Source organism: Rosa rugosa, chromosome 5 (genome assembly GCF_958449725.1).
Source record: "Rosa rugosa chromosome 5, drRosRugo1.1, whole genome shotgun sequence".
Taxonomy (NCBI): Eukaryota; Viridiplantae; Streptophyta; class Magnoliopsida; order Rosales; family Rosaceae; genus Rosa; species Rosa rugosa.
Window position 1 is genome coordinate 51744175 of NC_084824.1, and position 71628 is coordinate 51815802.

General features: G+C 38.5%; 3 protein-coding genes and 3 long non-coding RNA genes across 13 annotated transcripts; 3 read left to right on the top strand and 3 right to left on the bottom strand.

The window, feature by feature from the left end:
* Positions 1–7302: 7302 nt before the first annotated feature.
* On the top strand, positions 7303–9394 carry LOC133710342 (uncharacterized). Of its 4 annotated transcripts, none has more exons than XR_009846611.1 (7): positions 7303–7632; positions 7991–8051; positions 8398–8471; positions 8597–8670; positions 8746–8833; positions 9017–9085; positions 9237–9394. It is a non-coding gene; the product is annotated as an uncharacterized LOC133710342 (long non-coding RNA). The 4 variants fall into 4 exon arrangements; XR_009846610.1 differs by having other exon boundaries at positions 9020–9085; XR_009846609.1 differs by having other exon boundaries at positions 9017–9394.
* Positions 9395–12452: 3058 nt separating this feature from the next.
* Positions 12453–13904, bottom strand: LOC133708977 (uncharacterized). Its single transcript, XM_062134571.1, has 5 exons — positions 13428–13904; positions 13096–13311; positions 12926–13018; positions 12741–12848; positions 12453–12554 (listed from the first exon to the last, which is right to left on the bottom strand). Exons 1-5 carry the CDS (start codon positions 13902–13904, stop codon positions 12453–12455), a joined length of 996 nt encoding a protein of 331 aa, XP_061990555.1.
* Positions 13905–16101: 2197 nt separating this feature from the next.
* LOC133708978 (uncharacterized) lies at positions 16102–22491 on the bottom strand. Its single transcript, XM_062134572.1, has 11 exons — positions 22118–22491; positions 21790–21985; positions 20868–21086; positions 20536–20668; positions 20177–20241; positions 19994–20072; positions 19742–19860; positions 19556–19634; positions 18530–18599; positions 16731–18320; positions 16102–16516 (listed from the first exon to the last, which is right to left on the bottom strand). The coding sequence occupies exons 1-8, from the start codon at positions 22489–22491 to the stop codon at positions 19617–19619; spliced, it is 1203 nt and encodes a 400-aa protein (XP_061990556.1). The 3' UTR covers positions 16102–16516; positions 16731–18320; positions 18530–18599; positions 19556–19616.
* Positions 22492–22898: 407 nt separating this feature from the next.
* Positions 22899–29475, top strand: LOC133710052 (uncharacterized). 3 transcript variants are annotated; one of them, XR_009846443.1, is made up of 5 exons: positions 22899–24002; positions 24605–24772; positions 24848–24886; positions 25128–25194; positions 29263–29475. It is a non-coding gene; the product is annotated as an uncharacterized LOC133710052 (long non-coding RNA). The 3 variants fall into 3 exon arrangements; XR_009846444.1 differs by having other exon boundaries at positions 24608–24772; XR_009846442.1 differs by having other exon boundaries at positions 22899–24772.
* On the bottom strand, positions 27270–28366 carry LOC133713069 (uncharacterized). The gene is made up of 3 exons (XR_009847754.1): positions 27662–28366; positions 27421–27491; positions 27270–27318 (listed from the first exon to the last, which is right to left on the bottom strand). It is a non-coding gene; the product is annotated as an uncharacterized LOC133713069 (long non-coding RNA).
* Positions 29476–59457: 29982 nt separating the features above from the next.
* LOC133712856 (TNF receptor-associated factor homolog 1b-like) lies at positions 59458–68026 on the top strand. Of its 3 annotated transcripts, none has more exons than XM_062138974.1 (13): positions 59458–59616; positions 60359–60584; positions 61411–61522; positions 61777–61865; positions 61960–62028; positions 62117–62246; positions 62547–62705; positions 63031–63379; positions 64172–64284; positions 64443–64593; positions 65351–65823; positions 65910–66114; positions 66433–68026. In XM_062138974.1, the coding sequence occupies exons 2-13, from the start codon at positions 60407–60409 to the stop codon at positions 67813–67815; spliced, it is 3411 nt and encodes a 1136-aa protein (XP_061994958.1). In that variant the 5' UTR covers positions 59458–59616; positions 60359–60406; the 3' UTR covers positions 67816–68026. The 3 variants fall into 3 exon arrangements, with proteins under 3 accessions (XP_061994958.1, XP_061994960.1, XP_061994959.1); XM_062138976.1 differs by having other exon boundaries at positions 59490–59616; positions 60366–60584; XM_062138975.1 differs by having other exon boundaries at positions 59612–59755.
* The last annotated feature ends 3602 nt before the right edge of the window (positions 68027–71628 follow it).

Genomic DNA, 71628 nt, shown 5'->3' on the forward strand with positions numbered 1-71628 from the left:
ACATCATATTTTACACAAATTTTGACACATCTTGTAAGCCATTAGATTTTAAAATGTTCAATGGTCTGGATTTATTGTTTGAATGATGTCAACACAACACCAAGTGATGTGGATAATGATGTGGCATTATTACATATTCCAATCTAAAATTATAAATGAATCTAAAAGAAAAAAAAATTAAAATTTAGAGAATACATGACATACACGATCGAAGGAAAGAAACAACAACAAAAAAAAGAAGAAGAAAAAACTTCGGACGCTGGAAAGAAGAATTCCATCGAATAATCAAAGCAATTGCATATCCAAACTATTATGTATGAAGAATCGTGATCGATATCACTTCTAATTAGAAACGGTGTCGCTTAGCATACACATGGGAGTTTTGAGATATGTGCATGATATATATACCATGATCAGCCATCCCAGGCATATTTCCACAATGCTAGCTGTACGTACTACACCTCTTGAGCCACAGAACACCATGAAGTGGATTTTACTCAACTTACTCATCGAGAAATTTCTCTCCTGTAAGTCCCTCATACTCTGGTTGTTTTCAATTTTTTACACCTTATGACGATGGAAGAACACACATTAGAACTGGGTGGGCTACTTTATATGAATGGAAAGCTAGTTGGGAGGATACAGATCAAAGTGTAGAGTTGGAGAAGACGATCTTCTCCACTGTTTGACTTTTGTTCTTCTGGTCTTCCTTAATCTTTTTTTTTTCTCTTGGCGTTTGTTCTGCTATTCTTGTTATTCTTTTGTTCTTTTGATTGTGTACAGTTCTAATACGAACAATATTTAATTTTTTTCTTTTAGTAAAGAAAAGTTTAAATTCAATTATAATTTTAGATTGGAATATGTAATGCCACGTCATTATCCACATCACTTGGTGTTGTGTTGACATAATTCAAACAACAAATCCAGACCATTGAACATTTTAAAATCTAATGGCTCACAAGATGTGTAAAAAATTGTGTAAAATATGACGCCCCTTGATCCGGACCCATATACAATATAGATCACTTGATGTTTATGGTTAATTATTCTCATCAATTTTGTTTTCGCCGATTAACATATATTATAGCAATATTGGTCAATGTCTTGATCTATAATCAATTAATTGAAATTCAATTGTTCAACCTTTTTTTGAACCATAATATAAATTCAAATTAATGAGAATAATTAATTAATAAGATAAAATTTAGTACGGTTCAAGGTCTTAGGGTTAGACCACAATATTTGAGTTTTAGGGTTTCATAAATCATTTTTATTGCTATTAGGGTTCGAAGTATCACAATTGAAAAAAAAAAAAAAAAACAAAAATCATATTCAACAACTACAATGAACATGTTGGGTATCAAAAAAGGTTGATATCATAAAAGATTAGAGAAAAGACAAAAAAATTAAGAAAGAGAGATGATGAAGGACAAACTTCTTCGTGCGTAGAGAGAAGAACTTTGATAGACCTTTTTTTTTTTTTTTGAAGAGGAAATTTTGATAGACTTTTTGAAATCTTTGGTCTGGAGGCTGGAAAATTATTAGAGTTTGTTATGTATAGTTAACACTACAAAGTCCATGATTATCCATGATTTTCTAATTCCATAAGTATGAATGATATTTTGAATACCTCTGTACTTTTATTCATTTTTAAAAGTCCTAATTGAATACCCCTAGATTTTGGTGGAATTCATGAAGTCTTTAAAAATCCTAATTGAATACCTCAAGACTTTCATGGACTGTTAAAAGTCTATATTGAATACACCCAAACTTTTAAATTCCATAGATTTCTTTAAAAGTTCCACTAATTCCATATACAATACACCCCCCTAAGAGATTATTTTCCTAATACCCAATTAAGTATTTTTTAATTCATTTTTATTTATTTTTGGGACAATTTTGCCCTCTCCTTTTTTGTCACTTAGAGAAATAAGTCATTGGAGACCTTGTTTGACTTCGGTGGCGGACTCCGGCGACCAGTCACCGGAATACAAAATCCGACTACCGGACTGGTAACCGGATTCCGACGTCTGAATTTATTGCCCCCTAATAATACCCAGTAACCATATTATTGCCCCCCCCCAGTAATCATATTATTGCCCCCTAGTAATCATATTATTGTCCCCCAATACGCATATTATTGCCTCCTAATAATCATATTATTGCCTCCAATAATCATATTATTGCCCTCCAGTGAATTGCATAAACTCCCAAAACCAAAATGAATACACTACAGGCACAATTGATCAATTTATATACATATTATTGCCCCCCAATACTCATATTATTTCCTCCCAATAATCATATTATTGCCTCCAATAATCTTATTGTTTGGCTCCAATTTTGCTGTAGCTGGTCAACAGTCTCTTTTCTGCGCGAGCGTGCCAGCACCGTCGGGTGCGGTCGTCGGGGGTGTCCCTTGACCTGACTTCTATCAAACGATTGTGGACGAGGAGAGCACCAACCTCGTCGTGGGAATATTCTTTGTGCCTCGTGGTGAGGACTTTGTCTTATATCACCAAGTCGATACTCAACGTGGTAGGTTGAGCAGAGCGAAATCACCGGGAAGTAGAGAGAACTTGCCAAAGCGTGACTTTAGCTTAGCTGGTTTGCGAGGGAGTTACCCTTGCTTAGCTAGTTCCGTAACCGTTGTGGTCCGGTACTACAGTCGGCTCCTGAGGAGACTAGGACCGAAGCACGTTGACAGAGGGTTTGGTGGCACTGACAGTCAGCTCTTGAGAAGACTAGGACTGGAGTGTGATCACCGGTAAGAGAAAGAGAGGAGTTGCTCTTAGAGAGGGGTTGCTCTAGAGAGGCTTGGATGATCAAAGAGATTGATTGATGAATTGTCTGTTGAAGTGTTTCATTGTAACCTCTATTTATAGGCTACCATGCCAAAGTGTTTAGCATTAAACAAATGATAGTGGAGCATTAATTGGAGATAAGAAATGATGAATTTTGGAGATAAGGAAGCATAATTGGAGATAAAGAACGATGAATTTCGGAGATAAGGAGGCATAATTGGAGATAAGGAATGATGAATTTTGGAGATAAGGAAGCACTTTCGGCTCCTTTATTACTTCAATTATATCTCCATCAAGAATTCAGATTTTGACCGTGACTTCTTCATAAAAAAATGTTCCACTATGAGTGTAGATCATCCTGGTCAAATTTCAAAGCTTTTGATACAGTGGTTGGGCCGGAAACGCTGCTGGACCTCTTATAGGTCCAGTTTTCCAGTTTTGCTTCTGCAGAAAATTGGACTGATTGTTTGAAGGCCTTCCACTCAAAACTAGCTCTGGCACTCTTCATAAGAAATGATCCTTGGGCTTTCTAGATTTAATCTAGAAAGTTTTAGCTCATTTCGATTTCGTTTGGTTAGTCTGCCGCCCCTCCTTCCTTGTTTAACTCGGTTTCTCCTAGCCGAAGTAGGAAAATGTGCTAAAGTTGACTTTGCATGCTTCCATGCTTCCATAGTAGGCTTTATTTAACCTCTAAATATATATTTCGAACTTGTCGACAATATATAGCTTGAGCCACTGATATTGGCTCAATTTCTCCAAGACGTGCCTTGTCAGGCCAAAATGCTCATTTTGGGTCCAAACACTTATTATTGCTCTGCAATAGACATGTATAACTACTCAATAAAATTTTTTTTTCATTCTTCTTTCTTCTTTCCTTATAAGCCTTCTGCCAAATTTACCAAAAAAAAAAACAGAATGACGTCGTCCGAGCCCTGCCAGTGAAGCCTAAACCCGATTCCGGCGTGGAGCTTCGGAGCTTCCCGGACATCTGAGGAACAAAACCGGCGAAGCCCAGACTCGATTCCGGCCTGGAGAGCTTCCCGGACATCTGACGAACAAAATCGGCGAAGCCCAGAGGGGTTGGGATCGTGGAGTTGGATGGCGTCATCCTCTGGTGGGGACAGAGCGGCGGCGGTGGAGGCCCGACATCGACAGTGGAGTAGTGGGCGCGGTGGCTTGATAGTGGAGGCCCGACAAACCGAACCCAAATTCAAACCTGAACTGGAAATTTTTGATCTGCAGACATGGAGAGAGAGAGAAAGAGAGAGTCTGAGACGAGTTGAGAGAGAGAGAGAGAAATCGGTGAGGGGGGAGGAGAGAGAAAATAGATCGAAGAGAGAGAGAGTCTGAGAGTTGAGATGTAATTTATTAATTAAAATATGGGCAAAACTGTCAATGGATGTTAGATTGGGTAAATGGGGTTTAAAAACTCTTAGTGGAGTAAGTGGGCAATTTTTAAGCTGAAAATGGGTAAGTGGTCACAGCCCCAACTAGGAAACATAGAGTAACAAACAGAGGCCCAACACATCTAAAACCGACCCCAGCCCATGACCACCAATCCGACGCTAGAACTAACCGACGCCTAACCTCGTCGAAAACAACAGTGAGAGGCAATAGCCAACATCTAAAACTCAAATTGAGTTCTCGTCGTCCAGGTTCCTATCCGAGTACTCCACGAAGGAGCGAGATTTGGAGCAAGATAGCAGCCAAGTATTCTTCATTGTCCCAAAAGGGGGGAACTGCTAAATGAGAAGGAATATGAGAAGATTTGCAGCCATTCTCCAAGAATGACGATATCGCCATGAAATCAGGTAAAAAGGGAAAGAAAGACAAAGGTGAGGGGGGTATAGAGATGACTATGGATGGAGAGCAGCAAGGATCTTGGCCTCATGGTTAAAAAAATTGAACTGAAGAGATGAACTAAGCGAAAAACAATAAACTAAAACAAAGGAAATCGAAATAAATGGGGAAGCAGGGACAGAGCCCGAACAAAAGAGCCGCCCCTAACTCTCAAGCCTTCGATCTAGATCCGGGAGGATCAATATTTGGGCAAGAGAGGAGAGGGAGGAAACTGGGTTTCAGATCTGTTTTTTCTCTCTGTCTTAGAGAGATAAGCTCTCGTCTATTACTACTGCAGTACTAGATGTGGCCGGGGTTAAAGTGGATAAAGTTAGGGGTAGATGTTTCACACAAATTCAATGCATTAGAATTTCCCCTTACTAGTTTCAACACAACATAATCAGGTGTATAAGTTTAATGATGGCTACGTACAATTTAATTATCATACAGCAGGCCATGTTGCAGTTTAATTAGAACAAGACCTATCTGAGATCGATCAACTAACATGCAAAGGCGGAGAGAATGAGAGAGAGAGTAGGATCGTAAGGGCAAGGTTGGGAAAAAAGAGGTGAGAAATGAGCTGGAGGCCCCTAAAAGGTTAAATAGGGGGACATTGAGGGGCATAATCGTCCCTCCAGTGGCGGAGGAAAAATAGGCAGACACAGAAGCCGGGTCAAAACCATAAATTCGCACCCCACTAAAAGCCAAGCACTATAGGACAATTGAAATGAACAATGAAATTGTGTACGCGCTTTAGTATGTAGTATAATTTAGTTACTAGGGGTGGATTCACGAAACCGAAAATGAAAAAAAAACGAGCCAAAAGCCGGAAAAAAAAATCAAACTGAACCAAACCGGTTCGGTTCAATTTTTGATTTGGGAAAATGCTCATTTACCCAATTTTAGCTTAAAATTTGCCCACTTGCTCCATTAACTGTTTTTTAACCCCGTTTACCCAAAACACTCTAAGGGATTATTTCCCCTTTACCCAATTAATTCTTTTTTTCTTCTTTTTATTTATTTTTGGGACTTTTTTGCCCTCTCCCCCCTCACCTCTCTCTCTCTCTCTCTCTCTCTCTCTCTCTCTCTCTCTCTCTCCAGACGACGTCGGATTTCTCTCTCTCTTCCTCCATCCCTCCAGCAGGTCGCCCACGACGCCTGCTCTCTCCATCGCCGCGCCGAAACTCGTCATCGTGCTCTCCGCTGTCAGGCTCGACGCCAAGCCGACGGTCCTCGTCGCTGAGAAGCTCGGCAAGGCCGGGGTTGACCTTCTGAAGGAATCGACGACGGACTGAAAACTGCTATCTGCTATTGGGCAGTCATAACCATAAAAATTGTAACATTAGTGCCCCCCAGTAGACTTTGTATTGGGGGCCAATGATGACTGCTTTATTTATTGACGGACTGAAAACTGCTATTCCAAAGTAAATGTAGTGTTAAATTGCAGTAGTCGATCAATGAAAAAAATTGTGTGGTTTGTGTCAGTCTAGTGGGGGGCAGTAGACAGAATATTGACCCTCATAATGTGGGTTTTTAGACGTTATCTGTTGTTTTGAGTGTGAATAACTTCTATAATCTGTGAAACATAGGAAGCGGTGTAATGTTTGATGGTCTATTGGGGGGCAGTAGACACATTAGTGCCACCCAATAATGTCTTTCTTAGGAGACAGTAATCATCTCTTTGTTGATTTGTTTGTGATAAAGTGCAATACACTGTGAATCCTTGAAACTGGTGCAAGTTGTAATGGTTTAGTGGGGGGCAGTAGACACATTACTGCCCCCAAATAATGTCTTCATACGAAGTCAGAACCCTTCACTTAACTGGTGCAAGTTTTAATGGTTTAGTGGGGGGCAGTAGACACATTACTGCCCCCAAATAATGTCTTCGTTTTAAGTCAGAACCCTTCACTTAACTATTATTGACAGATTATTGTACTTTAATAAACTCAAAACAACATAAGACTTATCAAAACTCTAATTTCAGTGATTAATTAACCACAGTTAAGAAATTAGTGGGGGACAATAATCTGTCTATTACCCCCCAATAGACCACAGTTTTGACGTCGTCCGAGACCTGCAAGGGAAGCCCAGACCCGATTCTGGCGTGGAGCTTCAGAGCTTCCTGGACATCTGACGAACAAAACCGGCGAAGCCCAGACCCGATTCCGGCGTGGAGAGCTTTTCGGACATCTGACGAACAAAACCGGCGAAGCCCAGAGGGGTTGGGATCGTGGAGTTAGATGGCGTCATCCTCTGGTGGTCCGACGGTGGGACAGAGCGGCGGCGGTGGAGGCCGACATCGACGGTGGAGTGGTGGGCGTCGTGGCTCAGAGAGAGAGAGAGAGAAAGAGAGCCTGAGACGAGGTTAGAGAAAGAGAGAGAAAGAGAGAGAGAGAAATCGATGAGGGGGAGGAGAGAGAGATATGAGTGTAATTTGTTAATTAAAATGAGGGCAATACTGTCAAACACTGTTAGATTGGGTAAATGGGGTTAAAAAACTCTTGGTGGAGTAAGTGGGCAATTTTTGGCCAAAAATTGGGTAAGTGGTCACAACCCCATTAGGGATCAAAAACCAGTCCGGACCTAACCGAACCGAATTTGACTAAATGATGTCGTTTTTGGTGTTTTAAGTCAGAAACCCTGGGCATCGTGATACAAATAGCTCTCAAACGGTCATGCCAGAGCCTCACGCCCTCGAGTTCTTCACTTTTTCAGTTTCGTTTTTTTGTTTCAATCTTTTGATTCTTCTCTCCAGTGCCTCAAACGTTCTGGATCTCAAACGTTCCCCTCTTCCCCAATCATCAATTAGACTTCAGTTCCTTTCTTCCTCAATCATAAATCCACTTTCAATTTCGATCCGATTCTTCTTGGGCGAAGTATCGAACTCCCTGTCTTGAATCTGCCTCTTCTAGAAGCACCATGAGCTCAAGGCCAAGGATGAGAAGACCCTCCTCGTTGGTGGGAAGCCAGTCGCCGTCTTTGGGCTTAGGTAATGATGGATCTCTGAGTTACTGAGGTCTGTCTGAGGGGTTTGTTTAGTTGAATATGATAATAATATCCTTGTCTTACCCATCCATAAGGGGATGGATAAAAATTGATTCGTTGAGGATAAAACTCAAATGCTTTCATTTTCTTTTCAGTGGAGAGGCTAAGTTTAGGAAGGCGATGAATAAGGCTGATAATGATGCTAGTAGTTCTCTGGATAATTGATTCACTTATTAATTATGAGGTAAGCGGATGGACTTTCTATTCACTTTATGTATAACTTGAAGTCTTTTTCTCCTTATTCTTTTCTTTCCAAGTAGTTCTCTGCAATTTCATAAGCTAATGTTATTTGCTTTTCCCAGATTATTAAATATTTCAACAATGAAGCTTTTGAAGCTGATAAATTTGATGAGTACTTGAAGAGTAAGTTATCTATCACAAAATTCTCGTTTGTCGCAGGGTTATTAATCTTAAACTGGTACACTGGTCAAACTGGGATCTAATATGGATTAAACCCACTAAATCATCATACACTTAACTTTAAACACTGTATTTATAGCAGATGGGGTCAAGAACGACTCCTAAGTTACATTGTTCTTTGTGTTTCGATTGAATTGTATGTGTTTGTATTTAGGGTGGGCTCTAACGTGTTTCTAATAGCTTTTATGATAGTTGAATTTCTAATACTTCAGCGTATCTCAGATATGTACATTTACTGTAACTTATTCTGCTATGTTAGTTGATTCATAGAACTTTTTCCTTACAACAGGTGCATTCGAAATTGAGTAAATGGCTTCATGCAAACACAAGTCCATCTGTTTTTATTTATCTACAATAATCAGGGTAATTGGGGACTTCAATGAAAACAGAAACAAGCTTTCTTCTTTCGAACCTCACTTCAGCCTTTCACCTTGGTTTCTTTTTTATAGACACCAAATCTGACAATTTGATCTGACAATTTGTCATAGGTTGCAGACTCTAGAGGGCAGCATCCCCACTCAAAGCAGAAGTTTCCAGATGCATCAGCAACATATTGTCATAGGTAAGCATTCAATTACAAACTCTAATTTTCTAGTTCAATGTTTCTTAGCCTTATTGTGTTTCGTCTGACTTTCAGTTTGAGCATCACAAAATGGATTCATCTGAATTGGGGTGATGATGGCTTACTTACACTATTTTCAAAGATATGAAGACTACTTCGTATGGTAAATTTCTATTATTTAACATGCATCTTTTTTCTTTATTCTTTTTGCTTTTGTTCTTTTTATCTGCTATAAAATAACAATGCAAATTTCAGGCAATGTAATCTTGATTTCTAGAATTATGCATTGCCTAGTCAGATGTTGACCTTAGAAAAAAAGTTATAGAGTAATTATTTTCCTTCTCAGCAGGGTGGCATTTTTGTGCTGGAACCTCAACCCTGGAAGTGTTGTGATAAAAATCATAAAGTTTCTAAGGTAATGTTTTCCTCCTTTTTATTATTTGTGTTCTGGGTTTTCAAGAAGCGATTTTGTACCAATCTCTTATAGCTCTTATAGTATGTCAGGTCTCAACTTCTTTTTTGTCTAATGTATTTGGGCTGAAGCATTTTTTTATCTCACTTTGCAGGCAACAAGAACCAATTATCAAAACTGATATTCCATCTGCAGTTGTTTCATAATATATTTCTAGATAATGTATTTGAGTTTTTTTTTTCCCCCATATCGAAATGGCTCCAACGGCCTTGATTTTTTCCATATCAAAAAGGCTCCAATGGCCTTGATTACTTTTTTTTGGTGAGCAAAGGGGCATAAAAGCCTAGCTACACAGAAAAAGAACTAACTATCAAACAGGTCTGGTAAAAAAAAAGTAGAATTAAATAATTTTATTAAAAAAAAAATGAAATTGGACCGAACTAAACCGAACCGACCGGTTCGATTCGGTTTCAGTTTTTGACTCTCAAAAATGTAAAACCGAACTGAAGTTCTAGTTCTGTTCGGTCCTCAGTTTTTGCTCAAAATCGAACCTGAGTAAACCGAACCCACCCTTATTAGTTACGACTTAATGTAATTAGCAAACTCATTGGATTTTCATTCTTTATAATTATTTCTCGTTTATTCTCTCTATTCCCATATTTTTATTATCTTGAATAAAGATCATCTCAATTTCATTCATCTCAAGTTAGAATTGTCATCACGTACCATTCCGCTGCCATCTACAGACAGAATAAAAAGATATAGTACATAGAGATAGGTCCACTCCGACGCTTATTGACGCTCACTAAAACTAATAAGCCTAGAACAAAACACTTATGGTGCACAAAAGTGCATAACTCCCTAAAAAATATGAAATTATTGGGAAAAAAAAAATCTAAAACAACAGCAGCCTTATGAAGCTTAAATAAGAAGAGCCCTAACCTAAAGCCCAACAGGATTGGCCCAACCCAACGTCGCAGAACCACCAAATGCCGACATCGCACAATCGCACATGGAAATGATGAGGATCTAAGAACAAAATTCATCCCACGTTATCAAAGACCATCCCCAAAGTTTGTAATCATAACCATCGTGCTTCATGAGTTGCACCCACTATAGCAAAACTGGTTTTTTACGACACACAATGTGTGTCATAAAAGACAACTCCACGGCACAAAGAAGCGTGTCGTAAAAGACCATGTCGTAAAAAATAAATTTCTCTTGTGGCACACAAAATGTGTGTCGTAAAAAACATTTTTTGCACGTCGTAAAACACTCTTTTGTGTGCCGTAAAAGATGTCTTACAACTTTGATTGTGTGCTGTAAAAAATTATTTTGCACGTCGTAAAAGACTCATTTTGCGTGTCATAAAAGACCATTTTGTCTGTCGTAAAAGACTCTTTTGCGAGTCGTAAAAAACTCTTTTGCGTGTCGTGAAAGACCATTTGCATGTCGTAAAAAGACTTTTTTGCGTGTCGTAAAAAGACTTTTTTGCGTGTCGTAAAAAGACTTTTTTGCGTGTTGTAAAAAACCATTTTGTGTGTTGTAAAAGATGTCCTCATTCACACTTCTAATAGACAATATTTTAATTAAACTCTTTCATTCAAGGATAATAAACGCGAGCATTCATGTAGTAAATTATGTCGATTAAACAACTTCATACTACAAAATTGTAGTATAATTAAACTAATATTCAAACATAAAACATGCTAGCTAGATCATCCTTGCTCTGTAATGTTCTGCTCACAGCCTCAAGGTTTGAGGATGTACAGGCCCTGATGTTTCAACATCACTTCCACCACCTGGATCATTTTCTACAGAAGCAACCTACACACACGGGCAAAAGAACCAAACAAAAAACAGGCCTAATCATTGGAGAATGTCAAGAAACATACATGAGTACCATTGATAAGCAAGCTGCCAAGTAACACTCAATGCTATCAAAGCCATATAATAGCCAAATAATTTAAGTAGCAAAAGAAACTTGACAAGGCAATTCAACCAAAAATAAAAAACAATCAAACAAAATAGAGAGCATTTGGTGAATAGCTTGGTCAATTTCATCAATCTTTATGCCTAGCTGCAAACATATGTAATTAAACTTATATAGAGAGCATCCTAACATTACCAGTCAAGAATCCATCACAATTACTTATTAGCCAACAATGAAAACTGCAATCCAACCAAATCTGTCTTATAGGGATAACACACCATTTCATAATCCCTGGAACATCAAAATGCGCCTTCTAGTATGGCAAATGAACCCTTGAACCTAATCTACTACACTAGCTATTTTGTTAGACCATCTAAAGCCATGCTAGTGATGCTAAACTACTGGAAATTCCAAGGCACCAGTCTTTTTGGGTCATTAAGTTCGACCTTTACTAAAGGCTATCAAATTCATTCAAACAGAGAATAACAACATCTCATACTATATTTTCAGGCAGAAATAAACAACAATTTTCAATCAAAAATAAACCCATGTTCTTATTGCCAATCAACTCCTCATATTTTCTTTTCATTTCCCAGCAAGAAAATAGAACACAAAGCCAAAAAAAATGAAGATTGAGCACAGTAGGGATTATTACTAGAGAGTATTAATGTACCTCAATTGACAGCCGAATTCACCTTGATATATTTGACAGGCCATGCGATTACACTTCCTCTAGATGCATCAAGCTTATTGAACTCACTTGTCGATCGATACAAAGCTATATCATGAAAAACTTCGTGCACTGAAATTTTCCTACAATCATGGCCTAGAGGCACATGATGCACCAAAGCTTCTGGATCTTTTGACAAAATGCCACCAGTAGCAACGACTTCTTATTCTTTAGCAAACCAACTTAGCAAGTACACTTTTTCCGCTGCATCTGTCTTTTGGCTCTTTTTTGGTCTACCATTTCCCAAATGTGGCTCCTTTCCGTAGGTATTTTCTTTGATTTGCTCCCTACTGCCCCTCTCTCTGTTAGAACTTATAACACTTGCATCTTTCTGCTTGCTTTGTGCTATATCACTAGAACAGTTCAGATTCTCTTTTCGTTTTCTCTACGCAACCCAATTAGCAGAATGTTGCACACTTGTGTTTTACTTAAATAATAGCAAACAAAAGAATAATTATTTGACCAATTAAATGAGATAAATAGCGTGAACAAAACTGAAAACTGAAAACATTAACTTAATGTTGAAGACTTACATTGACGTTCTCTCCTTTGTCTAGCCGAGCAACGAGACCTTGCACTAACTCTGTCAATCGGTCCACCTGTTGTGTTTGAGCAGCAAGAGCGTTCTCTAGCATAGTGACCTTATTAGCAACGTGTGTCTAACCATCCACTTTTGAAGGGAGTGCACCAAACCCAAGCCCTCTAACTCATCCTCGCAGTTCAGGACTAAGTGCCTTTGCAATAGCATCAGCTTTTATTGAACATGGTTGTGTTACTTCTTCTTCTTCCTTGTACTTTCGTACTAGTTTCTGGAAAATACATAATTGAATCCATCAATGCTATTGATGAAAGTTATTATAAGTATGAGTTGACTAAACTGAAAATAATGTTCAATTCTAACCGAAGTTTAGTATGAAAGTAAAGCATAGAAATTTGAAACCTGCATTATAAGATGAATGACATGAACAAGAAATTATACAAGATTTAGTTGTTACCACTATTTTCGGATCCTCAACTTCTTCAACTGCTTTTTTCTTCACTTCATAGGCACAAAGCCAAATATCGGACCTTGATATTGCATCCGGTGTCTCACTTTGTTGCTTCTAGAGAAAGACAAGTACATATATCAGCTTTCTTGTAATATTAAGACATCAAGTGTAATGATTAAATTGTTTGGTACCAGCTCTTCTTCAAGACATGCAAAACTCTTTCTACTTGTTCTATGCAATAAGGTTCTGCCTTGTCGCATCAACTTGAATCTTTCACACTTTTCCTATCAAAAACCAAGGTGATAATATTAATGTTTTCACATAAAGCAAATATAACGTGTTTTGCAGAAAATTAACTTACCCTAAATGCTTCTGTCGTTCTGGATTTTACAAAATCCAGCCACACTTCCATTGAATCTATATTATCAGGTTTGAGGAGGGCAGCAGCACGTGGTAAGCCTACCGATTCAGCTTGCTGCATCACTTCTTTCATTGTCAATGATCTGTAATCTCGCCACAGCTTCATCATTTTACGGAACACATTCTTTTTGCAAATTTCTGGAACAATATATTTTTGCTACAAAGTACAATTGAACAATATATTAGAGTTCCCAATGCACCATTACTAAAAGGACTAGCGAAGAGAAAGATCAATTAGGATAAACAAGTCCAAATTATAAGAAAGTAGTTTACCGTGATATGTTCCCAAATTTGTCTTTTGTACAGATTAGTGAGGTTTTTCCACTCAGTTGTCAAAGGTACGAACTCTCTTGCTGTGACTCCAAGGAAGGAGGAGAACCCTGCTGCATATTCTCCATAAGGTTGACCTCTGACATTGAACTGAACTTCAACCCGACCTTTGTTCTTAAAATCTTTATCCCCTTTTGCTTTTCCCCTTGGAGGTCTCTTCGAATAATCTGAGGTTGTCTCATTTTCACACCTAATTGGACTATTAAGTGTCGGAGTATGTGATTCCCTATGTGAATTATTAGAAACTCCATCCGAAATTCTTATTCCTGGCTTCCTTTCTTCCCTGTTAATAGCAATAACAGCTCCCTTTATACTCTTTTTTTGTTTTTTTCCTTTCTTGCCACCTTTTTTTGAAGTCTGGACATACACAAAATGAAGTGAGGATGCATTTTGGTATAAAAGGCCAGGTTTGGTATTCATAATGGAAACCGGAAAAGCATAACATAATGGAAGGTGATTTAGCTAACACTAGAAAAACAAAACTTGATAACATAGAGTCTTACTAAACAAGTATACAACAGAAACCAAAGAGCACCATTCCCAGACCATAATTACTTTTCTACTATCAGACCCAAAAAAGTATAATCACCAAATGCAGCTAGCATAGTAAAACCTAAAAGCATAATTACCTAAAAGCACAACCCACAAGATTCCTGATTCACCAAACCAAGTTCAAGCAAAGAAACCCATTATTACTCTTCCATTGATTCAAATACACTCTTTGAGATTTCAAGACAGAAACTTGATAACAATCAAAGGAGTTCAAAAGAAACATTTAAAAATCTCAATATCAATTTCAGTTTCTTAAGATTGGACTTACTTCTCCAGTACATGGTACTAACTTGGAAGATTTTGAATATCAGATTTCTGTGGATTCACCGTCACTACCTTCGCTGTTAGTCTGTTAACAAACAAAGTGATATAGTTAGATATAAATAAATTACAAAGAATCATCTCATATAAATAGGTCATCTATAGATGTTTATGCTATACAAACATGCATTATCGATGCCTCACTCATCACATCACAATGATTTCTTCCCAAATCTCCATCAACAAAATTTAGGGAAAGTTCTGACAAATCTAATGGTATAGATGGCATGTAATCAGTTTCATCAAGATTCTCATTATCATGCAAGCCTCTTGGTGGTGCTCTTAGGACTACAGACAAATTCGATACATCACTTTCTCTTGAGTAAAACGCTTGATTTGCTTGTGATGCAAAGATAAAAGGATCCCTTTGAAACTGATGCTGGCCTATTCTAAGATTAACTAGTGTAAATCCTTCTTCAACCTTGACACCATTTACTATGTTAGCCCAATCGCAGTCAAACATTGGAACTTTGAATTTGCAATAGTCTAGCAAAATAATTTCTTTTACAACCCCATAATAATCTACTTTATCCAACTTAAGCATTGTGTCTCTCGCACTTGGTCGACAATATGTGTCAACTTCAACAGAAACACCACAGTTCTGTGTCCCTTTTTCAGACTCCCTAGTGTGAAATCGGTTCCCGTTAATAAGGTAGCCTGAACATGACAAAACTTCCCGTTTTGGCTTACAAGCAATCCACCTTACAGTATCCGACATATTGCTACAATCGCTGGTTCTAACTTTATCTACCACCAATCACTAAAAGTCCTATGATGTTTCGTTTGTAGAAGACTTGTGTTTTTTTCAAGACACTTGTCGACGAGCTTAAGCTCATCTTTATGTAACCTGGTAAGATACAAAGTTATAATAAATTTAGTGTACGAATTAGTAAGGGTAAAAATAAAAGTAGGGCACAACTAAATCATACACTACATAGCAACATGCACCAACAATAGTTTAAAGCAACTGAATTCAACAAACAAGGAACATTTAGATTTGATATAAACAAACAGAAAGCCTCCACAAAATCTACCAAGCATAATCAAAGGCTAATAAATAAAACAGAAATAGATAAAAATCTTACTCTTTCCATGCACTACTACAATAAGTGAATCAGACGACGGAGATTTGGAGTTGTGTGATGACCAGCCTCACTGTGGTCTAAACGAGTGTTGTGTGATTGAAAAATCACACAACGGTGAAATTGCCGTTGTGCAATATTCATTTCCTCAACAGATATTTAGTTCTGTTGTGCGAATTCTGCGTAGGCATGTGCCTGGCATGGCATGCGCGGGGATACCTCGGCATTGGCATGGCCATTCAGACAACAGAAAATGAAATTTAGCTGTTGTCTGAGATTCATAACACACAACAATTATATTGTTTATCTGTTGTCTGAGATTCATAACACACAACAGACAGAATTTTTTCTTTGTTGTCTGAGATAAGTAACAGACAACCCAATGAAATGATATCTGTTGTCTGTTGATTGATTCAGACAACAGGGATAATTTTATTTCTGTTGTGTGTTATGAATCTCACACAACAGAATTTTGTTATTTTCTGTTGTTGGTTGTTGGTTCACACAACAGCTATATTGTCTTAACTGTGGTGTGAATATCATAATCAAATTGGCTAACCAATGACTGTTGTGGGAAAAGCCTTACTTTTGAACTGTTTCACAGTCATACAACACATTGTTTTGTATTGTGTTGTATGAATGAAACTTCGACAACAAGAATATCCATATAAACTTTCTTCCAGAAATAATGCTCAATATATGACCATAGAAACAGTACTATAATCCATATAATTCAAGATAGGACAACATAGAGAATTGTCTGTACTTGTAAAATGTTCTAGCTAGGAAGACCTAAACTACATAGATTACTGCTGCTTTCCTTTAATGCACCTTCATTTGTTCTTGCAGAAGCTCTCTTGTAGGCAAAGATGATAAGCAGTCTTTCGATCTCTTAAGCCATCTATCCTACACATGATGGACAAGGACCCTGCAGAAGCTCTAGTATTGACTCCAGTTATGCTCACCCAATGACCTTACCCTTTGAACACATTCAAAACTCTGGCTGATTGAAACATTCTTCAACAAGTCCTAAATGCTCTGCCCACAATGCCATTCTGTACCCATATATCTGCAAGTCTGCAACCATGCAGATTATAATAAATTTTGACATTAGTTTCTTGTGGCCATGCATTCAAAATGACATTAATTGCTTGCTGCTGTTGAACACAAGTTCTGAGTGAGTACCTAGCAGGTTACCAAAGAAATTAACAACTAAAGTATGTTGGAAAACATAGCTATTGGAAAAGAGAGACCACCAAAATATGCTCAAGAGAAATGTAAGGGAACTTACTTCACTAGTGTTTGCTGCACTTGATAATACACAAACATACATTCTGAGTAGATTGACGAGTTTGCTGAAGAAAAAGAAATTTAAGCCTAATATAATTAATAAACATAAGAAATGAAGTAGAGCATTGACTAATTGGGAAAAAGCATATAACCATTACTCACATCTACTGCCACATAAAGTGATAAGTTAATACAATGAGTTGAGTGTGTGCAAATAACATTTTTCATATTGTAATAATTTATGTCCAAAAGCATGCAAAGATCGAGAAAATTTGAGTTGCGGAAAAACTCCAACTTAGCTGCACAACATTTCTGGCAAGTTCTACATTCACAGCCTCATTGGTTTCATAGTAACCATAACCTTATCCGCAAAATATCCTAGGCTTCCACATGAACAGCATTACCCGAAATCCAGAATGGTAATGGACTTCAAGTTTAAAAGCAAGCAATCATTAAAAATCATAAAAAAGGAGGAATAAATCTCAGAGAGTCACAGGTAGGTTGGAGAACAGCCCAAATTTTCATGTATTCAACACATCTTTGAAAAGATGATCATCCTTTAATTTCTAAAATGCAAATACAGAAACACCCTATTGCAAAAAGAACTTTCTTCACTCAGTTGGATCAAATAACAAGTTAATATCTGCAGGTCAAAGATGATTATCTAAAAAGTTTCTCCCCAGGCAAGACAGATATTATAGAGAATATAGCATGTACAAATGTGGAGCTTCTACTATATGAAGTAAGTGTAAAGGCAACAAATAAGTTAAAGAATCGGGAGTTGTGACAGTTGATACCCAGTCACTTCTCTTAGGAAAAAAGAACAGGAGATAGAGAGAGACAAAGACAGAAACAGAGAGAATGCCTGGCAGCATCAACTCTTAACACATTATAAAAATATCTTCAGATGCCTTCCAGAATCTGGTCACAAACTTTATGCTACAAAGTACAAACCAAAAATTTACCTATACAGAATAGAAGGAATATGGTCTAGATGCACAACAGGAAGTTGTTTTCCTAAATTCCTAAACAGTACATATCAACAAGTTTATCCAAAGATCATTCATGTCTGTGGGAGTCCATAGATCAAAGAATTAAGTCAGCACCACATGTACTCAACGGAATCATGAAGTATCACGAACGACTTGACGTCATGATGGACAATAAAGTTTAATTATAACTCATAGGAACAAAATTGAAGTTTGGGTTGAGCTCCTTAAAACTGCCTATCTTAGACTAAATTTTTGCTTTGTTCCAACCTAAACACAACAATTGAAGCTTGATATGGGAGGCCGACAGAACACCAAGAAAATGAAATATATATACTAGATATGTAAGCAGACACCTAACCCAAAAAAATCATCTGATCAGTCACAATGTAGACTACACAAGGTCAATTTCTGAATATTGAACAAAACATACAAACAATTATGAAGACAATGTTACCTGAAGAACGGTGACTGTTACGGCCACCATTGGGTACTAAGATCTCTAAACGACCCGTCAAAGGCTTCACTACTTTCTGGAGAAGCTCATGTTGTTCCTTCAAGCTCTCATGCTATATGTCAAACACCTCCCTCACATTCTTTGCCTGTGTCAATAAAAGTATTAAATACCTTTTCCTTTCTACCTTATTACTTTCAGTTAAACAAACTATTACAAGTTGTCAAGCAAACACTTCCAAGATCATAAAACTGTTCACAGAGCTTATAGCTAATTTCTAGCATTACAGGAAGCAAAGACTTGCACCTGCCCAGCATTTAACATTCAAGTCCCAAACCAATCCCTAAGCAACCATACCTTTAAGTTATGATCCTCTTCAATGCTCTCTTCCAACCCAGCAAGTCCACCAAATGCAATCAATAGATACCTAACAAATTTCATTCAGTCAAATAACAAGTATAAGTGGATAAGCAGGTACAAATCTCTATTTATATAACTATACATTAGCTTCATGTCTCAATTAATTTTTCCTAAAGAAAAGCAATGGAACCTGATATATCGATACTAATTATAGGTCCATGGTCCTCTTAAATACACTCAGAGCAATCAATTGTTAAACCAAAATATTCAACAGGAATTATGCCTACTAACCCCTTTAACCTTGATGCATCTTTAAATATATATATATATATATATATATGTGTGTGTGTGTGTGTGTGTGTGTGTGTGTATTTTCTTAAAGTAATATAAAAAAATTAAAAAATAAAAGGAATGGCTGCCTCACGCCAAATCTTTGAAAAAGCTACTAGGGCACCTACTTGATTGGAAAATAACAAAAACCAGCAATTTTTAAAGGAGCAATTCAAGCACTTGTTAGAAAAGTAAAAAAGGAAATGGAGAAGGTGGGGTGAGGTGCGCTATCTATCTCATGTTACAGGAGGGAAGGATTTTCTTCAATTGCGAAAGCCTGATGGAGAAAGAGATGAGATGTTCCTCATAGAGCTATCACCAGCTAGTCCTTAAGTTGCAAAGAGATGCAGCAAAAATGAAATTGAAGGAAGAATATGGCATGGTTCATTTTCATAACTTCTCCAACTTCAGAAATTTCAATTGGCATGATGCATTTAGTGGGATATTAAAGGTGAGTCTCCCTATAAATAAGCAATTGGCCCTGAAAGAAATCAGAGGTCGACAGATTGAAAGATGTTTAAAACCTGTCCCACATACATCAAGAGTCTCCCTATAAATAAGCAATCTAGTTTATGGACACAGTATGCATCTAGCAAAGAGAACAACCACCATTTGTGGCTAAAGACCAGCTACCCAGGAAAAGCAATACCCGCCTCATCTAAAAGTACAATCTTATCAATTAATGGTTAGTACCTGAAAGTGGGTATAGTGAGATCGGAGGAATTGATAATCTGACCATGCTCTGAGGTCCCAATCAAATGATATAGCCACCCTGTCATTAAGATAATAGAAGTTGGTAAGGAAGGTCATATCCGAACGATTAGAGAGACAACATGAATATATAAGGCAAAGAGAGGCATAGAGTCAATGTATGGATACCTCGTATGGACATTCAATCATTACTGAAGTGATATTGGAAGCATAGTGCACTTTGTACCCCCAATACATCCCTGCTTCTTCCCTTGGCTTGGATGATGATACAACCTGCCGTGATATATCTAGATAAATGCCATAGGAAAAAGAAACCATTACGTATCTAAGATTCATACTAAAAGATGAAAAGAAACCTTAACTAACTGTTAAGAAAGGAATCACTATAGTTAAAAGAATTCAGAACAAAACATTCATTACCAGCATCCAAATTCCAACTGTCTCCCATAGCCACTGTAACTCTTGCTCCAGGATCAAGTACTTGAACAACGACGACATTCTGCATATTGTCAACAAAATCAATTAATCGCTAACTCCCGGGATTTAAGAAAAGTATCAGGCAATAACTCGTGAAAGACTAGCAAAACCAGACAATGAGAATACCTTACTCAAGCCCACATCAACTAACGTCCCAACACCGTCTGGAGATCTTTCCTTTAGTGTGACACCTATGCATTAATGGCAAATATCAAAACTTGTCCAATGTTCTAAACAGCAAACACAAACAAGCCACCAAAACTAAACATTAGCAGTACAAACTCCAAACCATCTCATTTCTCAGTTGGTTCTAGTTCAATATCTTCAACATAAGCAAGTTAAACAATTGCTTATCTTGCGATAAACTAATAAAGCCAATAACCATAGCACAACCGTACGAGAAACAAAACTAGTCACTTGAGTAGCACAAAATGGGTACTAAGCATTGGTAAACATACTACTGAACTGAACTGGTTTTGGTTTACCTATGAAATACTTGGTCATGACATCAGGAGTAACAACCTCGCGCTCATCAATATCACCAGGTCGAGAAGCCTTGAATTGGAGGTGGGTTTGGATAAGTGAAGAGCGAGCCCCAATTCGAACCCTAATCTCTCGCTGGAGAGCAAGAACAACCGGTGAATTAGGGTTTCAAGGATAAAGAGTGAATTGGAGTAGAGGATTTGGGTAATCGAATTTGCACTACACAATGATATAACTTTTATTCATCAATTTCACCGATCCCAAACCTCTACTCAAATCCATAGAAAATCAAGCACGAAATCGAATCATAAATAGAAGACAGAGAGAGAGAGACCAGAGCGACGGAGGAGCCGAGGGGGTTCGGCTGTGCAGAGAGCGTAGAAGATGCGGTCTTGCCACTGAGTCGACTCGTTGATGTCGTCCCACCAGCGCAGCACGAATGCCGCGACCTCCATCGGCGCTGAGGTCTGACAAAGAGAGAGGACCTAGAGGGTTCAAGAATTGAGAGAGGACTGAGAGAGAGAAGGTCGAGAGGGTCGAGAGCTTTTGTTTTCTTTTATCTATAATTAGGTCGATATGTGGCTAGGTCTAGGGATTTTCGGGCTTGGTGGGAGTAATTGGGGGGAAGTAAAGGAATAAGAGTGGTTGTCAGGCTTCAATGAAGTTGTTTGGTGGGAAACTTCAATTTGTCTCAAGTTTCTCCCACAATAGATGAAAATGACCGTTGTGTGAGAGTGTGATGAAAAAGCAGGTTGGGAGGGAAAATTTGCCGCCTGTGCCTACATATGTTTCATCAAATTGAAATTTTGCCGCGCTATGCAACTTGCTGAGTTGCTTCCATGCTCAGACAACAGAACTATGACAATCTGTTGTACAAATTTGTGAATGTTACACTTGGTGTACCTAGAGGATTTCTAAAAGTTCGTACAACATTTCTTATACAACAGATATCAAAAAAACTGTTGTGTGGATAGTTCAAATTGAGCTCCTTTTGGGAGGGAATTATGTGCTCATTTCCCTCCATTTAGGCCTCACATTCACACAACGGAAACTTCTTAACTCAGTTGTGCAATATCTTCCTAAAAAAAAAAATTCCAGTTTGCTTACATTCACACAACATAAACATATTTGTACCGTTGTATGATAGAGTTCATGTTAACACACAACAGCAAATTTTAGTTCTGTTGTGTGATGAGTGTTGTGTGTTTCGATTTTTGTAGTAGTGATGGATCAAGCTCTGTAGTATTTGTCAATACATAACGATGAGCAATCTCCCACATAGTAGGAGTCAACTGTCTTAACTTCTTCGGACCAATAGGCTTCCCTTCTAATATAATTTCATCTTCACAATATTCATTACATTTATGTTGAACACCTATTTCAGCAGCTTCTTTGATGTACCCATCACAAAAGCGTGTTATCTCTTCAGCTAGATACTTCTCTGCTATACATCTTTATGGGTTTGAACAGTTTTTAACATAATCCTTTAAAACCTTCATATGCCTAAATCATAAGAAAAAATGAACTAAAATTTAGTAAAGATTAGAATAACTTTACAGAAAAGAATAAAAGAATCTGACTCACCTTTCAAAAGGGAACATCCAGCAAAATTGCACCGGACCAACAATCAGAACTTGTTGTGCAAGGTGAATGGTTAGGTGGACCATAACATCAAAGAAAGAAGGAGGAAAAAACCTCTCCAGCATGCACAAAGTTTCTGGAAGCTCTTTATCTAGTAGTTCTACTTTCTTTATATCAATCACCCTTTGGCATAGCAAATTCAGAGAAGCACATAACCGAAAGATAGCAACCCTTGGTCCCTTTGGTAGCAATCCTCGTAGTGCTAATGACAACAATTGTTGTATTAGGACATGGCAATCATGAGACTTTAGGTTCAGAATCTTATTGTCCTCTAATGACACTCTACTTGCAATATTAGAGCTGTACCCATCCGGCATTCTTAGATTTAATAACCTTTTACAAAAGATAGGTCTCTCTGTTTTTAAAAGGACGTATGGTGGTGTAGTCCCTTTAGAACTACTAGCTCCATCCCTTTTTCAGTGCAACTTTTTTCCAATCCCCAACTCTTGTAAGTCTTTACGAGAGTTTAGGTTGTCCTTAGTTTTACCTTTCATGTCCAAAAGTGTACCACTAATGCTCTCACAAACATTCTTAATTTTCAATGTGCATCATGTCTAGATTGTGACGCAAAAGTAGATTCTGCAGCACAAACAAAGCATGCATTAAAACTAATCAATACTAGAACTGATCTGTAATATGGCAGGTCAAAGAAAATTAATATGTAATGGGAAAAATAACATACCTTCCACTAGGCCAAAAATTCAATCAGACAACACATATCAGACAACAACAAACATTTTAACTGTCGTCTGATTATAACAAACGACAGCAAGAAATATTCTGTCGTCTTAAATTTCGAATCCAACGACAGTTGTTGCATTGATGTTATGCAATTGTAAATCAGACAATGGTTGTTTTTTCGATGTTGTCTGAATCAATCAATTCAGACAACAGTTATTACATTGATGTTGTCTTAGGTTGATTAACACAATGGTTGAGAAAAGATGTTGTCTGATTGTTTTTAATCACACAACAGTTATTATTTCTCTGTTGTGCAATTGTTGTTTAAACAATGGTTGAAAAAGATGTTGTCTGATTGTATTTGTTCACACAACAGTTTTTAAGTTGTCTGTTATGCCACTTTCTTTCAAACAATGTACTTGAATTGATGTTGTCTGAGTTTTAGAGTTCAATATGTTGGCGCCCTAGAATTGGCTTTAACACTTGACTAAATTTTCAATTTTCACTTCCCTCCATTCGACCAAATTTTACATTTCACCTGGAGTAGTATATAAAGGAAAGGGAACCCTAGCCCTCTCTCGGGCCGCACACTCCTCTCTCTCTCTCTCTCTATCACACCACCGGAGAACAAAACCCCGCCCTCAATCGAGATCACCGGACCACCACACACGACCCCCTAAAGCTACAGCGTCGCTGTTCCTTAACCTTCTTCGATCGCCGGCCATCTTTTCAACACACCGCCACCACCAACGTGCTCAAACCGATCCGAGCTTCAAAACCCAGGATTTCGTTGACCACTGAGGCCGAATAACCACCGGACGACCTCGTCGCGGGAGCTCTTAGCTCTTCGCCGTGAGGTAATTTTTCTCTCTTTACTTTATCAGATTTCAATTTCAGTGCATTTTGTTTGTTTTGTTTATAATAACTTAACTAACCGAAGGTGGAGGTAGGTATAAACACAGATATTTGTTTCATTTTGAGAATGCATGCTCTTGGAGGTGGAGGCCATGGCGGGTTCTAGGGTTGGGACTCTCTACCAAAGAAAACCCACAACAAAGAAAGCGATTTGATAGTTCTGGGTTTTAGGTTCTTGGGTAGTTTTCCATTATGGATTTTGATTCGGAAATTGGTTGTTGTGAGCTTCCAGGTACATTTGATCCTGAACTCCGTTTAGTACTTGAACTTGCCACTGATTCTGAGTTATATGAGATTGAAAGAATCCTTTTTGGCCCTAGTTATATGCAGTCAGGCATTTTGTGTTGAAATACACCTCATTGTCAACTTGTTTGGAGTCAATGTTACTTGAATTTCTTGGGCTTGCCACTATTTTGAGTGTATGAGGGGTCTTGATTATAGAAAGTAGTTTCAATTCTATTTCATCATATTCAATATTTATTATTATTTTAATTAAACTAATTGCTAGTGTCACATAGTTGCCAATGGAGTTTTCATGTTGACTATTTGATTGGTTTATGCGGGATTCTTGGTAGTGGTTGGAGGCCATCATATAGGAATGTCTTGCTTGCATATTTCTCAATATTGGACCTTGGTTCTTGTTAGTTTCTGAAGTGGAAATAATATTATCTTAAAGGAATGAGAGATTAATAGAGAACTGTAGGTATTGAAGTGAATCATGGGATGTGCTTGCCAAAAGTTAAGCAGTGATTATTTATTTGTCAAAATCCTTGCTTTAAGCATTAACTTAATTTTTTTTTTTGGGTCTATTTTGAACGTGTTTTAATGAATTAGAAGGAGTCACTTCGGCCATGCAGTGAAGAACCAGGAAGTTTTGAGGGCTTCCTAGAAGTCTCTGAGCGGTCAGATGCTTGTCTTGAACTCGGACTCAGTCAATGGAAGGTGTAAGCCCTCACTGGTTTAAAAGTTGGGGAAGTAGAGCTCCGATCGATGTTTTTAAAGGTAATGCAACTTTAGTACAACTTTATGGTTGATTACATTGTTATTAAAATTTAATTGATCCTTTCTTTTTGTTAGGGTGGTGGTATCCTTACTCTGCCAAAGATATATCAGTTGGTAAGAAACAATAGTCATATTAATGAATTCTATTTTCATTTCATTTCTGTTTCTTTGGTTATCTATTTTTGATTTTGTGGTAGTTAGCTCGGAAGTTATCTGGGAAGGTGTTCTTAGAAGCTGCCAATTATCATGAATGCCATACTACTTAACATGAATGGCCTTGTTGAATTTGTTTTTTGTTATTTTGTTTTTTGTTTATTATATTTCATTTTACATCTTGTTTGATTTTCTTACATAGTGAGAATAACAAATGCCCATATGTTGCCCTCATGTTTCAAATCGGTGTAGCTGCAACTTATCATAATGTAAGTTTCTTCAATGGCCTATAGAACTATGGATTTGTTCTTTTCATTTTTGATTTTTCTATAAACTTGTACAAAATATTTTGTTTTATGTTGGCATTTCCTTCATATACTGGGAGCTTCAAACCAAAAGGGATTTTGTATTGCTACTTTGCTAGTTTGGCGGCTGTAAGGAAGGAGTTGACTCTTGCATAAACAAGACTTGCAAATCCCATGAAGTTAACATTATGCACTTCTCTATTGGATTTTGTTATAGATAACTTTATTAAAAGTTGGTGCTGATTTCCAATTTTGGTATATGCATTCTCTTTGATTACTGACAAAATGTTGGAAATACTTGCCTAGAATCACTACTACAAATTTCCCCAAAGCCCACTGATTTGAATTAGTCCCTATTGGGACAAAGCATACTGATAAGAGTGGCTGATGGCATTAGCCACTATGCAGCCACTAATGGGAAATCAGTCCCCTCTATTGCATGTGCTAATGAGACTAAGCACATTGTTAAATTATCAGTGTGATGCCTTTAACCAAAGCTAAAATTGCATCCAAATCAGTCCCAAAGCAACTGATCCAAATATCAGTGGCTTTGGAATTCCACTTATATCAGTGGCAAAATCATTAAACTGGAATAAAAAAATAGGTGCCAAATACTAGCAAATACTAGTATTTGGCACCTCTACATTTCATGTACCGTATACTATATTAAAAAATGCATCATACAACAAATTCGCGAACTAAAAATAATTCATTACATCCAGAGACAACAAAATTTCTTCTCTACAACTGCAACCCTTCTTTGATATGGACAAACTCTGTCAAAGCAAATGGCAACGTGCTCACAGTACTTGAAGTTCTAGAAAAGAAGAATTAAATTTTGCACTGTGAAGTATTATCTAGCAAGTAGCAACCTATGCATTCAATTCTGTAAGAAATCCAAACATGACATTTACAAAATAATGTGTAGAAAAATATCTCATCCATAATACCATTCGGCAAATCTTCAAGCATCATACGATGTAACCTGACCCCAGCTGCAGGCCTATGCACATTGAAACAGAAAGGCAGTTTAATAAGACACTAGCAGAGCATCCAGCGCGATGCCGCGGGTTTGTTTATTTGCTGCGGTAACTCTAATCCAACCAATATTTGTTGTAAAAAAAATTGAACAAAATATCAAAATATAAACATAAAAATTCTTCATCCCACAGCTGCAACTCTTCTTTGATACAGACAACCTGCACATTACACCAGGTAGTATGTTCTTATTCTAACAATTACACAGACTGCCATCTTAACATATAAGACTCACACTTCGCATATGGGCAGACCACCATTGAACAAAAACAATTATATTACCCAATACAGAAAATTTTAACAAGTTATGGCTTATACATGAAACAATTAGCACCAAACATTCACCTTATTCTGGATAGAGAAATTGATAAAGTTGGTATCCACCAAAACCCAGTAAAGCTTCTAATCTCTTCCTCAGGCTTCTCAGAACTCAATAACTAACTCCATTTCATCAAACTAAGGTCAGACATCTTCTAATCTAATAAATCAAACTATAATCAATTAATCAAAGTATCAAACCAACTAACTAAGCTCGGAGCCTCACTCATCTTCTAATAAAAAAAACAACACAGCGGCACACAAAAAATTCACTTTTCGTTTCTGATAGAGGAATAATTGCCCACCAAAAAAAAAAAATCACCACCATATGAAGAATTAAGGAAGAAAAAGGAAAAGCCTTATATTGAACAATCCAAATCTCAATACCAACTCCAATGCAGTTTGTTATCAATTATTCAAAGTATCTAAGTATCAAACCAAGTAACAGAAGAAAAAACATAGCAGAACTGCAGAACCCAAGTAACGAAAGAAAATTCCACAGAAAAAGAGGAGTTTACCTCTTTATCATGAATCACGACTGTATGAAGGCAAATGATCGATATGCGATTGAAGAAACGATTATGATATGTCTATGCCCAAGGCTTGGCTCATGTGTCTGAGATTTGCCCCAAATTGAATTCGACATCAGTCCTTAATCCTAAAATCATCAGTCCTTAATCCTAAATTGAATTCGACATCAGTCCTTAATCTTAAAATTTGTCCTTATGCAACCTGACACAACATTGAAATTCAATCACCGTTAAAAAAGTGGACTAACTATAGTAAGTTATCAGTGAGAAAGTTAAAAGAAGCGGATATACCATATATCCCTACATATACAGAGAAGTCAAAAATTAAACATAATTCTCCACTGACATCACAGCTACCAAATCAAGAGCAGCTTCCTGCCAAAAAGAAAAAATGTAAATTAAATCACATATCAGTTCCTAATAAAAGGACTTAAAATTAAACGAGATGACATCCTATATCTGGAGAAATTAAGCAATAATCTATAATCTCAATACAGAAGCCAACTTCTCCCTTCCAGAGGCAATAAGCTCTGTTATGTCCTTACCCTGAACTTCCTTGAGAAGAAACTGAAGCCTGTCATCATCTGCTTCAGCACCAACTGTGAAAAAGATGAATGTGTTAGCACTATGAACATTAAAACCTGACCCTCTACATGCACAGTTCTACTCAATCAACTGATCAAAATACACATAACAATCCCGATTGACAATATGAATTAATTGCTCTAAGATTCATTGCAGATAGATAATGCAAATACTAGAAACACTTGGGAAAAAGAAAAACTACAAGGTTCAATATGTTGTAATAACAATGGCAAATGAGTGAAAAATGTATACAAACAAAAGTGCTTCTAAATACAAGTCATATTAATCCTAAAACAGATTTCAGCGACTCAAAAAGCATAGCATTTAAACCCAATTCCTCGAGCCCCGATCCATTGTAGTCAGTAATAAATCTTTTTCATTGTATTGAGTCTTAAGTAATAACAAACAAAATGCTACGGTAGAGTTATAGAATAGAAAACGCTGTTGCTAAGTCTCAAAATTGAAAACCGACATGGTAAAGTAGGAATACAAAACATGAATTTCAAAATCAACAACACTAATCGATCAGAAAGACACAATTTTTGGGCATATGTTTAACAACACAATGTGTAAATGAAGCAAAGAGAGCAAAAAGAGGTACCGACGCCAAGGATGCTCTTGATGTCTTCGGTTTTGGTCTTGCCTCCCAACACAGCAAGCAAATAAGCAGCGATCACCTTCATCTCTGTTTTCACGAGTTGCAAAATAGTTAATATCAATCAGAACCGAACAGGGAGAGAGAGACAAATCTAACGCCTAATACAGATACAGAGAGATAGAGAGAAAGAGATAGTACTTGAGAGAGAGAGGCTGTGGATCTGCAGAGTATGAAGAAGGGTGAGTTACCGCGAGCACCCCAAGCTCTAGGCTCAGGCCCCCCACTGCCCTGCCCCATCGAACGCCTTTGAGACCTTGTAGATCCAAATCATCGTCGTCGTCGGAGAACGTAACTACAGATCCGCCGGTCCACCTAACCCAACCTTGAATCACCAAAGCCTCGAGGTTGCTTTAGGCCTAAAAAATAACACGGCTTTTGAAACTCTTATCCAGAAAATCGAGTGATTCTGGAGTAACACTCACAAAATTGCATGATAACGAGAGAGAGACCGGAGAGAGAAAGAGAGAGAGAGGCAGAGAGCAGGCTAGGGTTTTTAGTCGAAGCAAGTGAATATATACCAAAGAGGAGAGGTTTGCTGTCTCGACACCACAGCATAAGAGTTCTCAAGAACTCAGCCCAAACATAGGAACCCCGGAGCCCACTTATATTATTTTTTGTTTGTAAGAGCCCACTTATATTATAATTATAATGCATTTGGCAGTGTTTCAGTACCAGCATAATCTCTATTCACCCATTAGGCACTGATGTACAGTGGAAGGAAAAAAAGTCTCACTGATTTTTTAAATCAGTGTGATACTGTTCTCTTAAGGACTGATGAGTTTTTAGTGCCTACAAAAGAGGTGCTATTGGGGAAATTTGTAGTAGTGAATATACTTGCAGTTGGTATATGCATTCTCCTTTATTGTTACTCCTTAATCGTAACATCTTTGCTATTGTTTGCAGATCAACCACTTAGGAGAAGTTTTGTATCAAATTGCTCAAGGCTTTGAACTGAGATGGTGGAAATGAAAGGCAATGTGCAGTCATTGGGAGATCAAGCTTGGAACACCCAGCAAATTGTATTATTCTTTATCATCATGTAAACCTTATGAATCTTGAGAGCTTGTTAAGCTAATGAAATGGATTAATGCTTTATGAAATTGTTTTTGTTGGATCTATTGGAGTTTATTATATGTATCAAAGTTGCTTTCAGTAAAATATAAGAGTCACTTTCATACCACAACTAAGTAAAAACAATTGTCCAAGGGAGTTAAACACAACTAAATGGATAGCAAAACCTGTTGTTGGAGCCATTTCAGCACAACAAGACTCTACATCAAAACCATTGTCTAATAAAAACTCAAACAACAGTTTTTTAAGAAACTTGTACTATCAAATACAAACAGACAATGCTTTCTTCAATTTTTTGTTGTCTTGTTTGTATTCAATCAATAGTAAACAACTAGTCAGATGATGTACAAGCTTCATTCAGACAACAGTTTATTTACAAGCCAATGTTTTCTGACTGTTCTTCACAAGTTTCTCTCCTGTAGCAGCTGTTATCTGAAATTAATTTGTACAAGAGTTAAGATACTCATTATGTTGTTCTTTCTGGTGTTCAGACAACAGCCATGCAAGCCACTGCTGTTGTGCTAAACTTTATCAAACGACAGTTTCATGGTATTGTCTGATTCATGTATCAGACGACATTGAGATAGACAACAACAGCCCCTATAATCAGATGACAGTGAAAAACTGTTGTCTGATTGAATTATTGGCCTAGTGTTCCAATAAGGCAGCTTAAAGAAAATTGACTTCTTCTTCCAGCACTTTGTGAGCTTAATAGGATCATCACCATCACTCTCTGAATCATTATCTTTTTCACTCTCTCTCTTCCTCTTTCTATTTTCCCCTTTCTTCTTCTTCCCCCAATTATTTTCAATATTTTTTACAACTTCAAAAACTTCAGAACTAGTTAATTGTCTAGGCTTTCGACCGGAAATGGTGATCATGAGGAAGAAAAGTTCTATGACACATGTATGAATGTTTTTTTCCATTTGTTAACCATTGTGAGTATGTCTGCACACCACAAACTGGACAAGCTTTTTTTCCTTTGGTAGAATATCTCGATAAATTCCTGTAAGCGGGAAAATCATATATAGTCCACATCAACAAAGCTTTCAAATTGAATGTGGAGTTCATAAATGCATCATACACCCTCACCCCATTCACCCACAACTTTCTCAAATCTTCTATAAGAGGTTGTAAATACACATCTATATCGTTTCCCGACTGCTTCGGTCCCGGGATAAGCAATGTCAACATTAAATTTTCCTTCGACATGCATAAAGAAGGAGGAAGATTATATGTAACCAAAATCACTGGCCAACAACTATATCGATAACTAAAATCACGAAAGGGATTAAATCTATCTGATGATTGGCCAAGTCTTAGGTTAGAGGGTTCGATGCAAACGAAGGCCAATTACTATCTATGCTCTTCCATGCCAACGAGTCAACCGGGTGGCACATCATGCCATCCTGACTCTTGTGTGTGTGATGTCACCTTAATTGTTCTGCCTTCTCAACTGACTTGAACATCCTTCTAAGTCTAGGTATGATTGGAAAGTATCTAACTACCTTTGCTGAAACTCCTTCTTCAATCTTTTGTGTGCGCTGATCAACTTTCCAGCGTGATGAGCCACACTTAGGACACTTATCTGCATGTTCTAGTTCTTTTCTAAATAGACATCAATCTCTAACACAAGCATGTATTTTCTCATAACCTAGATCAAATGCATTTAGCAATTTTTTTGCATTGTATAAAGAGCTAGGAAGAGTGTTGTCATGCGGTAGAAACCCACGAATCATCTCAACCATATCATCAAACCCTATATTGGACAAACCATGCCTTGCCTTAAACTTATACATAGCTACTGTTGCAGACATTTTTGACAAAGTAGAGCCTTTATAGATAGGACATTTTGCCTCCTCTAATAAATGTCCAAAATCAGACTCTTCTCTTTCATCTCCAGGTTCCCTAACATCATTTTCTTCAGAAAATGCATCATTATCTTCAAAAAGTGCATCCTGAAACATTCTATATGTTTCAGGCATTTCAACATTTTCATCCGGTAATGTTGGCTCATCCCCATGCCATGTCCACCTACTATAAAGAGGATCTATCCCATAGCAGATCAGATGATCATATACTACATTAAAGTTGTGGCGTTTGAAACTTACACAATTGTTCCAAGGACAGCGAATCCTTTCTGGATTCCCCATACTCGCCTGGACATTATCAACGAACTTCCTTGCTCCTTGTTTATAGATAACAGTGTTTCTAGACAAAAGAAAAAAATAAAAAATATTTTCACTTAGTATCTACAGTTTATGTCCTTTACATTCAATTAGAGTTTAGGATTTTAAAATTTAACCTTTCATATTTGGTCCATTTTTTTTCCATGATGGCTTGTCTATGATTTCCTTGGGGATCGTCTTTATAACACTAACCATGAAGCATGACCACCATCAATTATCCTATCAGATTGAAAAATGAAATGCAACAGCGAAAACTTCAGACTGAAAGATCAATTCCATTTCCCATCAGATTATCCTATATGCTAGTCAAATCAGTTCAAAAAATATATAAATGATCCAACAATGTGAAGCAATCAGTTATTTAATATTCTGTGTGCATCCTCAATAACAGCATCCTAGTAACAATGCTACTAGAATAATCACTACCACAAACACAAAAATTGAGGGAACCTATTCATTATACATTTAAAATGCTTCTAGAATAATCACTACCATAAAGACAAAATGCTGGATAAAAACTAACTTACCCCAGCACCTATGGACTGGAAACCTACTGTGAGTGTTGCCTGGGTCAAGACAGCTGCAAAAGTTGTACCTGCAGTCAACTTGTATTGTTCTTCTGCTATAATAGCTCAGGTCTGAATAATAAATTGCATGCCATTCATGATTATACATCCTACGTGCGGGTTACAAGAGAACTTGTGTTGAACAAGTTATTTTGTTACAATACAACCAAATTTTTTTGTTATTTTCTACCAAGTTATTTGGATAATTCATGCTCCAATATATATTATAGAAGTATTTATACTGACAATTTTATCATTGCTTCTAGTTGAAAGGAATTAAATATGTTGAGATAAGGATAGCTTGTTCTTTGCTATTTAAGTTCATGTGCAACTTTTTACTCTCTGGTTTTGCAGCCCCAACCATTATGCATTTCATTTTTATATACGTACCAACTTTTTACAATCTATACATTTCAATTCAGTAACTATAACTACTACTCTAAATAACCAACTTGTTATTGTATTGGCATTCTTTTCACAATGCTGAATTAGGCCTGATACCTTCTTACCTAACAATCAGAGTGTGGAGAGCAAAACCATATTTACTGCTGAAAATTAGTGTTACTTGGAAGATCTTCGTATCATAATATCTTAGTAGCAAAAAAAATTGATTTATTGTATGATGATGGTTGATTCATGATTTATTGTGAGTGTATACCTACAAGGATCAGGGCGCCTCAAACTTGCTACACCGAGACATTGTCTCCGAGGGGTGAAATCTACTCTTAAGGGCAGGGTTTACACGCCTCAACCTTAAACTCTTTTTGAAGTAATCATTGGGTGGCGGCTCACAAATCCAAAAGATAAATGTTGATATTCTATTTTCAGCTTATCATGACATTAATGTGATTATATTTATTTACTAATAAAATATTATATTTGTGGAATTTTGTAAGAAACGAAATCTGATGACGAAAATAACATCCATCGGCCAAATTTTCCAACAATCTTAATTAAGAGTAGATTTCGCCCCTCGGAGACAATGTATCGGTGTAGCAAGTTTGTTCGGAAATAATAAAGTTGTTGCCTCTCAATATTCTCATTGCCTCTTGATTAAGATGACGCCTCATTTGCGAGAAATTATTTTGTCAATTTTACATTGACGATTGCCTTTGGTAATTTGATGCCTCGGAATATTAATATGTCCCTACGGTTGATGCCTTCGAAAAATGTTGCCTTGAAATTTGGCTACAAGTAATAAGGGTTGCCTCAATATTTAAACGGTAATGAACATGGTTACCTTGAGAATTTGGTTACCAAGAAAATAGCTGCCTGATTCTATATTATCGGTGCTTCCGGATATAATGCAAAGACAACAAGTCTCTAAACATGATTCCCTAGCCATATTTTTTCAGATGATTAGCTCTATATGCTGCCTTAAGGTTTTGGGTTGCCTTTCGAATTTTCGTTGCCTTTCTGTCAATGTTGCTTCAAAACAAATAAATGTATGTGGTTTTTATTCATTGACGCCTCGATATTGTCCCTTATGTTGATGCCTTGAAAAACTATCTCATTGATTGCTGCCTTCGATTTATGCTTTGAGAAAATGGACATTCAATATACCTCCATGATCAAATTTAATTTTGATCAAGAATTAAGAGACATTTGATGGCTACAAATATGGGGGTGACTAAAGTATCCAAAGTCACGAAATCGGATACATAATGTTGCCATTAAATTCTCAAGTCCTTGATCGGTGAAGATTCGTTGCGTAAATATATATGGCTTGATATTATCTTGCCTATATTTATGAGCTTGAGGCTAATTCAGACAGACTCAAAAATGTGGGGGTCAAGGAAAAACAAGAAAAATAGGCTCTTATTTTTATATGAGATTGGATAACTAAAAATCCATTGAGGATTACTTACTGTTGAGATTATTCAATAAGCTTTGTAGGTCAGAGTTGATTTTGGCCAATACTCTGACAAAATCACTAGACCAAAAGCCAAAAGCTAGTGGTTAATACATCGAGGGGGATCGGGCTTATGCCTATAGACAAAGGTCAAGAGTGATGGTAATCCAACCTATGTGATTGGAGATCCCATGAAGTAGGTTCATAAGGGTAAGAACAAGTCACTTGTTGGTCAATGATGCACTATCAAATAAAATTATTGATGGTCCCTCCCTATGGTGTAAATAAATAGTGCTTGAACTGCAATACGTAAGGTTGAACAAATGTTCTTAATGAGTTCCATAGCCCAACCATTTGGGTGGTGTGTTTGTTTGTAGTACACACTTGATGGATTCACCTATATGGATGTGGAAGTGGGGCCGCTTCCTATAAGAGCAAGGCATACTCTCTAGAGCATTCATGAATATCCAAGTAGGGCGCATGACCTATTCGCACCACCCCGCTTCAAACAGCTTGATCCGAGAGTTAATGTGGATGGTTAGTTGTCTGATTCACAATTAGAAATTTTGGTTCATACAAAATTTTATTTTCACCAAGGTTTCATGGGTCACAACTAATTTGTCCAATGGCTAGTTCATAGTCCAAAAGGCACCAGTTCTGATGCATTGATTCTCACTTTCTTTTGGTATTCCTTGTCTTTCACTTTCCTTGAAATTTTGGTATTTTGAAATAGTAGGGGATTGTTGGAATTTAATTAGAATATTTCAAAATACCTGCTATTTTTAAAACCTAGCTCCTTTGAACCGTTATTTGCAGATAGTAATAGTCATTAATTCTTTTTGTGTCATTAACTCTCTTTGATTGTGATTATTACAGAGATTTCATCAATTTGGATTATTCATTTGGTTAACTCTGCAATTATATTGGTTCATTCCTTATTTGATACCTTCGGTTTTGATTTTTCCTATTCAATGTCATTATATTCATTTCTGTTACATAAGTTACAAAGCTTAATTGCTATTAGCAAATTGTTATTGCATTAATCATCCTTGCCCTATATAATCTCTAGCTTTCCAAATCAAAATATACAACAAGAAATTCAATCTCCTTGGTTTCCTTTCCGAGCTCAAAGTATTCATGTGTTTCCTTTAATTTATCTATTCCACCAAAAGAAAGTTTCAAGCTGTTCGATACGATCCAAGTATTGTGAGTGTACACCTACAAGGATCGAGGTTGTTGTACCCTGGAGGGTAGGGCGCCACAAACCTGCTCCACCAAGACATTGTCTTCGAGGGGCGAAATCTACTCTTAAAGGCAGTGTTTACACACCTCAACCTTAAACTCTTTTTGAAGTAATCATTGGGTGGCGGCTCGCAAATCTAAAAGATAAGTGTTGATCTTCTATTTTCAGCTTATTATGGCATTAATGTGATTATATTTATTTACTAATAAAATATTGTATTTGTGGAATTTTGTAGGAAACAAAATCTGATGACAAAAATAACATCAATCGACCAAATTTTCCAATAGAAATAAATCCATAAGTGTGAGAGGTGATAAGAGATGACATAGATCTAAGGTTAGCCTTTGTGCATTTTTTTCACCCAAGGTTGATAGAAACTTTTTTTTCGATAGAAGAAGCAAAAAACAATTACAAAGAAGAACCCTTAATATAGCCGAATCCCATATAGTCAAACAAATGAGCATAACAAGCAGAAAGAGGTAGAGAATTTCTCGAAACTTGAGTTGAAGAATTGTGTCTTGTGTTGGCATTAGCATCGGCTAAGAAATTGACTTCTCTCTTAATATGATTTAGGCTAAAACTGTGGAACTGATTAGATAGACAAAAGATGTCTTTGAGAATGTTTTTGATACGCCAAGGTGGTTGAATGGAACTATGAAAACTGTCAATCAATAACTTTGAATCACCTTCCACTTTTAGATGAAGAAATCCATAAGAAGAGCAGCACACAGACCGATGCAAAGCTAAAGCTTCTTACATTAGCACATCATTCAAACCTAAATTATTAGAGGCTGCTAATATAGGATTGCCTTGTTCATCTCTAAAAACAAAATCTAGCTCCTGCATTTATTGCATTAGCTTTGACAAAACCATCAAAATTTAGTTTCAAAATCCCTGGAGGGAGGGGATTCCATTTAATGAACTTCATATTCTTGATTCTATGAGAATGAGGTTCATTATACTTTTTGTAATTGATAAAGAGACTAGAAGCTAAGTACATTACTTGGATAGGATCCTTTGAAGTATTTTTGAAGATAAGATTGATAAAAACTTGGGAGCCTTTTGCTTCATAATTTTTGTTTTGACTAATTTTTTTAAATGCTTGATTATTGGGTTTAATATACACTCATTTGAGTTTATGAGTTTAAATCATCATGTTGTTTGTAGATATCGTAACTAATACGTACAAGAGTATATGAGATTAAAAACAAAGAATGCAATTTTTGAGTTTAAATCGTGGTGTTCAAGACTAATTCGTAGAAGAGAAGACAAGGCTACAAATTAGGAAGGAAGAATAAGAGTAGACGAGGCTATGAACTATGCTAATTAATGAGTTTTTGTGAAGGGCATTTTGGACCTTTAGTGTCCAACATGTTCATTTTCTAAAAAGTCTATAATTGAACAGAAAAGTAGTATTATGCTCATTTGTAATTTGCATCCTAGTTTTTACAACAACCGCTGATGTTCCCCTGGTCAGCCACTGACCAGAGATTATTTGCTCAACTACCGTCCGATTTCAATCGGACGGTTGACATATCTCATCTCTTAAAAATCTAGATGTATGTCAACCGTCCGATTTCAATCGAACGGTAGTTGAGCAAATAATCCCTGGTCAGTAGCTGACCAGGGGAACGGGACTCTTACAACAACAGTGTCAACAAGTGGATTTCTTTTATGTTCAATAAAGGAGTGGTGTGCATCCTCTTATTTCATGACGTGTCCAAACCGATAGTGGTTAAGTGCAAGGTGTTTCTTACTACAAGTGTTGAACCAGTCCTGAGGTTCTCTTATGAACATCTTAAGAAGAGATGTTCAAATTGTGCACTTTGGCTGAGGAGGCGATGTTGACGATGCAAGCTAGTGGAGTTCAAATTCCAGGGTCGGCGACTCCACTAAGTCTTGGAGCATTGTCTTTCATGTTCTCTGCTCAACTTCCTCAAAGGCTATTCTCCTCTCTATTCATTCATGTTTAGATGCCTTGTGTTGTTTCAATTTGTCGGTTGAAATACTGAGATAACGAGGTTGAGGCCTCGATAGTGGAGGGATAGAGGCAGTTGTTATGTTAGTTTCGAATAAGAGAAGTCGTAATGGAGGTGGTACTCCTTCTTCTAAGAAGTTGAGATCTCTATTGGGAGGTCACTGTCCTACTATAGAAGCCGAGGCTCTGGGTTTAGAGGAGGTTAATGGAGCTGTGGATGAGGAAGTGGTGATTCTGAAAAAAAAAAAAAGGTAGGCAGACCTATTGGCAATAAGACTAAGAAACCTAAGGCTTCGTAGAAACAAATAGTTGACCCTCTGCGGCTCACTTATCCATCTGCTGAAGTTGGCAATGCTTGCCCTAGTTATAAGGGCAAAGAAAAAGTTTAATTTTTTCTTAGTTTTAGTTGTGTATAGAATAGATTGCTGCCATTTGATTTACTTGCTTCTTAGACTTTCCAATTGTACAACAATTGGGTTTCCTCGGCAATTGGAATTTATGACGTGAGAATTGGGTTTATCTGGTTTTAGTCCAGTAAGTAGGCTCGTTTTGTTAGAATGGACGAATTTATTGGTCTTAATGATTGGTATTTGTCAATTTTTTTAGTTTTCTTGGTCCGTGGAGATTGATGTATGTGCTAATGTGGTCTTGATAATCAATGATATTATCTGTTTTGTCAAAAAAAGAAGGTGGATTTCTTTTACCAAATACTCAAAATGATATTAGTGTATCATTGTACGCAATAATGATCCTCTCAGCCACGTAACAACAAAGCCCACATACCAACAGTTTAACCTGCAACCAAGTTTTACAACTATAGCTTAAGATCAAAACTGATAAATCAAAAGAAGTCCTACGATTTTCAAATAATACACAACACACTCATAACTATTGTGTGATCTCTATGTCCAATAATAAAGGTAAACAACAACAAAAACAAAAGTTAGTCCAACGCCTTCATCTGTATCGATTGACATTGTAGATAATAGGTCTAGCTAATATTGAGAAACAATGAGATAAACCAATCTCTCTTTACTTTAGCTTCTATATATAGAGCCATATGCATGCAAACTCGAAGCTAGAAACCTCTAAAACAAAAGCAATTCCTTACCTTTTGTGGAACCACTTTAAAGCTTTAAATGACATAAAACTAATCTAACCACGTACACTATGTGTTTCTACTGAAGAATACGGTAACTAAGAAGCATGATGGGGAGAGAGAGAGAGAGAGAGAGACAAGCATGTATAGTGGTTCACCTTGCCCTTGAGGCAAGGCTACGTCCACTTAGAGATTTCACTATGAGTGAGGCCAAGTCGCCTTTGTAATGATACAAGTGTGAGGATCATGGATCCATCCCATCTAAGAAGGGGAGGACTTCCCTTTATAGCAAAGGGAAGTCCCACTCTATTCTATATTTCCGATGTGGGATACAATGCACATAATGCTTCTCTTGAAGCCTCTTGGAGATCATGGGAGGGTGGCCTCCCTACTAGGTACCGGCCGACCTCCACCATAGCGAGGTAGCTCGGGTGTCGGACTACCGGATGCATGTCGTAGGCGGGACTAACCATGTCTTGGGGCCCACCTATGAGGTCGTTGCTTATGCTTGGCGGTATGTGGTATAAGTGATATCAACAAGTCCCCCAAGTCCCCTTGTAAGAGGCGCTTCTTGGTTGGGGAGTTTAAATATGATGCCGCCAAGTATGAGTGACGACCCTGTTGAACGCCATACCCATACTAGTCCCCCAACTCCGTAAGCAAGAAGGGACTGTTCGGGTCTTGCGAAGTTTCCATGGTAGGTTGGTGCCACGGGGCCCACCATCAAGCTAGTACCTGCAAATAAGATAAGAGTGTACAAAGAGCATATTGATTGCGCTAGGGCAATCTAAGTGACATTTGAGTCAAATCCATCGAGGTGCATGAATGTTTATATGAGATGCATGTTACACATTGTGTGTATGCACGTATTATGTAGTGTTGACATACGATGTATAAGTCTAGAATGTATGTTGTTGTGAAAGGATAACGAAGTGCATATGATGCATAGATGTGTGATGAACGCGATGACGCGTACATAATGATATGTATATGTTGTATGCATATGATGCACGTGTGAGGATCGGGAGTGTGGTTACTCGCCGAGTCCCCCAAGTCATGTAGTAAAACAGGAATTTGGATTTCGGTTACGTTCGACGAAGCCAGTAAGGCTGAGAATGAAGCTCCGATATCGAAGTAACCATTGACAATACTAGCGAGACTATGGCGTGACCATGATAGTCCCCCAATTATAGGTTAGAGGAAGGAACTCTAACTTACTTAACCCGAACGTATAAGCCATAACCCGATTGTTTGGCTCATGTACAACGGGAACGTAAGAGATGAGCTCACTCATGTTGAGCAGGCGTGAGTTTTGTCCTATGGTCTTATTAATGGGATGTAAAAGAAATTTAATTGTTGCGATCAACAATAGGTGAAAATTTTCAATATTTCCATTAATAGACCATAACACGAAAGTATGAGCGTGAAGTTCAATGATAGTCCCGGTCGGGTACTACCTCTACTTGTGATAAGTGGTATGAATAAGTCCCCCAAGTGTAGAGCATGTTCAGGAGGTGGGATGACTCAAAAGCAAGGGACTGGACCTTGGTTTGCCCCCTCGGTACCGCGCTCCGGGCGAGGATTTTAATGCAAGGGACTGGACCTTGGCTTTATGTAAGGGAGCAACCCTTTAGTTATCCTGTTGGGATACCTCGCTCGAGTAGATGATTTATGAGGGCTTTGAGCCTCCTTGACCCGATGGGGTCGAATGAGGACCTGTAGGCCTCCATTACCCGGTGGCGTGGCCCCGGGTAGAATGAGGACTTGAGCCTCGGGACCCGGTGGGGTACCCGGTGGCTTTGGCCTCCGGAACTCGGTGGCGTGGCCCCGGGTAGAATGAGGAATTGTGCCTCATAACCCTGTTGGGGTACTTCACATGGTTGGAGGGTTTTATGTAAGGATTTGACCTTGATTAACCCCTTGGGGGTACCGCGCTCGGGGCAAGGATTTATGAGATGCATGTTGCATTTATTTAGTGAGTTTCACATGTATATATGTAGCAATTTAATTGGATTGCAATTAAATTAAGCATTAACACGTAGGCATAAATGAATATGCTATCAAAAATTAACGCATTTAAAGACATGCTTAGATTATAGTAATTGCTATTGAAGCATGTAAAACATTGCATTAGCTCAAATTGAAAGAGCGTAAAAAAAAAAAAAAGATACTGTGACTTATCTTATGCCGATTTGGAGTAGATTGAAATTGGAGTCAACAGATAAGTACCAAATCATGTTGGAGTTGTCCAAGCATGACGCTCCATGTGAATGAATAATGACCATCAAGAGTTTGCTAGGCATTGTCCCCGCAAGAGGGTACCCGGTTGGGTAAATATATTTCCTCGAAAATAATTAAGTGATTAGCGACTTATCTATTTAGATTAGTTGACTAATTTAAATACATTATGCTTGTACAATTTGCTGGCATTTTGAATGACTATTGCATGCATCATTGAAATGGCATAGTATAGCACTATGATGATGAAATAATGCATGTGTGACCGAGTTAATTGGCTACATGTTGAGCCTAAGCAAAATTAATGTGTAGGCCTTAGAGCCTAGCTACCTCTAAGCAAATCATGCAATAGTTATCATAAGTGGTCATGGTAGTGTGATTATCAACAACCTTTCAAGTAAAAGTGAAAAAGTACAAAGCAAATGTGCTTAATTGAACTTCTGTTTATACAATGTGGCTAGATTCCATTGGAACAAAGCAAAAGTGCTTGATTGCTGTGCATGCGTTTTGCGAGTGGATATGTATGTAGGATCATGTTTGTATGTGTCTTAAGAGTCATGGCATGTAGCAAATAATACTGAGTGTAGTGGAACGTGTGTGTGTGTGTATATATATATATATATCATGTAGAGGGATAGACTAATAATGTGATGTTTCCTGTCAATCTGTCATCTAGGCCAAATGAATAATCATATACTTGCAGATTCTTACAAAGTAACAGTTATGTTTGACATAAAAACGCAACGTGTCGTGAATTACATGCACACATTCACTAATATGTACCACGTAGTGGTGACCGGTGAGGACATGTAGACATGCTGACAGATGTTATATATACGTGAAGCATGCTGTGATGCTTTGAGCCTTCATAAAGGACAGCGAAAAGAAGAACTCATCTCTGAAAATGCTGCAGAGTGGATGTAGAGTGCAGACAGTAATATCAGCAAGCCCCCCGAGAGGTGAAGGAGTGATTGTGTTGCCGGTGAGCTGCCATGAGGTGAAATAGGGTATGATTGGGATTCTTGGTGCCCAGAGAAGTTCTCTCGACCATTTTTTTTTTTTGGTGAACGGTACTTGGTCGAATTGAATATTAATTGGCTGTAAGCTTCAAATGCTGCAAGACAAGTCAGCGGGTCTGAGACGGATCAAAGCACCGAGAATGTTCGATGATTTCGCAGACGGGAGATTCCCGGGGAAGCCACCAAGAGGTGCCTCTTGGGTGCTGGAAGCACGTTGAGCTTTTAGAAACAGACATGTCGACGACAAGGGTGTCGGTGGCTTGAAGCTTGTGACCCATCATCGGGGAGAGGTGCTGGCATGTGAGTCACCGAGATGGTGGTGATGATTACCGGTAGGCTGTGATGACAAGCTACGGGAATGGAAAAATGTTTCCGGGTATCGCTGCCTGAGTTGGTTGGGTTGAGTGCATGGGTGCACAAAGTAGAAATGTTTCAACGGCGGGACGGGTGCTTTTCCAAGAAATAACTTGCCGGGTGAGCTCGCCGAGAGGGAAGCAGTGGGACGAGTGTCTGAGTCCCGAAGAGTAGAGTTGGTGGAGGACTAGCAGGTGTCGGAACTTGTGGGTTCGCTAGCTGGTACTGATGATGGTTGTCATGGCAGAGTACCGATGGAGGCAGGGGGTACCGGTAGGAAGCATGCTTTGGGTATGCGGAGCTAAGAACTTCTCAAGTGTTGGGGCTCAGTGTCGGTGCTCGGTGAGTCACCAAGATGTCGGCCTGAGAAGAGTACCGGTTGGGATGAGCCTCCACTGGCCTGAAGCCGGATTTGGAGTAGTGGACTGAGGTCAGCGGTACCGATCAGGTGTCCAAAGTAAAATTCCCCCTTTTTTTTTTTTTGAACCCGGACGAGTTTCTCTGAGCCTCCCGAACGGCTTGATCTCCGAGACCGAGTCGATACCCGGATAGAGATTGTTGGGTGGGCTGAGATGTGGATTGCCGAATAGTAGCTGCTCATGTGCTAGAGAGACCAAGTGGTTCCTGTCTCGGTGAGATTACCGGGTGCCCAAATTGATTTGTTGCTGACGAAGCTCCAGATTTTGAGGAAAGATCACAAGGATGCCGAGTTGTGAGCAAGTGATAGTGACTGGTGGTGATCACCGGGAGGTGAGGATACCATAGAAGAGGCTTGGTCCCTAGATCAATTTTTGAAATACTAGGCGGGTTGTGTAATGGTACCCGTACGTGATTCTTGTTAAAAGATCCAAGGTAAATGCCACCGAGACTAGGGTTGCTCAAGTTGTCGCCGACTCATGAGGAAAGTCCCGCTGACTCAAGTACCCGGAAGCAAAGCTTATGTACCCGGAAGCTTATAATACATGTTGGCTCAAAGGCTTGGGTGAGGTTGAGGGTGGGTGTCCTGCATGTACCCATATACCCGGAAGCTTATGTACCCGTACATGACCCTTACTCAAGGTCGGAGGCTCGTACCCTAACTCCTAGGGACCCTCCTTCTAGCGCCAATGTTTCTACTGAAGAATACGGTAACTAAGAAGAATGATGGGGAGAGAGAGAGACAAGCATGTATAGTGGTTCACCTTGCCCTTGAGGCAAGGCTATGTCCACTTAGAGATTTCACTATGAGTGAGGCCAAGTCGCATTTGTAATGATACAAGTGTGAGGATCATGGATCCATCCCATCTAAGAAGGGGAGGACTTCCCTTTATAGCAAAGGGAAGTCTCACTCTATTCTATATTTCCGATGTGGGATACAATGCACATAATGCTTCTCTTGAAGCCTCTTGGAGATCATGGGAGGGTGGCCTCCCTACTAGGTACCGGCCGACCTCCACCATAGTGAGGTAGCTCGGGTGTCGGACTACCGGATGCATGTCGTAGGCGGGACTAACCATGTCGTGGGGCCCATCTATGAGGTCGTTGCTTATGCTTGGCGGTATGTGGTATAAGTGATATCAACACTATGAATACCTGATCTTTTCTCGCTATTGTAATTTCTTGGACTAAATTCATTTTACTATGTACTTTGAATTTCACACCAAAATTAATCATGTCAGTCTCTGATCTTTTGACACCCTTATGATTGCCAATTTGATCAGTATAGTTCAATTCGTCAATTTTGAAAGTTTAGTGGTGACATGATCACTAAAATGAAAACCACCATTTTTGATGACATGACAATAATTTGGAATGTTTAATCATCTCAAGTATTGATGTGACCTTGGTGAACTCACCCTCCAACTCAATGTTGAAAGGGTTTGTGCTCAACCACTTGAGCTAAGCAACAAACTAAGATTTTTGTGCAACACTCTAATATTTATATGATGTAACCCAGCTCAAAGCCTTAAAGATAATTTTTTTTTTTTGAAATAAAGGGCTTGTGCGACTGCCCTCAAGCCTTAATTAATGAAACTGTCGAATACAAGGGGGGGGGGACATTGAGCCTAAACCCCTGATTACAATAAGCATCTAGAGTATTTTTCGAAATAATATCAGAAATCTCTACAAAACACTTGTATTCTAACAAGCACCAACTAGCAAAGAGTGCTCTACTGGCTACTCCATTTGCTTTGACATGGCGGTGACTGCATACACAGGCACAAAGCCCGACTAGACCTACATACCTACTGTAGGGATTTATTGCTCGCACATAGCGCAAACAACCTAAATAACAAAAATGAAAAATAACATTAATAGAAATAAAACATAATGGACCTAGGGTGAGGCCCCAGGCCCAAGTACAGCCAGCCCGAAGGGCCCCCAATCATCAAACCCAGCCCAAAACAGCTGCTGCACAGTGAGGCCAGCCACTACCATCGCACCACCGAGCCAGTCGCATCGCCGCCCCTCTCAGACCCCGACATCAGCACCGACAAAGATCATTCATCACCATCAGAATACCATGCGCCTAATTTCAGAAAGGAGATCAACTTCCCTCCCTCCGTCGCCCTCTCCAATCTCACCGCCGCCTTCCATGGGAACGATCAAAGCCAGCGCCGCTGTCAAACACCATGTTTCAGGGTTCGAATCCACGCCACAACCAACCACCGGTGGATCTGTAATAAGATCCGGACGGATCCAATCACACATCGAGAAACCAGATCGGGTTTCTAGCCTTAAAGATAATTTGTTATGTAGAAAAACTTTATTCTTTTTCAAACACCTATTACACTTGGTTTTATCTTTAGAAAAAGTGAAAATTTTCAATTAAAAATAAAGGCATATTTCTTTGATCATCTTTAGCTTCCTTTTATTTATTTTAATTATGTTTTATTTTTGAATTCATTTTGATTTTTTGGAAAAAAAAAGTAGAAAGTGTTGTAGAGAAACTGAAATTGAGAGGAAATTGTGGTGTGTTCTCATTGATAATAGGGGCCTCTTTATATAGAGGATTACAATGCATAGAATCTCAATCGTACAAGGAAAGTAATCGTACATTGAATAGGAATCTAGATCCTTCTAATTTAACCCTATTACCACTAGGTCAAGTAACCTAGAGTTTGGGCTAAACACAAATAGAGATATCCTTAAACACTCCCCTTTGTATTGTCCAAACGCGGTGCTTCTCTCGTTGCCTCGTTAAAAACCTTGCCGAGTAACAAAAACCCAGTGGGACAAAAATAACCTCGGTCGAAGGGGAAAAAGAGCACAACACATCCTTCACGTTTCGAGATCATACATGTAGACATCTCCCCCTGATGTCTGCATCTCCCCCTGATGACTACGGTCATGGGAGTTCGGATAACTTCCGTAAACGATGCTACCAACATGTTTCTCGAAAGTGGAATTTAGACAATGACTTAGTGAGCAAGTCTGCCACACTGTCCTCAGATCGAACCTAGTTCATTTTGATCTTGAGGAGAGTCTGTTGTTGCTGATTAAGCTTGGTGTTGTCACTTTGATGTAGCCTTGCTTCATTTGTTCAAAACAAGCTGCATTATCCTAAATGCTCGTAGGCTCATCTATGGTAGACTTCAAACCACAATTGTTCGAACATGCGTAATTATGGATCCAATCCATATACATTCACGAATCTCTTCATGAAGAGCAATAGTCTCTGCATGGTCCGAAGATATAGCGACTAGGGTCTATTCTGTAGACCTCCAAGATATCGCAGTCTTTACCCATGGTGAACACTTAACCAGTTTGGGAATGACCTTTGTGTGGGTCAGAGAGATACCCAGCATCAGCCAAACCTTCCAAAACGCTAACTTCGTTTTGGGATGGGGAGAGGGGACGCAGGCCAGTGTTGGCGGCGTTCCTGGTGTGTGATGGGTCCGAATCCATCATCTCTCTGTAGGGATAGAACAAGCCCATATCAATCATACATCTCAAGTACTGAAAGATATCTTTTACACCAATCCAATGGCGTCGCGTTGGCGCACAGCTATACCTAGCTAACAAGTTCACAACATATGAGATGTCCCGTCTTGTGCATTGAGCTAAGTACAATAATACGCCTATTGTACTCAAGTAAGGCACTTCTGCCTCTAGCACATCTTCATCATCATCGTTTTGACGAAGAGGATCATTTTCAGGATCAAGACTACGAACGATCATGGGGGTGCTTGAAGGCTTGACCTCGTCAAAATGCCTAAGCATCTATCAACACGATGCTCAAGTTCCAAACCGAGACATAATCGTGTTCTCCCAAAATCCTTCATCTCAAACTCGGATTTCTAGTGTTCAGCGGTTTCCCTTAACTCTTTAAGGGTTTCTAATGAAGATCATGTCCAACATGAACCGCGATAGAATCCGAAACTTGTTATGGAAACGCGTGGGCATATCCCTTCCCAATCAAGTAGTCATCTTAGTGAGCGTTCCAACCTCTTTGTAAAACGCGCTCCGTAGTCTGGAGCCACTTGACTTGGGTAAATGAAGTTCACCATTGAACCTTCATGTACATTCCGTATCTAGATCCCCATAGAGATACGTAGTGACCACATTTGTAAGCTGCATGATCAGTTATTTGGAAACTACCAAACTGACAAGGTAGTGGAGTGTAGTGACATCCATTACGAGAGAGTATGTCTCATCGTAGTCGATTCCAGGGCGTTTTGTGAGAAGCCTTGCGCCATAAGGCGAGATTGCCATCTCTTTTTCTCATCATACTTTCTAACAAAGACCCATTAGTCAATAGGTTTTATGTCAGGAGGTGTTGGCATCACTAGCTCGAAAACCTTCCTCTTCGTTAGAGAATTCATCTTAACCTGGATCGCATCTTTCCATATAGGCCAAAACTCTCTACGTTGGCATTTATTCATCAACGGAGCGTGGTTCGATATCATCTGACTCAACAAACTCATGCGCAACGAAATGCGCAACTACATCATCAATTATGATGGAGTTTCTATCCCACGTCTCATGTACACAAGTGTAATTTTCATAGAGCTCTATATTCTCAGGAATAGGGTTCTAACGTTGAGGCGTCCCCCAACAATAACCATAACCCGGAAGATACTCATGAGACGGATTTTGAGTGTCGATGATCAAAGGATTGGAATGTGCCAAAGTATCTTTCGAACCCACGGGCCTCCCATGCATCCTAGCTGGGGCCATGGCCTGTAACGCCAGAGTGCCACTCTCTATGGCGTTGGCGCCATGCCTACCTTTGTGTAGGGTGGCGCTACGTCCTCTCGTAGGGACGTCCATCCTTGCAGGCATGTTTGCAGCATATTTGTGTGATCTCGTCACTTTAGTAGGGATCGAGATGAGACATAGTGGGGACAGGCCACGACAATTCCTGTCGTTCCTGCTGAACATCTGTGTTCTTATCTCCCCCTAACGACGGGAAGACTGTCTCATCAAAGTGACATCCGCAAATCTAGCGGGAAGGAGATCGCCATGCAAGGGCATTAAGTGGCGGACGATTGTTGGAGTCTCAAATCCAACTGAGTTGCTCATTCGTCTGTAAGGACCCATTATAGAGCGCTGTGGCGGCGCAATTGGCACAGAAATGGCACACTCAAATATGCGTAAGTATGATATTTGTACCCAGTCACTAGCTGTAACGCAGAGGTAGATTGAGTGGCAGTAGGTCGTAGACGAATTAGCATAGCTGCATGCGATATTGCATCACCCCAAGTGGATATAAGGAGGTTGGTGCGCATTACCAATGTCCGGACTACCATCGTAGTCGTTTCCGCAAGACCATTTGGGTGTGCTCATGGGAATATGTCCAACATCAGTCCCAAATGCAATAACTATCGAAAGTCTTCGATGTAAACTCACTAGCATAGTCAAATCCAATTGACTGAATAGGATGATTCAGGGAGTGAGCCCGTTGTCATATGATGTGTGCTAGGAGTGTTTCATAAGCAGCATTACAAGTGGATAATGGCACAACACGTGACCAGCGTGTTTGCATGTCAACCAACATCATGAGATATTTAAACGTCCGCAAGTTGGGTGAATCAGTCCAGAGAATCCCTACGGATTCTATGTAAGAACATAATGAGTATTATCATATCCTTTGCATAGGACGGTCTCAGTCCTAATTTTCCTAAGGAAGTGGCTTTGTAAAATGAGCGAGAGGCCTTAGAAGCAACCAAGGAGAGTTTTGGTTGGGCCTGAGCGTTTGAAACGCATATTGAAGCAAAGTTTGTGACTACATCACCCATCATGGTGTCATGACCATGGGAAGTGGCATCCACGGCGTTATAACCATGGGAATTGACATCCATGGCGTCATGGCCATGGGTAGCGCCATATATGGCGTTGTCACAGGGGACTTGGGCGGCCATATGGCGCCCCAAGACAGCTGCAGCGCCAGATGCTGCAATTGTTGCGGTCTTGCTAAGTCCAGGAACCAATTTTTGATTCTTGCTTCATTTCGCTCGAGGGTGTCCATGTGAAGTCTTTAGTAGACGGATCATCATATCATGACCAGGGTGACTTATCCTGTCGAGACAAAGCCAATATGTGTCTAAATCCAAGAGATCTTCTTTCATAACTTTATTGGATTTAATAGCTCGAATAGTGACATAGAGTCCACTAGAGAGACACATAAACTTATCTAAGATGCGCCTTCGTTCGCAATCATTAGAGGCATTGCAAAGGAACTCATTTATGTTCTCTACATGCGTTTTCGCATGGAATCCGTTGGCTATCCATAGGTGCAAGTTGCCCTAGGAGCGTAGAGAGTTTCAGTGACATTAATCAAGGTGCCATTTGGCAAAGAGAACTTGGGCTATTCCACGTCCTTGAATTAATACTGATGGCCCAGCCATCGTAGTCACAAAGTAACATGCTCATGAATCAAAATGGAGTCATAATGAAAAGAACTCAAAATTTTATTCATAAGCCAACAGAGTACATCATTGTCTCTTAACCATTAGGAGAATCTAATCCAATTGCTTAGCTAATGCAAAACAATGGTAGTCGTCTAACTTCTTTCAGTAATTCCAACGCAAATGTGACCAGGTGAGTAGGGAGATGTCGGTGGAGCAAAGCTCGCTTAATTACCACTTATCTCAAAACCTTCCTAGACATCACATTTACATTGAGTACGCCTACTTTGAAGAAAGACTAAACCATAGGCATCTACTACAAAAATAATATGGCAATTGCCTACATCTCTTGGAAAATAAAGACTTAAACAGAATTGGCGATCTATTGATTCCAGCCAGATTCGTAGTCTTCAACCCTTCACTCTAGATCATCTTCTTGATCTTCTTGTTCTACATAGTGAGCTTCTCTTGCTTCACAAATATGCTTTGTAGGCGGTGACAAGTTCTTCACGAGCTCTACAAATGTGTGCCCAATGATCAGACACTCCACATTGAGAACATACATCTCTTTGCTCAAACTCCATTGATTGAGACGCTTTGAAAGCGTCATTAAGATGGCTCTTAGTGTTGGTGGAGCCACCAACATGGCCAGAGGCGTTGCCTCCCTCTCTCTTTCCACGTTGACCTCTTCGGTTCCGTGTTCGCCTATTTTGGCGAATACCTTCCCAAGTAGAGCGATTATATGGACCAGAAAGTCCAGAAGTATCCCTAATGTTAGGGTTTTGCTCTTGGCGCCTTCTCTTAGGGGCGCGACTATAATTGGATTCCGGAATATGCTCTATTTCCACGGATCTCGAATTATAGTTCTTCACAAGGATGTTGTCATACTTTTCAGTGATATTCATAGCTCCAATGAGCTCATGAAACCTTGTGATCCGTCCTGCAGTAACATCAATTCGATAGTTCTTAGCAACCATCAATGCAGAAACGGGGAAGGTAGAGAGAGTCCTCTCAATCAACATCGCATTTGTGACCTCTTTAACACAGAATTCCATTAAGGATTTAATGCGAAGTGCTTCCGAGTTGTAGTCAAGAACTGACTTGAAATCATAGGAGCGGAGGCTATGCCATCTCACTTCTAGGTCAGGAAGCAAGGAAGGAGTCACGGACGTTGCCAAATCTTTCTTCGAGTGAGACCCACAGCCTTCTGGGGTCTTCTTCATGCATACACTTGTACTGGAGCGAATCATCCATATGACGAGTCATTAGGATGATGGCTTTCGCCTTATTTGCCTCTAAGGCTGCTCTATTTGCTTCCAAAGCTTAAGCTTGCTCAACAGTTAGCACGTCTTGGCTAGGCTCAAGAATCGTATCCATGATTCTATCGGCCTTGAGATGCTGGCGGACATCATGAACCCACCTGTGATTTTCATAGCCAGTTGTTCCCAATTGAGCAAAGTCCAATTTGTTCAGGTTACTCACCCTGAAAGAGAACAAGAAATTAGGGTTAGTTTCGGAGCGTGAAAGGCTACCACGAAAACATATAAAATTTCTGAGCGTAGTCGCTTATAAGAAATTAGGAATTTCCGAGCGTAGTCGCTTCCAAGAAATTAGGAATTTCCGAGCGTAGTCGCTTCCAAGAAACTTGATTCCAAGAGGGGTTGGATTAGATAGAAACAATGATGTGTGTGGTCGATCGTTTTCTTCTCAACAAACTCTTGAGTTTGGAGGACTCTACAAGCTCCAAGCTTAGAGTGAGCACGAACCCCCACAGTTCGGCTTTTGGTCTCCCCTATGAAGAAGAAAGGGGGGTAGAAGAAGGGAGTTTGTAAGTCCCCGAGAAAAGAAGAAAAGAATGAAAAACTTCAAAAACGGGAACTTTTAGTAAAGTTTACCTTGAAAAATAGCCGGAAATCTTGACCGGAAAAGTTGTTTAAGATGGCCGGAAAAAAAGGTAGCCGGAGGTCACCGGAAAAGTGGCCGGAGGTGGTGGCCGGAGCTAGGCAGGGCGGTGCAGGGCAGTTGCGGTGTCTTGCGGGGGCTGCTGCAGGGGCTCTCGGCACATATCGGCAGGGGTTCGGCAGGTGGGCGGAAGGATGTCGGCAGGTGCGCAGGGCTCTCCGCAGGTGCGCGCAGGGCTCTCGGCAGGTGCGCGGCAGGTCTTGCGGATGCTTCGGCAGATGCTCGGCAGGGCTCGGCATCTGCTCGGCAGATCTAGACAGGGGCTCAGCAGATCTGCGGAGGGCAGGCACAGGAGCTTCCGGTAGTGAGGCTAACCCGAGCTGTTCAGCCTATTCCGGCGGCCGGTTCAGGCGGTTTCCGGCCGGTTCCGGTGGTTCCGCCATCGGTTCTGGGTTCCTTGAGGATAGGGCTTCAATATTTGGGGCGGTGGATGTTGGAATTTGAGTGCTACAAAATTAGGGTTTCAGGGTTAGTGCTTCGTGCTGATAACGTGTTGTAGAGAAACTGAAATTGAGAGGAAATTGTGGTGTGTTCTCATTGATAATAGGGGCCTCTTTATATAGAGGATTACAATGCATAGAATCTCAATCGTACAAGGAAAGTAATCGTACATTGAATAGGAATCTAGATCCTTCTAATTTAACCCTATTACCACTAGGTCAAGTAACCTAGAGTTTGGGCTAAACACAAATAGAGATATCCTTAAACAGAAAGGAATAAAAAGTGTGTCTTTTTTTTTTGTCTTTTTAGTTTTTGTAATAAATCCGTAGATTTAAGAAATGATTAAAATAGTGTAAATTTTTATAAAAATAGGTATCTAATAAAAGGGAGCCCTTTGAATGAGGACCACTAAAATGAGGACTAGTTGATGACTTTTTTGTGAGACTCACTTTTCGATCACATTTTCTCAAATCAACTGTTAGATGTTTAGATATTTATATATGTGTATATTATTTATGTAATTTGATAACCAAATTGAAAATCGTTAAGGCATTCATAATTGTGATTTATCAGTTATGAACATGAACGGTTCATGTTTGACAAATTTGGTTTGTCCATTGATTTGATCTAGTTCGGTACCTTAATAATTAGCAATTTGGAAGAAAATTTTCAAAAGTGATACACTCATGCATACATAAACATCTAACGGTTGATTTACCGTAATATAATTGAAAAGTGGGCAACTCATGTTTAGAAAGTCCTTAACTAGTCCTCATTTTAGTGGTTCTTATTGAATTTAGTTAGCAACTCATGTTTTTCTAGCTCCAAGTCGCAAGTCAAACTAATCTTAAAATGTAAGAAGTCATTGTTCCCGTTAGAGCCACCTGCTTCTCTCTAACCCCAAGCTCTCTCATCTTAATAGCAACCTTTTTTTCTTTGATTTCCCTCACCCGTGTGGTGATCCTTCATCCTTTGTGGTGATTACAGTGGTGATTCCTCACCCCAAGTGGTAATTTAGTTTTACTTTGTTTTTTCTCTTCTTTTGCATCTAATTTTAGTCATCATATATCAAATCTATTTTTAGATCTTAGATTTGAATCTGTAAGATTTACTCTCATATTTGTTCTCATGGTCATTCTCAAAAGTTGTTCTTCCTTTGCTCCTCAAGATTTTCAAACCGTGAACAAAACTCATTCTTCTTATCTACATTGCCCTGCCATAGAACATATCGTACACCTTTGCAACCACCTCTTCTGATCTCAAATTTATTTGCTAAGATCTATTTTGGTTTTGGTTGTTGTTACTCTTTTATGCGAGATTTTCTCGTAATCGGTCAACTGGAGAATGTATGGCGGCTCTGTCCGTATTCTCACTTCTGCAGACCACCCTTGGTTACTAATCCACGCTCGCGATTTTCGTCGGAGCTCCGGTGACGAATCTGCTATAGCTGCTGCAAGTTGAATATGAAGAAGAAGCTTTGATAGGGTTTGGGTTTTTTGGGCTGCTTGGGCCTTTAAGTTTTAGTTTGTTTTTTAGTTATTGTCCTTTTCTTGTCTTAATTCTTAGGAATTTCTGACTTTGAGAGGCTTGTTGCCTGCCCTTGGCTTTGTTTGGGCTTGCATATGCCTTTAATTTATGTTTCACGACAAAAAAAAAGTCACAAGTCAAAGTACGACAAGTCATCAAAAGTGGGTCCACCAAGGCCACGTTAGCATCTGAGATGGTTAGGCATTCCAAGTCATCGCCACATCATAAAAAATGGTGGGTCCCATTTTAGCCACGTCAGTGTTGCTCATGAAATTAAAAAATGTTTAGGTAGTATATCGAATTTAGTTAGAAACTCATGTTTTTCTAGCAACCGCAAAGAAACCAAAGATTTTGGGGATCCATGAAATCTTTTACTGTTGTGAGTCTATGGACATGTTAAACTAGAATTCCTATCTCCATAAATATTTTACTCATATTAATTACTACAAAAAAAAAAGAGCTTTTTGTGACATCAACAAAGCGTCGGCAAAAAAGCAAAAAGCGTTGTAAATGCTCTTTTGCGACGGACTTGCGACGCTTGTTGAAGCATAGGCATATAACGCGTAGCAAATACTTTTTCATTATATACGATGCGTAATGAGGCGTCACAAATGATTTTTGCGACGGACTTACGACGCTTGTTGGATTTTGCAAAAACTAATGTCATAATCAATTTTAGTTAAAGACGACGTATTGGGAAACGTCGTAAAAAGTGTATGAGTTTTTGCGACGCTCTTTCTCCCGTCGCAAAAATTGTAACATGTGAATAAAAAAAAAAATGGTGACAGCCACAGACTGTCGCAAGTGAGTTTCTGGACTACTTGAATTAGGAAGCTCAGCAAGTAAACACCGCCCAATTATTAGACAATATCATTCACTTAAAATAAACATCATAGGCTGCAAGGTGTTTATACAAAAGTATGGTCTAAGGTTATCAATGTAACCCTCTGGACATGTACGGTTTATAATCTTGAAATAAGAGCCTGCAAACATACAAATAGATTTGATTAGTATTGCCAAGTAAATATAAGTTTATCCCACTTATTATTGTTATACAAAGTGACAAATCTCCTTTAGTTCAATTCCATAAGCATATAAGACCCACAATTGAAAAATAGAACTATCAGACAACTTAAATAATAATGTTTCTCATTAAAAGCATTGGGAAAAACTATACCAGCAATACTTGAAAGGATTAATTAGAAAAGTCAAGAACTCAAAAATTCTCTTATCGAGAAGAATTTGAACCTGCAACAAATACTTTAATAAGTCAATACTAATATGTTTGATAATGATGTTATAAGACAACATGTTCTTCAAATCTCAAGTCAATACACATGCAACAATATGCTATTTAATCAACAATTTTTAGCTCATTTGTCTATTAGCACCGGTATATAGAAGTTACCTTCTATTTTGCTGCTTTTATCTTATTCGCAATAACATCTCCAATATTGTCCAACACATACAACAATTTACTTTCTAATCAACTTCCAAGTTACAGAATCTAAAGAGCACTTTGACCAAGTTGTTTCACATACAATAAAGTTAATGGTCACAATAGCATTAAATACATAAACGTCAACACAGTAGCTTTGGAAAAGATATAAACAATTTTCTTTGCATTACAAAATCTGTACAACACACACAATATACTTTTATGAAGGTGATTACATATTTGCTCTTATGTCGACATATTCACTCAGTTACATTGACATGTGTAACGTTCTGGATCACACTAATGTCTATTATTTGGTAGGCTTATTCAAAATACAATAGAATGCGACTAGATCTCCAGATGAAGAGAATATTATAACAATAGCAAACAAACCAGCAGGAGTAAGGAAATAAGTAAATAAAAGCAGTGTGAAAATGGATAGGACAAGTAACAAACCAGTTAGATTGATCTTCAATATGGGTTTAAATGTTAGTTTAGCCCTAAAGTATAAGATGTCCACTATCGCATTAGTCTGAGCCACTCTAAGGCTAGAATTAAAATAAGAGTAATGAAATGAGTATTCCCTTAATAATCCCAAGACGCAAGAATTAGCAGCTCCTAAGTTCACATAGACATCCCTCCACATAACAAAAGTCTACAAAGAGTCATAGTCCAACTGAAAGCTAGTGCACATTTGTAAAGAAAAAGGTTCTGCTCACCTCTTTGAACATTTCACTATGAGAAGTCTCCTCAAATCCCTACTCCAACCATATGCAAGTTTAGTCAACTTTTTAGAATAACAAGTGCAAGTCTATTTAAGTATTTATACTAGGAGAGAATAATATTGCATCATAAGTTGTAGGAATTTGAGAGAGACTGAGATAGAGAAATACCAATTTCTAGAACAAGCTAAGAAATGCACTATTTGATTATCGAATTTTGACACAGAAGATGTGAATTCCCAAACTCACAACTGCAAGTGGAATCATCATCAAGACAGATTCATTCCCATGTCCTTTACCACGACTATGATAGCAAGAGCAAGATGTTCAAAAATTAGATCAAGATGGAAGACATATTTCAAAAGTAAATTTAAGCAAGTACTTAGTAGTTATACATTCCAAATGTCGACATTGATTCAAATAAGTATCCATAAATTAATATAAGTAAGGAAAGGGGATTGCCAGTGAGTCAAGAACTTCAGGCAGGTACCTTTTGGGTTAGCTATCATTAATTCAACCCTTCCAATTTGGGGATCATCCAGGTCATTCATATATGAATTCACATCACCTACCATAGTTGGCAAAGAGAACACCGTTACTCACTCATGAATCAAAATGCAAAACAAAATCCACTGTGCAAGAAAGCTAATCACAAATATTATCTATAAAATGTTTATGGCCGATAATATCCTATCAACAAGTCAATGAAACTACAAGCCCCTTTGAAAAATAGCATGACTAAAATTATAATTCATCAAAGTCAAAGAGATATGGACTTACCCACGATAGAGCACAACTAAAACAAGTGAATACCATAGTGAAAAGAAGACATCTTCAACCATATCCAGTTGAACGAAATCATTAATCGGAGTTCCATAAAGGCAATTGTAGATGAGATAGATGCTTGTTGGTAAATTCTTTAATTCCTATAATTAGAAAATACAACAAACGCAGAGTACCGATTCAAGATCTAGAGCTCCACTGAACAAATAAACCCTATCCAGTCGTTTAGAGTTCTTACTCTCTATAAAAAACCCCACCCCGATCATAATCTAGCAGCCATCGATTGACCCATGGAACTGTTTTCTTTGAAACCCTATTAGAGAAACGAGAGGAAATTGTGTATTCGTAATTGTGAAAATGTAAAGTTAAAAAAAAGAAAAGAAAAAAGAAATAACCGCTGGACTATTTATAATTGCGACATATGTGCGACGAATGCAATTGCATGTCGTAATTAGATAGAGTGGCAACGTTTAGCGCACAATCGTTTGGTAATCGCAGATATTTTAATAACTTTTACTACGGTCGCGTTATTGTGTAGCAAGTTAAATGTCGCAAAAGGCTAATATTTTTGTACTGTAAGATCTCTCATTAAAAGCATACACAAACATTAGTGTTTAGCTAATGAGATTTTTGCAACTTTTGTTTCGTAAATCTTTGTTTTACATGCTTGCTAATTTTGGAGTTTAGTAATTGTCATTTGACATTTCATTGAGTACTTGTTTAAGGGTATAAAGAACATAGTGTTTTGCATCAATGCAACATTAACCCCATTTTTTTGTATTTAGCTATCCTGCATCCTATATAAAGTGTATCCCCAATTTTCTCAATTAAGTCATGAAAATAGATATAATGCAGTATACAAATCATATTAGGCATAAGAATCATCATAAACAAAGTGTAAACCAAAGACTTTTGGTATAATCAATTGTTTCAACTTCCGCATGGCAAAACTTGCATCTTGAGCATAAAGCGAAGCTAATCTTTTGCAACCTATCATTAGTATAAAACTTAATTCACTAGTATACTACTTAATTCAATGATTTTGACCCTTGATTCTTTAGATTCTCATGCAAGAATTGTATATGCAAAAAATCAACCAAATCCATAACCATTTGATCATCAAAAATGTTTAAACAAATGTAGTTTGTTAGATAAAATTAGAATGAAGATCGTGCTAATCAAATGGTTAAAACATTTTTCAATTTGACTAATTTTTTGCAAGATTCATGTGTATATTTAACTAGAGAATGAGTGGTTTATATTATTAAACTACATATTAAAACTTTTAAGGTCCTCAAACTTGAGGTCCTCTCTAGAACCTTTATATATATGTGTAACTAGCAATGAATAGTTTAGATTATTGAACTATATGATAAAAATATATACATTCTCAAATTTCAAGTTTAAGGCCTTCAAATTGAATATCAATGTTCAGAAACCATGATTTCATCACATAAGGTTATTAAGAGATTGGTTATATTCACCATCAAGTTTTTTATTTTTCGTTGTTTTGTTTTGCTTCAAAAATGCACTTTATTATCTTTAAAGACTTGTTTTTTCTCATGTGAGCTTCTTCTAGTTGGATCTAATATCGAGCTCTTTGAGTTGTCTAATAATTAAGAGATTAAATTAACCAATAGTCATGATGTTTTTTCGACATAGATTTCTCTCACTTATAAAAAATTACAATCACCAATTTGAAAGAACTTGAGAAATCAGCCGCAAAACCATGACGAACCTTGGTGTAGCCTCTAAGTTAAATCTCAACATATTAGAGACCTCGGTTCTATCAATTACTATTATTAAGACTGTGGTCATTATATTCACCACCAAGCTTTTTATTTGCATTTTTTTTTTTTTGGTATTCAAAAGTGTACTTCCTTATCTGTTTCTGTATAGTCTCTTAGAGGACTGAGAATCACCCAGAGATGCATATGTGCTTGATCCTGCTACCTGTCAAAATGGATAAGGGTAAGAGAGAAAACCGAGGTTGCCGACCTATAATCTTCCGATGCCTAAGTCAGATATTTGTGAAAATATTGACAGAGTAACGATAGGGAAGAGAATAGTAACTTACCATAGATAGGAGTGAATGCATGTATATGTAACAAATATTTTTTTTTTTTTGAGATAATGGAAATCCATTGATTATCGCATGCCAAGAAGGCCATTACATACCCATCCGCTGACACATAATAATGGTCGGACAAGAATTCGTGGAGGGGCCACAGTGGTACATAGGATAGACCAACTATATTCGAACTTATCGCTCATATATCTAAAGTGAGCCTATATGTCATACATAGTGTATAGGCATAGAAACATAAAAGAAAGCCAATGTCACTTATGTTTGACATAAGCGAGGCTGTTTGAATCCACCCTCCAGGATCCCAAATACGATACCCTGAAGAAATCAGGCCCAACCTTATAGTCCAAAACCAGGCCCTTAGCCAATTGGGCCTCCAGCCCCCTTGGGGCGTCCAATCTGGTATGGGCCCTTGAACAGATTTTGGCACCCAACCAGAACTGGGCACCACTGCCTTTCTATCACCGGCGTTTGTCCCGTTCGCTGCCACCATCGCCATCATGCAACACTCACGACTATCAGACCCCTTTGGTGAGCCCACAGATCGATACCTTGAGACCACTGTCTTCCGTATCAGATCGACAGCAGCAGCCAGTGCCAATCGCAGACCTGAATAGGTAAGCCCCTGATCTGCACGTCGGTTTTCCGTCACCGGTAGAAATAGGTCATGGAGGAATCACAGTCTTAATAATAGTAATTGATAGAACCGAGGTCTCTAATATGTTGAGATTTAACTTAGAGGCTACACCAAGGTTCGTCATGGTTTTGCGGCTGATTTCTCAAGTTCTTTCAAATTGGTGATTGTAATTTTTTATAAGTGAGAGAAATATGTAACAAATATTAGGAGTTGTATGCGGGAGCTAATGCTTCTTTCCAAAGATGGAAATGTGAGGTTCTAGCCTCCATTGGGCCGATCTCACCAGACAGTCTCGGTCAATATACGTGTCAGTTCTTGGGCCCACCTCATAGGGTTGGACCCCATGTGTCTCCCAGTGGCCTCTGTTCGGCTCCCGCTTAGTTTATTATCCGAGTACTTGTGATGTTTCTATTCAATACATAGTTGATATGTATATTGTCTTTATAGAATCTTTCTTGCCGATGCAAATTGTACTTTGAGCCAATCTCGTGGTCATTCAGTTGTCATTGGTTTATGTACAATTCTAAATTGAATAAATCGATAAACATGATGTCATTTTGACGTAATTTTTTTTCTCACTTAAAATGGAGCTTGAGAAATCGGCCTCAAAATCCTAAAAGTTACTGAAGTCAAACTTTAAACACTCTCCTTGGTTGTTGAATGAATACATATGCTTTCCCTTATTCTAATGCAATATTCTATGTACCAGTATGGTACACACAAAACCTAAATAAGGTCCAAGAGCAATGAACAAATTCCTCCAATCCAGGTGGAATAACCATAGTAATATATTTTTGTCACCCCTATTTTTTAGCTGTCAATTTATTACAAAATCAATCCCTTTTACTATGGCATTTAATTAAAGATACTAATTACATTTCATTTCATTTAATTTAAATATTTTTTTTTAAAAGGGAAACAAAAGAGCAAAACAAGTAAAATCACCCTCCCTTTCTAGCCAAGAAAATAAAAGTCACCATCCCCATTTGATTTAAAAAGAAAAAGAAAAAGAAAAAAAAGAAAATTGCAAAAAAAAAAAAAAAAAAAATAGATTTTCTTTTTTTGGTTCCCCCTTTGCTCAATTCTATCTCTCTTCTCTCTCTCTTTCTCTCTGCTGCTCCTTCGAGCCCCTCTTCTCTCTCTCTCTTTTCTTCCTCTCTCTAGAATCTCAGAGCTTCCTTTGGCCATTGTGAATAAACTCTGGTCTTCGTTACAGGTTGAGGTTCGTATCACTATTCGATCCATACGACGTCGTCTCCTAATTTCTCCCCGCTCTTGTATTTCACAATTTCTCAATTGAAACTATTTCAATCTCCATCTCTGTGACTCAAATAGGGTTTCTCTGTGATCGCGGCTCGAGGGTATTGATTCTCCGCGATCTTAGTTCTAGGGCTTCAAATTCTGCGGCTTTTTGTATTGGGCTTCAATTGGGTTTCATCGAAATGGTTCTGACTTTTTAGGGTTTTTGATCGAAATTTTTTATTTTATTTTTGGGTTTTCAATCTGTTTGGTTTCAATTCAGCTTGCGTTTTGTGAGTTTTGGGGTTTTGATTGTAGGGTTTATTTCGCATGTGGGTTTTTGGTTTAGGGAGGAATGGTGACTGATGGACTTGTTTAGTTCTGGAGAATAATAAAGATTCAAAATTTGTTATGCTTTTTGAGGCTTTGAGTCAATCTATGGCTGTGTGAGCCACAATTAGTCAGTTGAGCTGAGGTTTATGTTTCCTTGGGTCCAAATTATATGCTAGCAATCAACCAGAAGGGTGTTTCAATCTGTTGAGTATAATAATTTGTTACAAATTTGGCTCCTGAAATGTTGAGATGCATGCAATGGTTGTTTTATTGTTGGGATTTTCGGCATTATGGTTGAATTGGGTAAAAGGAAAATGCGTGCAATGTGTGTGCAATGCTTTTTCATGCATTGAGTGTTTATATTGATAGTTTTGTTGTTTCCTCTTGTCTAGTGAGCAGGGTTGAAGGAGTAGTGTGGGACTGGAGTTTGGGAGTGAGAAATGGCTGGGGTTTCTAGTGAGGATTCTGGAGTAGGAAGGTCTACAGAGGGGATTTCAAGTGGGCAGCGTTGCCTCTCTGGGGAGGCATTAGCAGAGTGGCGGTCATCTGAGCAGGTGGAAAATGGAACCCCATCTACTTCTCCCCCTTATTGGGATTCTGATGATGATGACGATGGTGGTATGGATTCAGTTTTCTCATATCCTAGTTGCCTTCTGAACGCATATTGTTTTGTTGCCTTGTTTTGTGTGTCAGAATGCGTATTCTTTGTTCCCATCGAATATGAGTCTTGTGAAAAGTTGGATACAAAATCTGTGGAAATTTTGCTGCCAATGTTAACCGTCACTGTCACTGTCACAGATTTTACTATTTGATTTATTGATAACTAAGTTTGTATTCACAGAATAGGTCCAACTTTAATTCTAAAATGTGGTAGCCTTGTATTGAAATATTGTAGCTACTTTTTTGAGGATCTTATCTGTCTGAATCACCTCACGGGTTAGGTCAATCTAGAAAATTTAGGTGTTCCCAGATAGATAGTGCTCACTTGCCGATTCTTTGCTTGGTTTGTTGTAACTTGCAAGTATGGAGGAAGGCAAAGATACGCTGGAGACTATTTCCATATGAATTGGAAAAAAATTTCAAAAGCACTCTTCATTTGTCTTCATTTTTATGCAATATCTGTTACACTTGAAACATGTGGTGAGGCTTCCTATTCTATAACATAGTGGTTTCAAGTTCTCTCTACCCTAGTTTTGACATGGTTTGAATGCTCATATCTCTGGGGAATTCATTTCTGTAGATCGCTGATTTATATGCTGCTTCGATTATGTATGTTTTATTTTCTGACTTGCTAGAATTCAGCGAAAAGTTCAGTTGGCCTCTAATGTATTCTTACGATTAGATTTACTCTTCATTTGCCATTCCATTTACTAATGAATGCTCCTTCTGCAGATGTTAATTATACTAGTTAGATAAATCACAAACCTGTGTGACTTCTTTATAGGGCCAAAACCGTCCGAGCTATATGGAAAATATACCTGGAAGATTGAGAAATTTTCTCAGATTAACAAAAGGGAACTTCGTAGTAATGCATTTGAGGTTGGCGGTTACAAATGGTACGCAACTTGAGATATGATTATTTTGATGAAAAAAGTTTTTGCTAGGTTTAGTTTTTCAGTCAAACTATATGCTGCAGCAACTTTCATGAAAACCATTTATTTTATATGTATCTGTATCAGTGGTAAGCACTAACTATGCAAGTATATCTAGGCGCATATAAGTTTCTTGTTTCCTATAAAAAAAGTTTCTTGTTTCCTATAAAAAAAAAGATAGCACTTGTTAGTTTTGAACTGGTTGTTACTTCTGACAGGTACATTTTAATCTACCCCCAAGGTTGCGATGTCTGCAATCATCTCTCCTTGTTTCTCTGTGTAGCTAATCATGACAAACTTCTTCCAGGTGTGTTATATTTGATCTGTTGGAGTTTTTCCAATCATAAGTTTCCTTAGTTGTTGGTTGTATTTATACATTTTCCCTTTTGTTTTCTCAATAGGTTGGAGTCATTTTGCGCAGTTTACCATAGCTGTGGTGAATAAAGATCCCAAGAAGTCAAAATACTCAGGTTGGTCAGTTGGTTGGTCATTTTACTGCTGTAGTGGGATTTCATATATAACCATTACCACATTTGAGAAATTGTAAAATTTTTGCAGACACATTACATCGGTTTTGGAAGAAAGAGCATGACTGGGGGTGGAAAAAATTTATGGAGCTTTCAAAAGTACTAGATGGGTTTATTGATGCTGACACTCTTATAATAAAGGCTCAAGTTCAAGTTATCAGGTTTCCTATGACTTTTTATTTAATGGTTTTAACTGCAGCACCAATCCTTTTCTTTTGGTTTATGTATTTCATTCGTAAATCCAATTTTTACATCTTTTGTATTAAAGGGCATCCTCTTCTTGTGGTCTTTTTTAATGCAATTTTTTTTTTATTGTTTCTTCCCTTTTTAAAACTCACACATTTGGGTTTTGGGATCTAAAGTTTGTTTTGGTGGCTTTGTTCTGCTGCTTGGGTGTTTATTTTCCATGCACTTTAGCCGTGTTTGTGAGTGTCATCCTTATTTTGTTTCTGGCTTTGTAGAGAGAAAGCAGACCGGCCGTTTCGCTGCCTTGATTGTCAATATAGGAGAGAACTTGTTAGGGTATACTTGACAAATGTAGAGCAAATTTGCCGTCGTTTTGTGGAAGAGAGGAGAAGCAAACTTGGAAAGTTGATAGATGATAAAGCTAGATGGTCAAGGTATTCCATCGCAGCCTTCAGAACTGAGTATCATGTTACAGCTTATCGATCTCCATTTGCTTTAATTATGCAATGTTTTGTTTAGGGAAGTTACTCTGTGTGTGTGATTTCTAGGAACATGGATGTTCAGGGATTTGATGGTTTTATGCTTATATGGTGGTTATTATTAACATCTACAATATGATGCTACATTAACATCTTTGTATGTAATATTAGACTAATACTCACATATTCATGTGCTCACATGCTTGTATGTTTGCACATATGTTACTTATTAGCTTACTGGTTACATTGTTTGATAACATCTTGTTGGTAATGACTGCAGCTTCTGCTCGTTCTGGTTGGGAATTGAACAAAATGCTAGGCGCCGTATGTCCAGGGAAAAGATGGATGCAGTTCTGAAAGTAGTGGTTAAGCACTTTTTTATTGAAAAAGAAGTCACATCTACGTTGGTAATGGATTCATTGTATAGTGGTTTAAAGGCTCTTGAAGGCCAAACTAAGTGCAAGAAAAGTAAGCTGAAATTATTGGAAGCTGAGGAAAGTCCAGCACCAATTGTTCGTGTGGAGAAAGATATGTTTGTATTGGTGGATGATGTTTTAAAGCTACTTGAGAGGGCTGCCGTTGAACCTTTACCTCCAAAAGATGAGAAGGGTCCTCAAAATCGTACTAAAGTGAGTTGGTAACTTCTTAAGTTGACCAGTGAATTTTGGATTGATTTCTCTGATGCGTTCAAGTCTTAATGATGTGCAGTTTGATTGGGATTCAGTGTTTGGTTTACAAAAGATAATATTGTTTAGACATAACATAAGTTGTTGCAAAGGGATCTAGGTTAGTAGAAATAGTCAGGCCCATTGTTAGCTCCCATGTGTTTGGGGGTTTGAATCCTTTGAATCCCCTCAGGTACCTACCGAGGTAAAGTGCTAGAATTAGGTGGCCCCGGTTTCAAGCCCGGGTCTGTGAAGTCGGTTTGGGGGATTTCTCACTATTAAAAAGATGTAGGATTTAGGTTCAACGTTATAACTATGTTCTGACCAGAAATCAGTGGCCTCTTTCCACAGTGCTTAGTGTGATTATGCTTTAGATGTTATTGGACATGTGGATACTTTGAATTGGTGATATAGTCTGTAGTTTTTATTAGCAGTATATCATGATGTCGAATGGCATTTTCCACCGACTAGTGTATCCTTCTCCTGAGAAGTTCAATCTCTTGGTTGTTTACTACATTTTATCTATAAGGGTAAAGATTTATGGATGCCAGTGTTTTACTGATTTTTAAGGACTCTTTATAACAAGTATATTTCAGTTGAGTGACAATTCATATGATGAAGAATGTAGTTGGTTACAAAAAGGATCTTATGATGTGTAACGATAATCAAATTGTTGAGGATATGCAATGCATTAAGACTGTGATAAGTTTAACTCATTAAAAGTTTGCTGTCTGAACCATTTGTCATTCTGCACAGGATGGAAATTCTGGAGAGGACTTCAATAAAGATTCGATTGAGCGAGATGAAAGACGTCTTACCGAATTGGGTCGTAGGACTGTGGAAATATTTGTCCTTGCTCATATTTTCAGGTCTTCTATAAGCTTAAAGCCTTAAATATATTTTTCTTTTCTGTATCATGTTTATGTATTGCTCCAGTATTTTCTGCTTGTATCGTGTATGTTTCATAGCACCCATCCCATTCATTCTTCTATGGAATAATGGACTTGCCTATTCATCATATATGCAGCAATAAAATTGAAGTTGCCTATCATGAATCCGTTGCATTGAAGAGGCAAGAGGAGCTCATCCGTGAGGAAGAAGCAGCATGGCAGGCGGAGACTGACCAGAAGGCAAAACGTGGAGCAACTGAGAAGGAAAAGAAGTCGAAGAAAAAACAGGTCCGACTCTAGTTATGATATTTTTGTCTTGAAAAATTTGGGTTCCCCCCAATGCCTATTAGTTAGATTCAGCGGCGAGTCTTATAAACTCTTTCCTCAGCAGTTGTCAGTAGAAGGGTTGTATTTATTAATGACATCCCAAGTTTTATGCTCTAAACTAACACAGGATATATTTAACATTAAATATATTATATATATATATATTTTTTTTTTTTTAAGAAAGAGCTGCCTGTCATGTGATTTCTATACTTTAGTTGCTGCCTTGTTTTTAATGAATTTACTCTTTAGGGATATTGGCTAATGTATAGCACATAAATGTGGACCTAAGTTTTTGGGAGCAATGTCAATAGTCTGGCTTCACGTTATTTCTGCATTGCATTCAATATGTTGTATATTTTCTCTCTCTCTTCTTTTGGTCAAAACAATATGATTTCTTCAAGTATTGCGGACTGTATTTGTTTTCTATTTGAAATTTTGAAGACTGACACTTCCAGGAAGGATCCTTTTTATACGAGTCTTCCATCTTTAATCTCGTAATTTGGTTATTAATGATCGCTGGAACTTTGAGTTATAATTTACTCTGCTGACTTCATGGGGGCGAAAGATAATGTAATATACAAATGCAACATTTCAGTTAATGTCTAGGTTGAAATCACAACAATGAGGAAGAAGGATTCTTGGTCGGATTTAAAGGTTGTTAAATAATTCCTTATCTGTTCTTTAGATTCCTGACACAGACCCGTTGCTTTTTCCACAGGCTAAGCAGAAAAGGAATAACCGGAAGGGGAAGGACAAAGGGAGGGAAGAAAGGCCGGGCGTAGCAATAGCAGAGAAACAACAGGAACTCCCTATTGATGAACTAAAAGACTACACGAGGGATGAGGAGCAACCTGTGGTTGAAAAGGCAGATACAGTGGAAGATGTATCTGACGTGTCTGATTCAGCGGATGGTGTTGCTGAAGTACCTCAACCTGATTCTGAAGACAGAGATACTAGTCCAGTCAATTGGGATACCGATACTTCAGAAATCCATCCTCCCACAGGACCCAGTAGCAGTGGAATTAGTGGTCTCTCATCCGTGCAAAATGGCGTATCAGAGAAAAAGAGCCCATCTGTGATGGATGATAGTTCCTCAACATGTTCTACTGATTCAGTGCCATCAGTGGTAATGAATGGGCCATATAAAGGAAACTCCTTTTCTAATTACAAAACTCAAAAATCACCTAGCAGGTTTGTACAGCTAGCCTTTCTTTTTCTATGATTACAGAAATGATTATACAAGGTACATGATCAATTTGCTGAATTCGAAATTTCAGGGGAAAACAGCAACGGGGTAAGGCAGCAGCTGATGGGAATAGTTGGCCAAATGAGTTGGATAATCAACCTTCTGGACCTGTTGCAGATGCAGGGAATCAGAATGATGTCTCTGGAAGTAGTAAGGTGGGTGAACCTGAGTCTGAGCCAGTTGTTCACTCATTGCAGGATCGGATTAAGTGGCTGGAGCAGCATGTGGTTAAGAAGGTGAGATCATTTTTCCTTGCATTATAAAGTTTTGTTGGCTCCTGAGCTCTGAGGATTGCTTTTTTCATTGTTGGCTTCCACTGTCTGGACCCTATTGTCACTACTTGTTCTATTATTTTGTCTTTTTGTTCTTTTTTTGTTTTCCTGCTTTCTACGACGTGCTCGTTTTCAATCGTGGTACTCCTATATTTCTTATTGTGTTTGCATCATTTTCATTATTCCCATATTAGGAAGACACATTTACCTCCACAAATTTTATATATTTGTAAGTTATGCGAAACAAGGTGTGATATATACTGTCTTGATTTTATGTAATAGGAGGAAGAGGTTGTTTCACTGCAGAAAAAATTGAGCATCAAAGATCAGGTTGATGTAGAAAGACCTATGAAAGAGAAGACACCAGCAGTGACATCTTCTCCTGAAAGCCCTTCTAAAAATGTGTCATTGACTGGTCGACCCAAGTCGGAGTGCCAGAGTAGTACCGTTACAGATTCTATTCCTCTTAAGAGAGCAACCTCAATCAACATACAACAGACTGATAGAGTGGCTCCTTCGACTGTGTCATCCCAGAGTAATGGCATGTCCAAACCTGATACTCAAAAGGCCGCAACTCCAAGACCAGCTGAAAAAGCCATGGCACAACAAGTACCGGTGGTGTCCAGGCCCTCCAGTGCACCTCTCGTTCCTGGTCCCAGGCCGCCAACGTCTACTGTTGTTTCAACGGTTCAAACATCTCCTCTGCTTGCCCGTTCGGTGAGTGCTGCTGGTCGACTAGGTCCTGATCCATCGCCAGCAACTCATAGTTATGTTCCCCAGTCATATAGAAATGCCATTCTTGGTAACCATGTCCCGTCGGGATCAACTGGTTTCACACATACCAATTCCCACAGCTCAACAGTGAAACCATCTCCATCATACTCCCAACCACCAGCCTTGGTATCGACCCCAATGTTCATACCCCAGAGTCCTGAAGTGATGGATACAAACACAGTTAACTCCGGCTTCCCATTTGGCATGGTAACTCGGGATGTGCTGCATAATGGACCACAGTGGATGGAGAGTTCGCAAAGGGAATCAAGCAAAGGCATGAACTATGATCATTCGTCCTTGCTTAATGATCAAAGTTTTGATTTCTACCAGCCTTTGCATGGTGGGCAACGTGAACAGTTCTCCACTGAGTTGCCAGCTTGTACATCTGGTCGCCAGACCCAAGGTGTATCAGCAGATGACTTCCCCCACATTGACATCATCAATGATCTGCTGGATGATGAACATGGCTTTGGGGGAGCTATAGCGAGTTCAGTTTTTCACTCCTTCAGCAATGGGCCGAACCATTTAAATCGCCAGTTTTCTTATCCCGGTGATTTGGGCACATCTAGCGACATGGAATCTGCAACCAGCTCTTGTAGGTTTGAGAGAACACGGAGTTACCAAGATGATGGGTTCCAGAGGGGCTACACGTTAGGGGGCCATTTCGAATCACTTAGAGAATTTACTCCGCAAGCTGGTGCTCTACCTTATGTGAACGGGCAGATTGATGGGTTAATTCCTAACCAGTGGCAGATGGCTGGTTCAGATCTATCTTTACAAGGCATGAGGAATACTGAAAATGATGGTTACCCGTACTACAATCCAGATTATTCGAATATGGCATGTGGGGTGAACGGTTACACTGTATTCCGGCCTTCAAATGGTCAGTGAAGAGAATGAAACGACGGAGTCGTCCCACAAATTAGTGGGTTATCGTCCGTTGTAATAATGTATTTGAGGAAATTGTTGGGTCTTTACATTTGGAGTGAGGTTGTAATCTTTTCCGTAAGAAAACATTTTGTAAAGAGTGTTTCTTCCAGCCTTTTCTTAAGTTAGAAAATGAAGCTATAATGTTCCCTGGGTTTCAGGTTTCTTGGTTGAAGTTTTGCTTGAATTTTTAACTGCAATTCTTTGGCCCCAACCCCAGTAATGGTTCGTGTTCCTCATAAATTTGCTTCACCTGGTTTTGTATTCCCTATCAAATGGAGTGTCAAATGAGAGGCATTTTTTTTTTCTTTCCTCTTTTGGTACATGGTTAGATGATTAAAGCAAGTCCACCCGTGGGTCATCAGGTCACGTACTATTTATTTATTTATTGTTATGTGTATTTTCACTCTCTGGGTCACGGGCACAGTGCATTTTGTGTCATGGGTCGACCTATGTCATCTTGGGTCACCCTGGTGACCTGCAAGCTGACCTGGTGACCCAGGTCTTATTGAAAATTCTGTCTGTGATCCAGAGAGTGGAAATAAACACTAAAAAGCAGTGAATAGTAGGTGACTTGGTAACCCAACGGAAGAACTTGTTCTTAGTATTCACCTTTTATTTTTTATTTTTAAATATTTTTTTCTTTCTCTTTCTCTATACCACGACCACGAGTAATGAAGAATACTGAGTTGATTAGTGTGTTAGGAAGTGACTCGGTAGAGTGTCAGATCCACTTGTTCTTAATCTCTAAATAAGAAAATAATAATTAGATTTTAGGGGCTTTGACCCAATGCCCCAATTTTAATCAAAGCATTCCCACTCACTCCACTAACATATTATAATTCTCAGTCACCTCATTTAACTCAAAAACTAGAAAATTACTTTTCTATTATATACACAATTAATAAATTACAGAATTCCACTCACCCCACCAACAGATTAAAATTCCCAGTCACCTCATTTAAACCCAAAAACTTAACAAAATTACTTTTCTATCCTATACACAATTATTAAAAATTTATTTGGGGGGCAATAAACCTCTCTGGCGACATTTGAGATCTCTGACGATCTCTTTGGGGACATCCGGCGAGGTTTCATAAACTTTTATTACCCCCTGTAAACGTTTATTAGGGGGGGGGGCAATAAAGCTCTCCGGCGACATTTGAGATCTCCGACGACCTCTTTAAGGACATCCGGCGAGGTTTTCATAGAAGTCCTGCGGCCGGCGATTGGTGACCGGTGACTGGATTTTGACAACTGGTGATCGGACTTCGGCGAAGTCTCCTATGGCTTTTCTCTCTTCCATTCTCTCTCTCTCTCTCTCTCTCTATGTAACAAAGGGGTGAGGGTAAAATAGTCTTAAAAAAAATAAAGGACTAAATACTGTTTAGTCCTTGAGCTTTTGATCATAAAACACTTCAGTCCATGACCATCTAATTTCACACGTTTAGTCCCTGTACTTCAAAATTTCAGACCAATAGGTCATTGCCGTCTAAAACCTCCGTTAAGTCTCGGCGAAATGTCTATTATGCCCTCAATTTTTTTTTTTAATAAATTTATTCATTTCTCTTTTTTTTATTTATTCTTTTTTTTTTCTTTTTCTTTCTTTTTATCTTTTCTCCTCCATCCCCTACTCTGTGGCCTCTCCTACACCGCTTTCCCCCATGGCCACCGACATTAGCAATTCAACCCCTGTCCGCTTCTGCAGGAGACTTCGCCAGTGCGACCTAAACCCAACACGGCGGTGGCGCGCAGCAGCAAGGATGAGTGGGCCTGCTTCAGTCGATTGCCAGCGGGGGTCTAGAGGCCGTGACCGGATCGAGGGGCGGAAGCTGCGGCGGGATTGGGTTGGAAGACTAGGAGACCATATTGTCCGAAAAGGCGTCACCTGCCATTTTCAATCTGAGCATTTTCATGCTCTTGAGCCAAACCCAGAAATTTCCGACTCACCCTACTCACTGCCACCTCCAAATCCATGCCCCAATCCCCACTGCCATCACCAACGCAACTGCTTTGCCACCTAAAACCCATCACCCCAAAAACAAGATCAAATCCTGTCCCTCCGTCGCCGCAATTGTCACCGACCCACCCTCCATGCCTTCACCACAATTGTCTATCATCAAAGCCACGAAAGATCGAATTGAATTCAACTCCGGCAACCTGTTTCGGCCCTTCTTTTGCTCTGTTCCAGAGCAACTCTTGGCATGGCTTATCTCTTCTTCTCTATTTCTCCTCCTGAAACATAGAGCATCATTACCCAAAGAAACCAACTCGACTCACTAATCGAGAGATGAGTTTGATTGTTTGAGGCTTTGAGTCACCTGACTCCACTAAATCGACTCAACCCACCAAATCGACTCACCCCAATTCAGACTCATCCTTGAAATGAATTGGGCTTTCGCTGCTTTGGCTTAATTTTGAGGGAAATTTGGAGATTGGGGATTGAGATTTCTTAGTCGTGTTGGGTTGGAAGATGGAGAAGGGAAGCTGCTTTTCCCTTTTCTGAGAACCAGGAAGAGAGAGAGAGAGAGAGGGATCCGAGGAAGGAGGAATCGAATACATGAAGAAACAAATAGAAAGAAAGAAAGGGAAAAAAAAAATTCCTTTTCCAAAAAAATAAAATAATTAATTAATAAAAAAAAAAGAACTGAGGGCATAATAGACATTTCGCTACGACTTAACACAGGTTTTAGACGGGAAGGACCTATTGGTCTGAAATTTTGAAGTACAGGGACTAAACGTGTGAAATTAGAAGGTCAGGGACTGAAGTATTTTATGGTCAAAAGCTCAAGGACTAAACAGTATTTAGTCCAAAAATAAAAAACAAAAACAAAAACTTAATTGAGTATTAGGGAAGATCTTATTAGAGTCTTCATGGGTAAGTGGAAGAAAAAAAATAAGTGGGTGGTGTAAGGGAGAAAAAAGTCCCTAGAATTAAGGTAAATGGTCAAAACTTCTAGATTTTACCCACATTTCTTATGAGTATTGGATGTATAGTAAATTGCCCCAATGACTAACTAATTTCTAATTTGAATAAACTTTTGTCAAAGAGATATGTTGAATGATGATGTAAAATATGGATGTTGTTGATCATTAGCTTACATACTGGAACGTTGGAAAAGACATGTGTACGAGTTTCATTGAAATGAAGGATGCCGTTAACAAAAAAACACACAACGTGCATAGTTAACTAACGTGCTTACATAACGGAATGATGGAAAAGACGTGTGTACGAGTTTCATTGAAATGAAGGATGCCGTTAACAAAAAAGTGCATAGTTAACAAAAAAACACACAAAGTGCATAGTTAACTAACGTGCTTACATAACGGAACGATGGAAAAGACGTGTGTACGAGTTTCATTGAAATGAAGGATGCCGTTAACAAAAATGTGCATAGTTAACAAAAAAACACACAAAGTGCATAGTTAACTATGTACAAAAGTGCATAGTTAACAAAAAAAAAAATACACAAATTGCATAGTTAACTAAAAGAAGAACGTCATCTTTTGAAGGAAACTCATACATGTATAATGTCTTTTCCACTAAAGTTAACTAAAAATTTGTGCACACATTCACTTAAAATATAAAGTTCGAGAATCAAGACCACACATCTTACATGTCACTCTTAACATATGATTTTACAATGTTTCAATAAAATTGAAAACCAACTAACCATTTGATTTATCAATTTTATCATTTCATTTCTATCCGATGTTTGCATTATGGATAGATCCTAATGTAGGCTTTTTTCTCTCTAGAACGCGCTCCATGCGCTC

Excerpts from the sequence above, each read along its gene's own strand:
- LOC133708978 (XM_062134572.1), bottom strand. The coding sequence starts at position 22,491 with ATGCCGGATGGGTACAGCTCTAATATTGCAAGTAGAGTGTCATTAGAG. Across the intron at positions 21,087-21,789 it reads GGGAGATTGCTCATCGTTAT|AAAACAAAAGCTCTCGACCC; the intron begins GTATTGACAAAT and ends TATAGATAAAAG. Across the intron at positions 20,669-20,867 it reads TCGGCTCCTCCGTCGCTCTG|CGAGAGATTAGGGTTCGAAT; the intron begins GTCTCTCTCTCT and ends CTTGCTCTCCAG.
- LOC133712856 (XM_062138974.1), top strand. The coding sequence starts at position 60,407 with ATGGCTGGGGTTTCTAGTGAGGATTCTGGAGTAGGAAGGTCTACAGAG. Across the intron at positions 61,866-61,959 it reads TCATGACAAACTTCTTCCAG|GTTGGAGTCATTTTGCGCAG; the intron begins GTGTGTTATATT and ends TTTTCTCAATAG. Across the intron at positions 64,594-65,350 it reads AGAAGTCGAAGAAAAAACAG|GCTAAGCAGAAAAGGAATAA; the intron begins GTCCGACTCTAG and ends CTTTTTCCACAG.
- LOC133708977 (XM_062134571.1), bottom strand. The coding sequence starts at position 13,904 with ATGAATACCAAACCTGGCCTTTTATACCAAAATGCATCCTCACTTCAT. Across the intron at positions 13,019-13,095 it reads GAACGACAGAAGCATTTAGG|GAAAAGTGTGAAAGATTCAA; the intron begins GTAAGTTAATTT and ends GGTTTTTGATAG. Across the intron at positions 12,555-12,740 it reads TTGAGGATCCGAAAATAGTG|AAACTAGTACGAAAGTACAA; the intron begins GTAACAACTAAA and ends TGTATTTTCCAG.